General features: G+C 37.9%; 4 protein-coding genes across 5 annotated transcripts; 2 read left to right on the top strand and 2 right to left on the bottom strand.

Annotated features, from left to right (window-relative positions):
* Window positions 1-21181: 21181 nt before the first annotated feature.
* Window positions 21182-30409, bottom strand: LOC116136417 (diphthine--ammonia ligase). Of its 2 annotated transcripts, XM_031422131.1 has the most exons (12): window positions 30248-30409; window positions 30081-30152; window positions 29295-29374; window positions 27935-28160; window positions 27821-27853; window positions 26926-27008; window positions 26741-26813; window positions 24172-24517; window positions 23698-24029; window positions 22874-23208; window positions 21753-22107; window positions 21182-21601 (listed from the first exon to the last, which is right to left on the bottom strand). In XM_031422131.1, exons 1-12 carry the CDS (start codon window positions 30323-30325, stop codon window positions 21386-21388), a joined length of 2229 nt encoding a protein of 742 aa, XP_031277991.1. In that variant the 5' UTR covers window positions 30326-30409; the 3' UTR covers window positions 21182-21385. The 2 variants fall into 2 exon arrangements, with proteins under 2 accessions (XP_031277991.1, XP_031277992.1); XM_031422132.1 differs by lacking the exon at window positions 30248-30409 and having other exon boundaries at window positions 29267-29374; window positions 30081-30103.
* Window positions 30410-33205: 2796 nt separating this feature from the next.
* LOC116136419 (serine/threonine protein phosphatase 2A regulatory subunit B''beta-like) lies at window positions 33206-41025 on the bottom strand. The gene is made up of 13 exons (XM_031422133.1): window positions 40462-41025; window positions 39431-39670; window positions 39126-39231; window positions 38935-39034; window positions 37504-37609; window positions 37143-37233; window positions 36610-36751; window positions 36303-36450; window positions 36055-36164; window positions 35223-35379; window positions 34583-34708; window positions 34331-34481; window positions 33206-33603 (listed from the first exon to the last, which is right to left on the bottom strand). The coding sequence occupies exons 1-12, from the start codon at window positions 40606-40608 to the stop codon at window positions 34341-34343; spliced, it is 1614 nt and encodes a 537-aa protein (XP_031277993.1). The 5' UTR covers window positions 40609-41025; the 3' UTR covers window positions 33206-33603; window positions 34331-34340.
* Window positions 41026-44339: 3314 nt separating this feature from the next.
* Window positions 44340-49870, top strand: LOC116136446 (protein prenyltransferase alpha subunit repeat-containing protein 1). Its single transcript, XM_031422151.1, has 10 exons — window positions 44340-44516; window positions 45094-45417; window positions 45864-45974; window positions 46311-46401; window positions 46740-46808; window positions 46952-47029; window positions 47505-47594; window positions 48133-48183; window positions 48775-49011; window positions 49090-49870. Exons 1-10 carry the CDS (start codon window positions 44434-44436, stop codon window positions 49222-49224), a joined length of 1269 nt encoding a protein of 422 aa, XP_031278011.1. The 5' UTR covers window positions 44340-44433; the 3' UTR covers window positions 49225-49870.
* Window positions 49871-50655: 785 nt separating this feature from the next.
* Window positions 50656-52601, top strand: LOC116136447 (pentatricopeptide repeat-containing protein At3g04760, chloroplastic). Its single transcript, XM_031422152.1, has one exon. It carries the CDS (start codon window positions 50785-50787, stop codon window positions 52519-52521), a length of 1737 nt encoding a protein of 578 aa, XP_031278012.1. The 5' UTR covers window positions 50656-50784; the 3' UTR covers window positions 52522-52601.
* Window positions 52602-53535: the final 934 nt, after the last annotated feature.

Genomic DNA, 53535 nt, shown 5'->3' with positions numbered 1-53535 from the left:
TATATATATATAAATATATATATTTATATATGTAGACGTAAAAATCTACCTGTACGGAAGGGGGGTCTGATCCGTGAAGTCCAGGCACTAGCGATCTGCTGCACCTGCACACGTAGAGAAACACACGTGAAGCGAACGGAAAACACCGGGGTGGTGTTTGCCGTAGGCACTCCGACGCTCAAGTCAGTAAGGCTGAAAGGGGCTAATATAGTGAGGGCTAAGGAATAAGAGATTACCGGAAGTCTAGTCGGGGACTGTGACTACGGCGAATTAGTGAAACTCTCGAGGTGAAGAGTCTCGGGTTAAAGGTGTAATGTTGATGTCCCTTGTGAGAGGGCTGGCTGGTTATATAGTGATCGTCTGGTCTCCCAATCTGGTAGAAGTAGGAGTCCTAGTACGACTCTGATGCAAACCCTAGAAGAATTAGGGTTGCAGTAAGCTGTCTTACCAGTGTCCGTATAGGAAGGTGATTCTGATTAGGAGAGTAACTCCGAATAGGAAAGTGATCAGGAATAGGAAGGTATTCTGAGGGGGTTGTGGGCTTTGGAATTGTCCATGGACCCAGGACATGGGCCAGGTTTGAGAGGCTTGTGCCCGCTCAGTTTGGGCCGGTTTGTTCCTCATGTAAAGAGGAGTACGGTTGGGCCTTTGCAGGACTGGGTTTGGTCCTCCTTCGCTAATGGTCCTTTTCCCTATTTGGGCCAAGGACGATTTTTGGCCCTAACAGTTTGTCCCCCACTCTCTGAGTTGAGTATCTCAAGTTAGAGTAGGTCGTGCTCAAGGCGAGCTCGCTCTTTCCCCTGGATGAGCAATTTTGGAGAGTGGACTTGACTTGAGTGATTTGACTGGGTCTTGGTCGGTGTCCATTCCCGAACAAGAACGTGCCGCCACGCGTTGTGCCTGATCGGTTCGATGAGCCTAAGAGCCGAAAACTAGGTCGGGTCGCTCGGTACGTTAGCACTATTATCGCGGAAACATCGCGAGCGGTTATTCGTCCTTCCAGGTCAGGCGAAACCCAGGAAGTTTGCCGAGAACCATTCGGCGGGCTGTAGGGACGACAAGATAGATGGGAGAGACCACATATGTTGACTCTTCGTTCGCTCGGATGGGCGAATGACGAGGTTGGGGGCTTCCTAAAGGTTTAACTCCGGGCTACGCCGAGACTGTGCGTCCATCGTTCGGGCGCTCGGGTCGGTCGAACGCGAGACGTCTGAGAAGGCCCCTGGCCTGAGAGAGTCGATCGGTGGGATGGAACGAACGGCCATGTGCGCTAATATGCTATCAGTACGTACTGCTGGATGTCCGGTTGAGTCGGTCGGGAGGGTTGATCGACCGAGATGCGGAATTTGTACGGTTCCACGATTTCCTAGGTGGTTAGGATCGCTGCCACGGGTATGGTGAGAAATGATTCGTCGTTCGAGAGCGGGGGAAACGAAGAGACTCTGACAACGATCTGAATCATAGCCTGCCACGGGTCTGCCTTTTTCTTTACAAAATTGGGGAGCAGACTGTTCATCTTCCATTTCGTTTGGTTTTGCGTTTCTCTCAAAAATCCTCCTCCCTTTTTTCTGCGTTTTTGTCCCAGGTTCTTGAGCGAAAGTGATTCTATTTCGGTCTTCCAAGGTAATTTCTTCTTTTTGGCGTCGTTTTGTTGTTCTTTAGGTAGATTTTTCTTTTTGATAGGATTTCTGGAAAGTAAACAAGGAAGTTTTGAGTTTGGTGGGTTTAGACTGGGTTTCTAGGCGTTTTTGGTGTTAGGATTTTGGAGAAATTTTCTGGGTTTGAGTTTTCCAGTGAATTTCCGGGAAGAATTTGGTTGTGGGTGAGTTTCTGGGGTTTGGGGTTTAGGTCTGGGAGAGAAGTCGATTTTGGCGTGGTTTGGGTCGGTCGGTACGTCTGACCGAGTGGCGAAAAGTGTGATTAGGGGAACGGACGCTCAGGGCGAGTGAGTAGTGATCAAGGACAGCAGACTGCTAGAATGAAGTTCTAGGCGGTCGGTCGTCTGGGGCGAACGAGTCGGTGTCTTTGAGTCTGGCTGAGGTTTGTTCGGGTGGATAGGTCGAGCCAGAGGAGACTCGTTGTGGTGAAGACAGGCTAGTTCACTTTCGGTCGGGCGGTAGGTGGGCGGACTGGCGTTCCAATTCGGTAGAACGGTCGACGAGTCTGAAATGTTTGGAGGGCAACGTTCGGTGTTGAAGGGCGATCGGGTTTACACTGATTTTCTTGAGAAGTCGGTCGGTTGGTCGGGCGAGTGGTCCGATGTCGAGTGATGCGTCGCAAGTTCGAGTCACGAGGTTGACTTGGGGGACGAGTATGAGCGAGCCCACTATGGTGGTAATGCCTGAAGGGGATGTTCCGGTCGGTGTGCGACCGAGTTAGTGTGGCTGCTCCAGGCGAGTGGAGCTGGGCCGAGGGGAGTGGGTTCGGTAGGGAGTGGGGAAGACTCCGGAGCTGACGGACCCTACGTCGGTAGTAGCTCTGAGGAGGGGCCGAGCCAGCAGGGTGGGATTCTGACCAGGGACTATCCGCCCGTGCTGAGGGACAGTGACGTGTGGCGCTCCGTACCTGTATCATATCCCGGCTCCGTTAAGGTTCGGACCCCGGGTCGTACGAACAGTGTTGATTGGGAGGCTGAAGGTTGGGTCTCGTATATGAGAAGTGGTTTCACGATGGGTTGAGGGTGCCTGTGCCTCGCCTAGTCTGGGAGGTGTTGAATCATTTCATTATCGCCCCTCCCAGCTTATGCCGAACGCCTGGAGGCTGTTGATGGCTTTGGAGGATCTGTGTGTTCGGGCATGTGTGTTGGGTTGCACGAGCTGCTGTACTCGACTTCCTGAAGGAGAACGATAAGGAGAAGGGCCGATATTACTGAACTTGAGGCCGATCGGTCTCATCTGGTCAACGACTGCGGTCCAGTGACAAGAAATGGAAGATCGATACTTTTTCTTGAAGGGTCAGGCCGTTTGGGGATAGGGGCATGGGCGAGATCCGATGGGTGGAGACGTACCACTGGTGAGGACTTCGTTGTCTTTCGTACTTTGATTACTAAATCTTGATTATGTTTTCTGCTTGCAGAGCTCGATTTCAATCGGGCCGGCAGGAGTGGGACGGCTTGGACGTGGTGACCAGAGGGTGTTACCATCCCATTAGAGCAGAGGGACTGGCGGAGTAGTGCTAGCAGAATCAACTTGAGGACCAGCATTCTTGGGCTGGGGTAGAAGCTATCCAGAGAGGTACTCCTTCCCCACGCTGAAGCAGACTTGGGATGTGCCCTAAGTCGATACTGCAACCATGTCATTTTTGGTGAGTCCGAGCTGAACCACTAACGTTGGAGAGTTTGCACTTGCAGAGTCGCTGATGAAGAAGTGACCGTCCCGAGCGCGAGCGAGTCTATCGCCCGACGCCGCGAGAAAAGGAGGAGAGAGTCGGGGGCTAGGCAGATGTGAGTGTTGAGGAAGTATTGGCGACACCGCCTAGTCAGCAGCAGCCGAGCCAGCAGCCGTCCGCGGGAGTCGGGTCGTCATCGGCGGCGTTGTGGAGAGGAGGCGGGACCATTACTATCACGATTCCGGCTACTGCATCGACTACTCTGATGCGACGTCTATGGTAAGCTGGCCGAATCTTTCTTGTTCCCGGCGGACGAGGCGCGCCTAAACCAAATGGGGGCGGTCGCTGCCGCTGATTGGGGTGTATCCGCGCAGTTCAGGTATGGCAGTACTAATTTCATTTTCCGTTTTTGTCTGGCTTCACTTGCTGAGTTCGTTGTGCAGGTACTCACTAGCAGTCTTCATCTGAGGAAGTCTGTCGCGGCGCAGGAGAAAACGGATACAGGAGTATCCAAGGCCAACACTGGTTTGCGCCAGAGGGAAGCCGCAGCCCGGAAGGCTGAGCAGGAGAGTCAGCAGCGCCTCGGGAGAGTGAAGCCGAAGTCGAGAGGTTACGGCGCGAGTTGGCCGGAAAGACGGCTGAGATCGAGTCCCTCAGGGAGCAGTGCATCTCCATGCGTGATGAGCTATCATCAAGGCCCGAGGTGAGCTCATGCTGGAGTTCAAGGAGGACGGCCTTCATGGGATCGGATGAAGACATTCTGCTATGCAGGAGTGCTGGAAGAAGGGACTGGTCATTTGGGGGGCCAGGGCGAGCAGCGTGCGCCGAATTCAGTCAGCCGAGGCAGTCGGAGTTGGAGAAGTGAGGACCATGTTACGATGCGAGTACTAGTGGTGCGGACGTGGCGACTGATTTGGTGATGGAGATGATGATCATGCTGAGGATGCTTAGCGCTTAGATTTCCATGTTTTGGGGCCTGCGACGCCCTTTGTCTGGCGTCGTGCCATTTTGTATTCTAAACTGAAGCGTTTGATGCCATATATACCATCTTTGACCACTCTGATTTTAGTATCGTTTCTGGGTGAATGGATTGTTCCTTTATTATCTTGTATGTGCATTACGTTTGTGTATGTTAGGCTGGGTTGGCGCTCACTGGTGTGTAGGAATGGTCTGTCCAGTTTGGCCGGCCGAGTGTGTAGTCCCGGAGGGTGACGTTGCATCTTCAGTTAAGTTTTTAGTGAATGAGGCGGTTCCGCGTGCCGAGTCTGAGGGTGTCGAACGTTCATCGGGAAGGCCGATTTGAAGGTGTCGAACGTCAATCGGGCGAGGGCGATTTGAGGGTTTGAACGTCCATCGGGCAAGGCCGATTTGAAGGTGTACACACGTTCATCGGGCGAGGCGATTTGAAGGTGTCCGAACGTCAATCGGGCGAGGCGATTTGAGGGTGTTCAACGTTCATCGGGCGAGGCCGATTTGAAGGTGTACGAATTTCGTCGGGCGAGGCCGATTGAATGTGTTTGAACGTCCATCGGGCGAGGCGATTGAAGGTGTACGAACGTTCATCGGCAAGGCGATTTGAAGGTGTTTGAACGCCATGGGCAAGGCCGATTTGAAGGTGTACGTAACGTCATGGGGAGAGGCGATTGAAGGTTTCGAAGTCACGGGCGAGGCCGATTGAAGGTGTTCGAAACGTTCATCGGGCGAGGCCGATTTGAAGGTGTACGAACGTTCATCGGGCGAGGCCGATTTGGAGGTGTTTGAACGTCCATCGGGCGAGGCGATTGAAGGTGTTCGAAAGTTATCGGGCGAGGCCGATTTGAAAGTGTTTGAACGTCATCGGGCAAGGCGATTTGAAGGTGTACGAACGTTCATCGGGCGAGGCCGATTTGAAGGTGTTCGAACGTTCCGTGGCGAGGCCATTGAAGGTGTACGAACGTTCATCGGGCGAGGCCGATTTGAAGGTGTAGAACGTCATCGGGCCAGGCCGATTTGAAGGTGTTGAACGTCATCGGGCGAGGCCGATTTGAAGGTGTTCGAACGTTCATGGGCGAGGCCGATTTGAAGGTGTACGAACGTTCAAGGCGAGGCCGATTTGAAGGGGTACGAACGTTCATCGGGCGAGGCCGATTTGAAGGTGTTAGCAATTCGTCGACCGGAGTCGATTGGAGATGAAAATTTCTGAATAATACTTCATTAAATGTTTGGCTGTGAAGCCGACGTCTAAGAGGAGATGGATAGGCCCATTCATCCTTAAAAGGAAACGAAACAAAAACAAAATTAAAGGAGTTCACCTAGAGGTAGTAGCGTTTGAGGGGAACGGCATTCCAAATTGTGGATGTCTTTGCCTCGGGGGTTTGGAGTTTGTAGGCGCCTTTTCCCGCTTCTTGATTATCTTGTAGGGGCCTTCCCAGGTGGGTCCGAGTTTTCAGAGTTAATCTCCTTGGTGTTTGGAGACTTTGCGAAGGACCCAGTCGCTATCCTGAAAGTGCGGATCCTCACGCTGCGGTTGTAATGACGGGCGGCTTGTTGCTGGTAGGCTGCGTTGGGATACTTGCTTGTTCTCGTAGTTCGTCCACAGTGTCAAGGTTCTGGCAAAGGTTTTGCTATTTGATTCCTCGTCGCCCACTGGAGCCTGGTGGATGGAACTGATTTCGGCTGGGATGACGCTTCTGAACCATATGTCAGGGAGAACGGTGTTCGCCAGTTGATCGAGCCGTGGGTCTGGATGACCAGAGGACTCCGGTAGCTCGTCCGCCCATGCGCCCTTAGCTTTCGTTAATCGCTTTCACGTGTCTGCATGTGTTTGTTTGACGACTCGGCCGGCCGTTAGACTGGGGGTTTCGGGGTGTCGGAGATTAACTTTATTCCCCACATGTCACAGAACTCCTGAAGCCCGAACTAATGAAATGGGACCCATTGTCGGTGACAATTCTTTTGGTATTCCGAAACGGCAGATCAGTTTTTCCAGATGAAAGCTTTGACTTTCGGTCTTCGACTTGGGCCAATGCCTCGGCTTCGATCCACTTGGTGAAGTAGTCTGTCACTGCCAACATGAAGAACGTTGCCTGGTGCAGTAGGTAACTTTCCCACGATGTCCATTCCCCACTTCATGAATGGCCATGGTGTCAGAAGGAGTGGAGTCGTTCTGGTGGGGGTGTGAGACGTGGGCAAATCTTTGACAGTTGTCGCATCTCTTTGCGTAAGCTATCGAGTCGGTACGGATAGTCGGCCAGTAGTGCCCGCGGTGATCACCCGGTGAGCAAGAAGCGTCCCCTGCGTGGTTACCGCATTCGCCTTCATGGAGTTCGGATAGGACATTTTGGGATCTTCTGGGCTTATGCTTGAGGTAGGGACCCGAGAACGACTTTCTGAGGAGTTGACCGTCATGCAGGGTGAACCTGGCGGCTTTTGCTTTCAATCGGCTGCTTCGTTCTTGTCAGCTGGGAGCTCATGTCTTCCAGGTACTTCACTATCGGATTCATCCAACAGCGGTTTTGCTCAATGCCCAGGGCTTCTCTAGCAGACTTGTCGGGTGGTGGTTCTTCCAGTTAGCTGGCACTGCAGAATAGGAGGGGGATGGATGACTCAGAGGAAAATGGGAGTGCTGAACCAAGGTTGGCGAGGGCGTCGGCATGGTTGTTCCAGCTCTGGGGATCTGTACTATCGAGAACTCTCGAATTCGGCCTGCAACTCTTTGACCATGCTTAGATAGGATGTCATTTTAGAGTCACGTGCTTGGTACGTACCTTGTAGTGATTGACCACGAGTTGGGAGTTGACTTTACTGCTAGTCTTGGCACCGATTTCTCTGGCCAAGGTGAGCAGCTAAGAGGGCTTCGTATTCGGCCTCATTATTCGGGCACTTGAACCACAACGGACTGCTCGTGAATGATGTCTCCCCTCTGGTGTGATCAGTACTATTCCGAGCGCTTCCGTTGACATTACTCGATCCGTCTACTAGGAGGGTCCACTTTGAAGGTGGTGCGCGTTCATGCATAGAAATTCTTTTTCGGCTGGGCGGTTTCGTTGGTTGAAGTCGGCAATGAAATCTGCTAGTGCTTGGGACTTGACGCGGTGCGGGATTGGTATGATACGTCGTACTCGCTGAGTTCTACTGTCATATGCATGAGTCGGCCGGACAGTCTGGTTTGTGCAATATTTTCTGAGCGGGAAGAGGTGACCACAACTATAGGTGGCATTGGAAGTACGGTCTGAGCTTCGGGTGCATGATGAGGGAGAGGGCAAGCTTTTCCAGTTGGCTGTACCGAGTTTCTGCGTCGAGGAGCGACTTGCTAAGTAATAGACCGGTGACTGCTTCGTTTCTTCTTCTGACAAGTACTGCTGAATGGCCGTCTCTGAGACCGCTAGGTAAGCGTAGAGCTTTTTTCCGTTCATGGGTTTGGACAGCAGTGGGGGTGTAGTCAGATACCTCTTCGCTGTTGTAGGGTTCTTCGCATGAGGGGGTCCAGTCGAACTGTTGGATTTTTTGAGGGTGGAAGAAGGGTGACACTTGTCAGCGGACCTGGGATGAAGCGGCTCAGGGCGGCCACTCGTCTTGCAAGACGTGGAATCTCTGACGCAAGGTGGGGATGGTATGCTGTGAGAAACGCTCTGATCTGGTCGGGGTTTGCTTATTCCTCGCTGAGAACTATAACCTAAGAATTTACCTGACGAGACGCCGAATGAGCAATTTCTGGGTTCAGTTCATGTTGTACTTCCGGAGAATGGCGAATGCTCGCTAAGGTGGTCAAGGTGTTGTTCGGCAATCAGGGATTTGACGAGCTGTCGTCGATGTAAACTTCCATGGTCTTCCCTAAGTGGTCAGAGAACATTTTATTGGAGAGACGTGGTAGGTGGCTCGGGTTTTTCAGTCCAAACGGCATTACCTTGTAACAATAGGTTCCTCTCGGTGATGAAAGTGTCTTCTCTGGTCGTCCGCATGCATTAGAATTGATTGTATCCCGAGAAGGCATCCATGAAACTGAGGAGTTCGTGCCCTGCGGTCGCGTCTACCATCATGTCAATAGTGGGAGCGGGAAAGAATCTTTGGGGCAGGCTTTGTTTAAGTCTGTGAAGTCGATGCAGATCTCCACTCCCGTTTTTCTTCTTTACGACTACGACGTTTGCCAGCCATTCGGGGTAGTGGACTTCTCTGATCATGCCGTTGTTTAGGAGTTTTTCGATCTCTTCATGATGACTGGTTCCGTTCAGCTGCGAATTTTCTCCTTTTCTGCTTGACTGGCGGGTGATCTGGATCTACCTTGAGCTGGTGGACCATCGCGTCGGGTTGATCCGGTCATGTCGGCATGGGAACAGGCGAAACAGTCTTCATTCTTTTTTAGAAAGTTATCGCTTCTCTTTGTCTCGGGGTCGAGGCGGGAGCCTATGTTTGTTTTCTCTCTGGGTCATCCGGATGTATCTGCACCTCATCCAGCTCCTCCATTGTCGGTTGATCGGGCTCGGTTCGGAGGGTCGGATGAGACTGTAATTGCTATGAGGAATGTCCCTTGCCTTTGAAGGCGTCTGTAGCAATCCTAGAAGCTTTAGGGTGCCCTTGATCTCCTGCACTCCCCACTTGGTTGGGAACCTGATCGTCTGATGGAAGGTCGATGGCACTGCCCGATGTCATGATCCAGGGACGGCCCAAAATGACGTTGTAGGGGGATGGGCAGTCGATCACCAGGAAGACAGTCTGCTTGTTTACCCGCCGGCATAGATAGGAAGGGTGATCTCCCGATTGTGTACTTTTGTTCCGAGCTGAATCCAACCAGCAGTGTCGGTCGTCTGTTGATTTTGCTTCTTCCAGTCCCACGCTTTACTGCTTCGAGGAACAGGATATTCGCTGACGAACCCCCATCCACGAACACCCTTTTCACTAGGATGTTGGCTATTTGTAGGGAGAGGACTAAAGCATGTGGTGAGGGGCCACCAAGGTGATCGGCTGTCATCCTCAAATGAATACTTGATGGGAGCATGACCGAGACGGATGAACAGACTGGATTTCATGGTGGGTGGTTCTAGCATACCGCTTGGCTGACGAGTAACTTACCCCACTGATTTCGATCCCTCGGAGATGAGCGAGCCGAAACCCTTAGGTGTCGGTTCTCGCGAGAGGGGGCGACTGTTGTTTGGAGCTTTTCTGGCTAATGGTGTTCTTCCCTTTGTCGGTGAGTAGGTCACGGAGGTGTCCTTTCTTTAGGAGTGCAGCAACCTCGAGCCGAAGGGATGAATCGCGGTGTTATGCCCATGGTCGTTGTGGAACTCGCACCACTTGGTGTGTCTCTCCTTGCTCCGGATTGAGCTTACCAGGCCATTTGACAGCGGATCCCATACCTTTCATTATCGCTACGACCTGGGTTGGTTCAATGCTGAGACTATACTCTGGTATTTTGAATTGATTCGATCCCGATTGTCTGTTATTGCTTCTCGAGGGTTGGCGGTCATAGGTCTCCTGGCTCTGCTCATATTCCTTGAGGGGGGTTGTAGCGGTGCTCTGCCGGCCTAGGTTCGGTTTCCTGTCGTTCCGCCTAGGTTCGTATCTGGAATGGGCGGCTCGGTTCATCTCATCTTCCTCCCACCTTATCTGGATCACGGCTCGGGCAGAGCGTCTTCCATGGTAGTACAGCTAGCTTTGTGAGCTCTTGTATAGTTCCGTCTGGAAGGAGGCCTTTCCTGAAAGCGTCCACAGCAGTCTCGGGGTTACAGGAATAATAGAGATTTTCTCCTTGTTGAACCTGCTAACGTACTCTCTAATGGTTCCTCTCGCGTGGTATATTCGGTACAAGTCGGCCGACAGCTTCTCTAGCTTCTTGCTGCTGGCGAACTGTTCCACAAAAGTGTCAGTAAGCTGAGCGAACGAATCGATGGATCCGTTCGGGAGATTGTTACCATTGGAGCGCCGGACCAGACAAACTAGAACCGAAACTTTTGCCCATACAGGCTTCTCTAAGCGGTCGGGGTATTGAAACAGTAACATCCGCTGTTTGTACGAGGCTATGTGGTCGTCGGGTCGGTGGTACGTCGTATGGTTTCATGTTGGGGATACTGAATTTTGGGGCATGTCCGCAGGGCGATCTGTCTGCAAAAGGTGAGTCCGCGTAACAATTCGGTCTACTTTTCTTGGTTGGGATTGGATTCCTGGGATACGCCTCATTAGCTTCGACGTCTGCCAGTCTCTTAACCAATACATGTTCTAGGGTGAAGGAAATGCTATCGGTCATCCGTCTTACGGGTCTGGTACGCTCGTGGGTCTACCCGAGGGGGAATGACGGATCAGTCCGTCGTGCGTTCTTGGTAGCATATGTCTTCGTTCATCCCTTCTGGCTGGATGAATCCCATTGCACTGTTCTGTTGTTCTTCCCTAATGGATGGTCAGGGGAGTTGTATGGTAGTCGTTCGGTCTTTCGGGATGGGTGAGTTCAAGAGCTGAAGTTGGTTTGGTTTGGCCGCTCACCCCACGAGGATGAGCTAGGCAGGAGGGGGTTGTGTTGAGTTGACTGGAGGGGGGGTGGCATGGTGGAGATGGGATGTCCTAGGATTCTCTGTTAGATGTTTTGATCATGATGCTGGGAGGGTCTATTGGGCCGCGCGCCGTTGTGTCTTTATCTCCGTTAGTCAGAACGGAGTAGTCGGGCCCAATGTGTCAAGCGGACGCGGCTTTTACCAGAATCGAGGGTTGGTGCTCTGGTGTGGAGAGGGGTTGCATGGAGGGGATAATGGTGCGGAACCGGTTGGAGGGTGCTTGGCCGGGGAGAAACTCGAGTTCATAGAATTGAATTACTTTCTCTTCAGCGACTGGTTCTCGACCCGGATGGATGCGTTTTCGGCTTCCAGTGCGGCCACCTTGTCTAAGTTTCTTGCATGAGAGCGGTCAAAGCCTCCAGTCTGGCTCGAGCATGGTTAACGTCTCCAGATTGTCAGCCATGGAAATTCCTCCACGTAGCAAGGTTCGTCACGCCGGATGATTGCTAGAGACCTCACGGTGGGCGCCAAACTGTGACGTAAAAATCTACCTGGACGGAAGGGGGGTCGATCCCGTGAAGTCAAGGCCTAGCGATCTGCTGCACCTGCACACGTAGAGAAACACACGTGAAGCGAACGGAAAACACGGGTGGTGTTGCCGTAGGCACTCCGCGTCAGTCAGTAGGCTGAAAGGGCTAATATAGTGAGGGCTAAGGAATAAGAGATTACCGGAAGTCTAGTCGGGGACTGTGACTACGGCGAATTAGTGAAAACTCTCGAGTGAAGAGTCTCGGGTGTAAAGGTGTAATGTTGATGTCCCTTGTGAGAGGGCTGGCCTCTGTTTATATAGTGATCGTCTGGTCTCCCAATCTTGGTAGAAGTAGGAGTCCTAGTACGACTGATGCAAACCTGAGAATTGGGTTGCAGTAAGCTGTCTTACCAGTGTCGTATAGGAAGGTGATTCTGATTAGGAGAGTAACTCGAATAGGAAAGTGATCAGGAATAGGAAGGTATTCTGAGGGGGTTGTGGGCTTGGATTTGTCATGGACCCAGGACATGGGCCGGTTGAGAGGCTTGTGCCCGCTCAGTTTGGGCCGGTTTGTTCCTCATGTAAAGAGGAGTACGGCTTGGGCCTTTGCAGGACTGGGTTTGGTCCTCCTTCGCTAATGGTCCTTTTTCCCTATTTGGGCCAAGGACGATTTTTGGCCCTAACATATATATATATATATTAAAGCAATTAGTGAAAAAAAAAATTGTATTTATTTTAACTGAAAAATGTAAAAGTAATTATGGATAGGGATTTCGTAAAGCCTACTATAAGACACATTGATTTATGTAAGAATGATTAGTACATGGATAATTTCTAATTATTATCCAAAAATAAATAATTAAATTGCTTTATATAATATTAAATTTCATAATTTTGAAAAATGAATAACTCTACTATGACTTATTGAGTCAATAATAACCATTGAATCTCTCCGATGGTTAATAACCATTCATCAATTGACCATTGACAATCTTGTCTGGTCATTAATGACCCCTCAACATTACCTGTTGTAAGGGTAGATGACCCCAATCAATTTTATCGAGGTATCTGAACCAGCTTTTATGTATCTGAACTAATTATCGGATCCCATTAAACATTATATAAGTCCAATGTTCCAAAGTAAGATACAAATATGGTAGGTGACTCCAAGGTGATTTGAACCTAGGAAATCAATAAAATAAGTAAACTTTCTTGACCACCAGACCAATCCCTTAGTAGGTTTGTCCGTTCACACGAGTCCTACTTGAATGCAGATTTATTTTTTCAAGCGTATGATTTAAACAACGATTATCCAATGAAAAGAATCTTATATTGACTTGAGCTAGTAGTTGATATGGTAGAGATGAGTTTGTATATATACATAATAGAGTGATAATGTTGGTGGTGGTGGTAAGGTAGCTTGAGGCTTGAAGTTAAAGGGAATTTGGAGGGTTTGCTAAAGAGCACCGACAGTTTTGGTAAGCAAAATATGCACCAACAAGTCTTAGTTACATCTAAGCCTCACGTGGAATCTGATTGGATTGTGCGAATATATTTTTTTATAACCCATGTGACCCTAAAAGACTATTTCTCTTCCCTAACCATACAAACTCTAATTGGTTCATACCTTCAATTTCCCCACCTTCTACTCCTTTTCAAGATCTACTCTCTTTGACAATGTGGTCCATTTCCTCTTGTTTCTTCATAATTTATCAAAAGGGTTTACTTGGTCATTAAAAATAGAAAAATGATACAGTTATCAAAAAAATACACCGAATTCACACACCGACAAACGTGGCATCATTTTGATCCTCCATTAATTATGAAATTTTTTTTTTAAGAAAAGAAAATGGTGCCACGTATGTTGGTGCGTGAATTCGACGTATTTTTTTTTTGTACCTGTAGCATTGCTCTTAAAAATATAGTTTTTATAATTTTTTTTATATTAAAAGAATGTTTATAAAGATTCAGTGGGGTCGTTATAGGGAGGATATTTTGAAAGTATATTCTTAATTCATGTTGGGTTCATTAATTTATATCCCAAATGAATTTTTATGAAAGGAATAGTTTCTCCTCCTAACTTTACTATATATCAAATTTATTGTGTCATTTACTAAATAAACTCCAACATACATTCTTGTAATTTATGTTCCTACAATATAGTTATAAAATTTCCTAAAATTAATTCACGTGAATGTTAACTTTAAGGGGTTAGCCTAATGGCCAAGGAGATTTGCTCAATTTCTTGAGCTTTTTGGTTCAAACTTTGCGACACTTACCATAATAATATTATGGCTTACTTAGTACTTTAAGCTTGTAAAGTGTTCAATGGATTTCAAGAATTAGCTTAGGGGTGCGTAAACTGGTCCAGACACCCCGATTACCAATAATAATAATAATAATAATGTGGATGTTTATAGCACCATCCTTGTTATATATCTAAGAATTCAACACCTAATAGAACCAAACAAAGTTGAGTTGGAAGTAGATTGAGGAAAGATAGACATATTTATTCAAATTCTGTATGTAATTTTAATTATTTGTGGAGCATAATGATTTGAAATTTTGGTAGTGAGGGTTGAGCTAATAATAACTTGTCCCTTTTCGCTTCTCAACAACTTATAACTCTTACTCTTAGTACTTAAATTTGCCCATTGGGCATGGCCATTTTGGCCCCCTTCACCCATGTGCCCACTCCTCTCACAACTCATATAACCTCTCCCTTTCTCTTAGGGAAAGCCAAGCCCCCACCACACCACATTCACCATTTGCTTTTTCATATTTTTTAAAACTTCTGACTACTTATGTTTTTAATGTATAAAAACGATTTTTCAAGTTAGAAAATTTTGATTTTTCTCTAAAAAAATGGTTTTTGAAGAATATATCCATTGAATGCTTCTCTATAAGCCTTTTAAGAAATAGGTTAATTTCATATGTTTTTAAAAAATGGTAGAATGTCGAGTGTCCCGATAATTTCAAAAACTATTAAATACACTCATAAAATTATTAAAACCTCCTAGATTATCAAAAATCCCCATTGAAATTAGAGTTAATTACTAGACCTCCCATTAGGTTTCAATCTTTCATAGGCAGATAGAAAAAATCATTAGGTTAACACAAACACCCATTCATTAAACTGTCATTAGGGCTCTGTAAGGGTTATTTATTACGCCCCCTTTAACATAAAAAATTGACAAATTGCCCCCTATATTTAGCCACTTGCACCTCTTATTGTCAAGTTTTGGTGTTAAATTAGCTAAGAGGGGGGCACAAAGTTGAAAATTATAATATTTAATATTAAGCAATGGGGTGGGATGGGGAAGGGATCTCATTCACCGTCCCCATGCCCGCCCTCAAAATCACTCCCCACCCCCGCCTCGTCCCCGTTACAGGGATGACCAGAATTCCCCATCCCCACCCCATGGGGAATGTTGAAGGCCCATCCCTACCCCGTTAAGTCTTTAGATAGCGTTGAAGTTTGGCTGGATAGAGAGATCAAGTCAGCGTTGGCAAATGACAATATGAAGTCGACTAAGGCCGAATGGCAATGGCACTGATGGCAGGTTTAAGACTTAAGGGTTAAGGTTTATTCTTGATCAATTGTTTAGGTTGAGGAAAATTGGGAAAATATAGGTTTATATAGGTAGAATAATTGTGTAATTGGCGGGTCGGGACGGGCCACCGGAATTTCGGGGACCATTGTCATGCCTAGTAAAAATATAAAAACTGAAAAAAAAAATTAAAATATATAGTTTTTGTAAATTGAAAAATTCAGTAATAACTTTTTTTAAAAGAAAAAGGATCGTTGATTTCGGCAATCTAAGAATGGTAGTTCCGAAGATTTCTGATCGTCTTGCAAAGTAAAATAATTTAAAATAATATTAAATCTTAAATTTATATATATATATATATATGGAAGGGTAAAATAGACCTTTTATCTTAAAATACTAAATCATATATTAAATATTTCAAAATAATAAAAAAAATTAATTTTCTTATATATATATATTTAAGAAAATTAATTTTTTTTATTATTTTGAAATATTTAATATACGATTTAGTATTTTAAGATAAAAGGTCTATTTTACCCTTCCCTCAATTAAGTTTAATACCAAAAATGGATGGCAAAGGGTGTAAGTGGCTAATTATACAAGATAACTGTCAGTTTTTTATATTAAAGGGGGTGTAATAAATAACCCTAAGTCCCTAACAAAAGTTAAAGAAGTTACTATGTTTGTGTTAACCTAATGATATTTTCTATTCGCCTATGAAAGGTTAAAACCTCAAGGAAAGTCTATGTAATTGAAATTAAAAAAAAAAAACTAATAATGGTTAAAAAAACCTCGTAAATTGGAGAATATCTAATAGTTTTTAAAAATTGATAAGATATTTAAGTTTAAGACTTAACAATCTCGATTAAATTAACCTTAAACAATAAATAAAAATGTTTGAAAACTAATTTAAAAAAAAAAAAAAAAAAATTTCAATAATGGAAACAAAAACAAATAAGTTGTCATTTATCAGTGTCATACCCTCACCACTCACCACAAACAAAGATGGTAGCTGAAATGCAATAATATATAAAAATCTCATCTTCTCCAAGCCAATGTCACCATCAAAATTCTTGGCTGATAGAACACAGCTACGTGGGCAACTGTCACAATTCACAATTCTGAGGCTCATATGAAGGTGACGATGGCAGTTGCCCCCGCTACCAAATGACTCTTTGAGTAAGATACTTGCCTTCCACACCTTTCAAAATTTTATATTTTCTTCTTACTTTTATGGAGTAAACGACTTTTCCCATCCAAATAATAGCTTAACGACGCTTTTTCACCCTCAGATTTTTAAAAAATACACATTTAATGGCACTTTCCCGTCGATCCACCAATTGTCGTCTGATTTCAATATCATTGTGACCCCACACTACTATAATTCTCTTCCAAAATCATCACGCACCAAAATTCCTCAAACATTACTCTCGTTGACCCCATCAATCACCGGCAATCGAGCGATTAGGATTTGTATAGCCACCAATCCCAAGTCAAATTCTAACCAATCATGACCACAAAAATCTAACATTCCACCACCCAAAAACTCAACGGTCTTCTCTCTTTAAAAGCCTCAAAAGAATGAACCAAGTTTGCTCCCTATTTGCCGCGCGAATTGAAAAGTGTATTTTTTTTAGATGAGAAAATGGTAGTTTAAAAGTCTATGGATAAGAAAGTGTTATTAAACCATTATTTGAGTGGAAAAAAGTCGTTAACTCTATTTTTATGTCTATTGAGATAATACATGAGTATTTCCCAAAATAGAATTCAAAAGAAGCCCTATTTTACATGGTTGGCCATTTGAATGATTCATTAGTGTTTTTATTTTTATTTTTATTTTTCCATAATAAAACAAGAGCTACTATTCAACTGCCCTTAAAGAAAAATGATTTGATCCCAAATCGACCAATCAGTGCGGGCTTATTCATCCGGCCATGCACTCATGGGAATCCATTCTCTGAAAGATCTTGGCTTCCGTGCTTTGGTAGGTCCTTTTGATGACCTCTGTTATATAAAAGAAATATCTATGAGAAAATTAGGATTGAAATGTAATAAATATAAAAATCTCATCTTCTCCAAGCCAATGTCACTGTCAAAATTCTTGGCTAATAAAACACAGCTACATGGGCAACTGTCACAATTCACAATCCAGCATCAATTCTGACGGCTCTGATGAAGGTGATAATCGCAATTGCCCTAACTTAAGATACTCGCCTTCCACACTTACTATTTTATCACTTATCCATCCCTTCAAAAATTNTAAAAAAAAACCTCGTAAATTGGAGAATATCTAATAGTTTTAAAAAATTGATAAGATATTTGAGATTAAGACTTAACAATCTCGGTTAAATTAACCTTAAACAATAAATAAAAATGTTTGAAAACTAATTTAAAAAAAAAAAAAAAAAAATTTCAATAATGGAAACAAAAACAAATAAGTTGTCATTTATCAGTGTCATACCCTCACCACTCACCACAAACAAAAATGGTAGCTGAAATGCAATAATATATAAAAATCTCATCTTCTCCAAGCCAATTTCACCATCAAAATTCTTGGCTACATGGGCAACTGTCACAATTCACAATTCTGAGGCTCATATGAAGGTGATGATGGCAGTTGCCCCCGACACCAAATAACTCTTGGAGTAACATACTTGCCTTCCACACTTGTCCATCCCTTTAAAAAATTTATATTTTCTTCTTATTTTTATGACTTTTTCCCACTCAAATAATAGCTTAATGACGTTTTTTCATTCTTAAACTTTTAAAATACCACTTTTTCACAAAAAAAAAATACGTTTAATGACACTTTCCCGTTGACCTACCAATCACTGTCTGATTCCAATATCATTGCAACTCTATACCACTATCATTTTCTTTCACAATCATCACTCACCAAAATTCTTCAAACCTTTTTCTTGTCGACCCGTCAATCATCAACAATCGAGTGATTAAGGTTTATATAGCCGCCCATCCCAAGTCAAATTCTGATCAATCACAACCACCAAAATCCAACCTTCCATCACCAAAAGATTCATTGGTCTCCTCTCTTCAAAAGCCCCAAAAGAATGGGCCAAGTTTGCTCTCCGTTTGTCGCCAAATTGAAAAATGTATTTTTTTAAGCGAGAAAATGGTGGTTTAAAAGTCTGTAGATGAGAAAGTGTCAGTAAACCATTATTTGGATGGGAAAAAGTTGTTAACTCTAATTTTTTATGTCTATTGAGATAATACATGAGCATTTCCCAAAATAGAATTCAAAAGAAGCCCAATTTTACATGGTTAAGGTTGACCATTTGAATGATTCATTTTTATTTTTATTTTTCTATAATAAACCAAGAGCTACTATTCAACTACCCTTATTCATCCGGCTATGCACTCATGGGAATCCATTCTCTGAAAGAGCTTGGCTTTCGTGCTTTGATCGGTCTTTAAAATCCTTTTGATGACCTCTATTATATAAGAAATATCTATACGAAAATTAGGATTGAAATGTAATAAATATAAAAATCTCATCTTCTCCAAGCCAATGTCACTATCAAAATTCTTGGCTAATAAAACACAGCTACATGGGCAACTGTCACAATTCACAATCCAGCATCAATTCTGACGGCTCTGATGAAGGTGATAATCGCAATTGCCCTAACTTAAGATACTCGCCTTCCACACTTACTATTTTATCACTTATCCATCCCTTCAAAAATTTTATTTTCTACTTATTTTTATGTCTATTGAATATTGATATGAATAAGGGGTGTATACAAATCGAGCCAAGCCGAACACCAACAAGTTTGAGCTCCATTCGTACAAAATTTGTAAAGCTCAAGCTCGACAAACTCTGGAAGCCAAGCTTGAGCTCGAGCTTAGCTTGTTTATGAGTCAAGCATTGTTCGAGCTTGAGCTTAGGCTTGAATTTGAGCTCATGAAGGGATGCTGAGCTCGAATAGCTAGACTCGTTTATGAGTTGAACATTGTTCGAGCTCAAGCTTAGGCTCGAATTCACGTGTGCTTACTAGGGACTTTTGTCGAGAACTACTTGTAAAAAAAAAAAAAATATATCCTTTTGATAACCTATGCTATATAAGAAATATCTATATGGTCAAATTAAAACCCACAATAGAAAATTAGAAATGAAACAGGGGAAGGAAGAGATGCTAAAAACATGCTATTAATTCAATTCATTATTCCTACCTTTCTTGAAAAAAACACTTATATTTTAAATTAAACTAATATAAAAACATTTTATATTTGTACTTTTTAGAAGCACTTTTAAAAATACCCAATGACATTGCCAAACACAATGGCTGCGTTTGGTTGAAAATTTGGGGGTTTTGGGAAAAGTTTTTTGAAAAAAGTTAAAAAAAAGTTGAATTGGGCGGGTATTACGAGGTAAAATTTATAAATTAATAAAATCTCCTTTATGTTTGTTTTTTTACAAAATACCCCCTATAATAAAACATTAAAAGTTAACAAAAATACCCCTAACCCACCCTCAAACACCCCCAGCCGGAGACACCCCGGAGGTGGCCGGAGGCCGTATGGGCGCATGACCGGTTGGATCTTGCCGGTCATGCGTCGCATGGCCTTTTCGGCCAGATCCACGGTGGATCTGCCGGAAAAGGCCAGATTACGGTCAGATCTGGCCGTCAACGGCAGATCTGGCCGTATTACTCTCAACGACGGCCAACAAACGGTCGTCGTTGATGGTCAAAGACGACCGTTTGTTGGCCGTCGTGACCGAGTGTTACGGCCAAAGATCTGGCCGTAACGGCAGATCTTGGCCTTAGATCTGGCCTTTCGGCAGATCCACGTGGATCTGGGGAAAAGGTAGATCGGCGCACTGCGGCCAGATTCAGCCGGTATGGCGCCATTCTACCAGATTTCGGCCATTTTCCGGTGGTGGTGGCGGGAATCTGGTAAATTTGGATTATTGGGTGTTTTTGTAATTTAAAAAAAAATATTAGGGGATTAATTAAATTATCAAATTTAAAGGGTTTAAAAAAAGTTGAATAATTTTGGGAGTAGTATTCCAAAAATCTGAAATTTGGATAATTTACTGTTTAACTTTTTTGGGAATACTAAAAGTAGTATTCAACAAGTTTACCAAACGCAGCCACGTATTATAAGAAGTTGACTGACAATCCATTAATAGAGTTCCCGAAAGCAGACGAAAAATTCAAACTGAACCTGTGGAAGACCATTCAAAAGCAGTATTATAAATTTCTCCCAAGAAATCAGCCAAAAAGTTGAAACACAAAGCAAAAATGATTTCTGGGTATGAATATTCACTATACCTAGGTCCCATGAAAGCAAACAATAAAACCATTCATGAACTGTTGTAATTTATAAAGAAATTGGAGGGGGGAGTCCAGGTTTCATTAAAATTGATTTGACAATTGTTGTCAAATAAGCCTGGGAGGGGGTGACCTACGTTTAATCTTACCAAATAAATCAATAGCTTTTGGAATTAGAGATCATTTGTCTCAAAATCAATCATTAAATGTCTGGTCGTGAATTGAGAGAACTATTCTTGTTATTTTTTGAAGGGAAACTTTTCGATTAGTTAACCATCATTATTGATGCAATAATCAATTAAGACTCTTTAAATGTATTATTTAATAAGTCTTAAATTGATTTATGAGTATAATAGAGGTGATTATTGAAAAGATTGACCTGATTGTCAACTTCAAGATCTCAAAGAATTAGGGAAGTATGTACAAACGACCGAACATCTCATAAAAAAAAAAAAAAAAAAAAACAATTAGTACCTCGGGGAAACTTTTTTTTTTTTTAATTACAAGAAGTTGGTTCACATCCATCATTGTATTAGAAGCTAATTTTTTTTTTTTTTTTTTTTTATGATCAAAGCTGTCTGAACTAGCTTACACGCACCTCAACTAATCCTCTAAGACAATCAAATTAACGATCAAAAAATCCTCCAATGACCATCTCTATTAATAACCGAGAAGAATCAAACTCAAAACTTATTAACTAATACACCCATGAATCCTTATTCGACCACCTAGGATGATTTATTTGGAAGCTAATTCTAAACACATTATTTTAGAAGTTCCGCGTATCCATATATTTCAAAGGGAAAATATCAATACCAGATTTAAATAAAATAAGGGCTTTTTTTATATGCAAAAGTGCTTATGCTTTCCCATTTTATTCTATATTTATGAAAAATAAAATAAATAAATTATGAGAGCAAAACCATAAGACTTTAAACCTTACCTCAATATCCCTTGATTTGGAAATTATTTTCACCTGTTTCGTTGGAGTTTGATTCATATGGTCTATTGTGAATCTATTGCTGTACCTGTATTACAAAGAATCTGATTTATCAATTACCAAAACCTTTTCCTCTCAAAACACAAACGCAGCTTAACCATATTTCAGACTTCTTCCTTTTCTTCAAATGGTTTTACAGCCTAACTTGATCTTAGCGAAAAGATCGAGAAATGTATCAAATAGTTTTTTATATAAATGTCTTAAAACTAATTAAACTTTCTCAAGCTTCAGGATCTCTGAGCAAATAATTCAAAGGTAATTATATCATTCATGGATGCAGCAGACTTTCCGGCACCTAAGACCGGAACAAGGTTAAAAATAGGCTCCCCATCAATTTTAACCCTCTGCTCGACTTCAGCGAGTTGATTGAATGCACTGGTGAAGATGGCCGACAGTGTCTCCATGGGCATGTCAAGGGTTGTTGGGATATAGAGCCTGAGGTTCTGCGTAAACAAGCAAAGCACTTGGTGAGGATGGTTTGGGGGAAAAGAATTAGTAGAACCACAAGGAAATAGAATAATCAAAAGCTATATATCATATCTAAGAACAGTTAATTTCGTATGAAAATGCGCTGTTTTCGTTCAAGAAACTGACCATTACGTCTCCCCAAGAGAATTTGTTTTCCATGATAACTTTACTGAGAAGATAAAGGCAAAATTGTGATAGTCTTTCTATTTGTCCCTCTGTCAGAGAAGTTAGATGATCCACTTTATGATTGGCATCTCGGGCCTCGGAAAAGATCCTTGCAGCAACTTCACCAGTGATGCTTAAAAACACAGCACATATCTTTTCGCCAATAACACATTTCTGAAGGCAAGAATCATGCCAATCTGCATGCTGGAAACCCCAATAATTAGGTATGTTCATACAATATGGGTCTTGCACAGTCTCACTCTCTGTCTCCGAACCCTCCATCACATGAAGAATGGGTTTTATTTCTACAAGTGCTCTGCAATACCAAAAAGGAAGTAGAGTGCATCTCAGTTAAGTGCAATTGATATCATAACTCACATGGAACATAATACAACAGTGTAAATCCTCAATAAATTCCTAAGGTAAGAACTTGTAGCAATTCACTTTGGTTAAATTAATCATAAATTCCAATGAAAAGTTCTTTTATCACAAAATATTACTACACATTAATACAACATGTCTATTCAAAAAATAAATCATCCAATCAACGTGCAAGTGATGAAACCCTAAAAGTATATATTTATCAATGTTACATAGAAAATCTTGCTAGAACGTAATATGCCATGGGCTAGAGAAAAATCAATTTTGAGCATTTAAAATATGAGCTAAAAGATTTGGTTTATAAGGCTGAAGTTTGGCAGAAAAATCTCTCTTCTAATAATTTCCTACCCAGTCTATAGTGTCTGGAGTCACCAACACCACGTTGTCAATTTTAAAAAGTGAGAACACTCAGAGAGCAGCTTTCCATAGTGCTAACTAGGACCCCAGCACATTAAGGTGCTTTCAATTGCTCTGACAATTTAGTAATTGTGCATACGATGAATATTAGAGCAGCTAACATAACACCCAGAGCCTTAGGCATTTGAACACTTGATTATATTTCCATATTTTAGTAAGTGAAAGCAATGGTTTTCATTGGTTCCCTTCAGGCAAGCAACTGTTTAAGGAGACCCAGATAAAGTGGATACTGTTTCTCCAAACCTAAATTTACGACAGAAATGTCAATTGCACAGACTTGTTACCTTTTTGGTAGATCAGAGACAAGCACATATAGGAAAATAGGATCGAGTACTTTAGACATGCTTCCTTCTAAATTAGAGACTCTCAATTGCTTTAGAAAATTGTCCAGCTTGTCCTGTATTTTGTGTCTCTCAGATGATGCAACCCGTGATGAACAGTAAATAACAAAGAAAATAGTTGACATAGATATTGAACAATCAAAGCTTTTTGCCACAGCTTCACTGTTTTGTAGTGCTTGTTCCAGCTCTATAGCAGGGCCTCCATCACAGAGAGTCATGGTGGGAGGATCAAGGCCCAACTGCCCAGCCATGTGAAGTACTTCCTTATGCAAGGTTGCCTGAAAATGTCAAGACCAAGTTGAATACATCTAGAGTATGGTAGCAAGAGTGTACTTGCAATTAAAGATCTTCTAAGAACTACTTTCATACCATATTCAACTACAAGCATACATCTCACAGAAAGCTAAACATGGAAGCTATATTGTAGCATTGAACATAGGACATTTAAACAATCCTTCGTTCAGACAGCAGAGGATAAACCCTGTCGCTTAACATCCAAAGAAAAAATCCTAGTGATGCAAAGCTCACTTCAGTAAAAAGTACATTTTTATAGGGAAAATAGTGTTGGTGGTAGCATCAACAGAATGGTGATGACAGTGGTGGAGGTGTCAGTAGTAGCAATGATTGTGATTGGGATGAAGTGGAAATATCATTCTTGCAACTTTAATAGTTAAAATGGTAAAATTTTAGAGTGACAATAAAGGTGACACTACAGATGGACCCCAAATAACAGAATGTTAAAAGTGTGATCTAGCAATTTATTATACCTGACTGTATGGTCCAATGCAACTAGGTGCCCAGCAGGATATACTTTGTACATGCAAAACCTTTTTGCTTTGATCTTTTCCCACTAGAACTTCAATATATGCCTTTCCCAAACCCGATTCCATCAAAGGTAATTCAATTGTACTGCGGGATGGAACACCAAATGGGCACTTCTCCAGCGTAATAAATTTCACATATGTCTCATTTGCTATTGCAAAGTCATTCATATTAGCAATGTACAGATGTATATAGAGGACATGCTCCCAACCAAAACCATATCCAACAAGTTGTAATTCAATTTGCTTTAGAACAACTGTTAAATCTTCTTGCAAACCTGGTAATTGACAAACAACCCAAAACAACCAAGCGTCATAGTGCAGTCACAAGCAAAAGCAACAGAGCACATATTTCTAAAAAAAGAAGAATACATGCATGGAATGTCTAGTGCATGTATGTCTCATCCTTGTGATATTTACCTGCTGAAGTTTTGCTTGGACCTTGCAACCAGCAACATATGGAAAATGTATTATCCTTCTTTGTCTTAGAGATGTTAAGTCTGAGATTTGTAACTTCAACTAAATTAGTGACTTCAGCAACAGACTGGCTAGTAGCCTCACACCTTTCAGGACAGTCTCCTTGCACTTCAAAATCAACTCCTGTTTTCTCTTTACAAAAATTCTCAGTTTTCTCGCCGTCACTTAATGAGGCAGACACTGACTTACTCTCCAAATGAAATTTCAAGGGATGAAGGACCCCAACTGGAGCAATGGAATCTGGGGAGTGCAGCACAACTTGAAATTCATCAAGCACAATTCGAGCATTCTGAAAATTCAAAATGTTCTAAGACTAACAGAAATTGGAAAAAGAACAATAATCATGAACATTGTCATAACAGAAACAGCCTTTGTTTTTTTATAACAGTTTGACAAGAATAAAATACACAAATTTGTAATCGTAAACTCATTTTGCCCAGTACATCAAAGGAAAAGATAAAAAATGGACTATCAAACAAATGACATCATGATGAATATACCAACACAACATTAAAACTCGACCCTCTAACAGAATGTTGATACCAGTTTTTAGCTTTTATGGTTTAGTTAAAAATGTATGCGGTACTCTTATGATTCAATCAAAAGGAGAGTTAAAACGTATGAAAAATTACTTAGGGGAAGTGCAGATACTTTCGTAAGTGATTTTAACCATTCATAATGACATTCTCAAGTTCTGGACAATCTCAAGCATCTGATACCCATCTCAGGTAACCATTCCAAGAAATTATAAAATGACTGAAAAAGTCAAGAGTAGCAGGCAAGTTGACCGGCTTAAACCCTCCCACGCTCAAATCAATAGGGAGATCTTAATTTATAGCTCAAAACTGCTTTGGATTGTGTTTGTGTTTGCAGAATATTTTTGTAGAAAAAATTCTTTAATTCATAAAAGAATGAGAGGCACAAATATTGACAAAAAGCACATAATGGGAGGAGGATCCCAGTCTCTTCTTGGCATAGAAGGAATAATAATAACTCACTGGACCACTAGTTAGTCAATCTCTCATCCATTAAAGTTTTCAAAGTGTTCATTAATTTATCCAGGCAGGATCAATCAATTGATAACTTCTCCTTTACTAATGCTCCCCCAGTTTTGGTAAAATACTCTTGCTTGCCCTTTAGCAAAGACATTTTTATTTTTCTCATTTTGGGGTTGTGTTGGAGTGTTGCACTTGAATTAGCCACATCACACATGAATTAGCCCCTATAATGATGGCATGACACATTAATCTAGCTTCCACACATGTACTCATAGGATTTGCTGGAATATTAACAGCAACTTCAGACATAAAGAACCCTAGTTTCAACTGATGATTAAAAAATTCATCACTAGAAGCTAAAGTTCTTCTCTAATTTCTTGGGGTGCACTACCTTATACTTCTTCTACTTGTGCTCCCAAGTTCACTTCCTAAGATCCTAGAACACAATTACAAGGACCATAACATGGATAAGGAGGTTAAATGTCAAGTGAAAGAACTCCCAATTAGTCCGTAATATAGAAGGATTCAAAATACCTCTAATAAAGACAATGGATCACTAACCACCAAGGGCAACCACTAGAAAAGGGATGAGGTGATAGAATAATAGCACCTTGCCTGAATTAACAAAAGGAAACCTGAGGGATAAGAGAAAGATAAGTTGACCTAGTCTTCCCATTAATCTCCCTTTCTTTCCAGGTAATAGCAAGGAAAAAGAGGAACATCCTCTCATTTTGTGTCTCCTAAAATTTTTATGCCGCTCCAATTTTCTCTTTTTTTGAAGAGTTTTTCTCTAAGAAACTAAAGAAACACATACCACGAGAAATTGGGCCTTAGATTAAGCATTTTCCCTACAGATTTGAGTGTCAAAGGATTTAAACCAGCAACCCTTGATCTTTTCCAATCATTTCGCAATATCCCAAGATGGGCATCATATGCCCAAGATCTCAACATCAACTCTAGATCCCAAGACTCACAGTTATGAACACTTAAAACTACTGGCATCCTAGCTTAAATTTTTAACTCTTCTTAAAATGAATCACAAAACTATCCTAGAACAACTATTCCATACAAATAAATTAATGTAGACATCATAGGCATTGGTGTATGGTTACTTAGATCTTCTGCTTTACATATCTTAGGGTTTAGTTAAGGGTATTTTAAACTTTTACTGTTTTAATATTAGGAATTTTTAAATTAGGATTTTCGGTCTATGAAATTAGGGTAAGTTTTTTTCAGTTTCAAAATTGAATACAAATCGATTATTAAGGTATTTTCCCCTCCATTTCTTTCAAATTTTCTCCCCTTTCTTTAAATTGATTGTGGATCACAGAAGATAAAAAGAAAGGGGGAGAATGATATAAGCACGTACTGGAACACCTAAAAACCTGGTATCAGCACCTACCATAAGGTTTTTTATTCAAAAAATTAAAGCATAAAAAAAAAGTAAAAGGTGATGATGGACAATAATCGAATCAAACTGGTTAATTAGAAAAGAAATCAAAGAATGAACTTACAACAAAGATTGGGCAATCAAGTGTCAATGTTTCATATTCACCTCCCTCACCACAGACATTAATCCCATACAACCTGAAGAGATATGACAAAAGAAATAGTATAAGCTTTAAGTTATTCTTGGAATATGCAAAACTGCATAATACATGCAATAAAAATTGTGTAAAATATGGAAAAAATTTCATACTCTTTCAACTTATGCAAATAGGAATCCAAGAATGCTATTTCTTTACCCAAATGTTTTCCAGCGTCCAACCCCATGGCTGCAACCTGCAATTACAGATAGTTCACTTTCTCTACGCTGAGGCTATAGCATGAAAAACAAATTATTCTACTAATTTCTAATTTCAAACAAATACTAAGACATATGACTTGTAGATTAAAGACACCAGAACTTCCGATATCAACACATGGCATGCATACGTATACTCATCAAAGCACAAGTTTCTTCCCAGAGAATCACAATTGCTAAAATCTTCACATCAACTAAGTTGTAATAGGGCAGATACAGAGTGCAGAAGACTAGGAAATGAATGAGAAATTTAGAATCTTGTTTCATGTTATGGAAAAAGCAATAAACTATTGTTTTCTAAATTAGTTGGCAACTTGGTGGGTTTCTAGCTATAGCTACCACTTAGAATAATTCAGACCATATTATTTATTTAAAATCGCTACATAACTCTAGCAATAAACAGAAATAGAAAAGAAAGAAACCAAGTCAGCACTGTATCTAGATAGGGTTGCATACAATCAATCAGATGATATAATAGGATCTGAAATCTTGTTTTAGTGAGAAATGGAGTAAGTGGAGGGATATGAGTTTATGCAATTATATTTGAAACACATAGTAGCAGTATCTCAAAGGCTTCAAGGCATCAACTTAGCTAGTACATAACTTAATTGAGTACATTTCAGTGGTAACTTAATACTCCAAAGAGGAAAGCACAGTGATATCTCTACTTAAGAAAGTCAATGTAAAACCCTGTAAGTCATATAAAAAATACTCAGAATGACAGAAAAAAGTTGAAGTCTTCACAAATTAAAGAAACAAAACAAATAACTAACCGGAAAACAAGGGATACCTTAACTGTGATAGCCTTAATACCATTGGTTATCTGGATAAGGAAAACATCTAGTGAGACAAGAAATATGAATGTTGATCAATGAGCATTTCATTTTAATTATTAGAAACTTACCATTTCGTGAAGGAGAATTGACTGATCTTGCTTCCACAAATATGCTAGAGAAACTAATCCTAATCTAGAACAAACGCTTTCCACACGTAACCTTTGATAATCTGAAGCAATAGCACCTGAAGATACTGCTGTGACAGATGGTATTTGTCTTTTTACTTCATTCAACAAAATAAACATATCTTCAACTTCATCTCCTGGTGTCATTTTGTAGGTAAGCTTTTGATGCCTATACACAAACCATAGAGGCCAACTAGATCATGAAAAGAACAATAAATCCATTCATCTAGTAGATAAAAAACTTAAGCTTCATTCCTCATAAAATATTAAATTTTCCAGGTAACATTCTAATCTGACATGGAAGAAGAGTTCCCCAATTTTGTGCATAAATTCACAAACCAGCGTTATCATCAATAAATTCACAGAAACATATGTGTGTGTACACTACATTGCATAACTGTAAAGATTATACATGCTACCAGAAGAAGTTACCAGTCCTCCTCCATTGTAAGGGCTATTCAAATTCATATCCAAATGTAAGTAATTTGAGTAGTGTAGACTAAAAATTCCACTCATTTCAAATTGATATTTCTATAACTGATAGACCTCCCATTAAGCAGGTGTATCAATATAAAGGGCATAAGGGTAAAAAGGCATGCATGTGTGTTAGTGGAGGTTGGTTGATAATTCTGATGATTGTCATTTCCATTCCATTAATACAATACCAAATTGTTTCAGAACTACATTGTTCTTTGTTTTTCTGCAATTATTGCCTATTGTGTTGCTGGGTTTGTGTGAGATTGATAGGGAGTTCCATCAATAACTAATCTATAACAAGTTAAGAAACCACTTGACCTAAAAGCTTGAGCTATTAGGCGATAGTCTAACATTAATATTTACGTCTAATAAGCTTTTCAAATTGTAACGTGAATGCATGAGACTGAACAAAACGAACCAAGATTTGATTTGACATGAAGAACTAGAACACAAGACCTATATCTTTGACATCTTATTAAGAAATCATTTGACTCAAAAATCTAAACTATTCAGTAAGAACAAACATTAATACTAAAGTCTTAAGAAACACAAATTCTATATGATTTGGTTCTCAAATACATCAATCCAAACTTAATATGCACCCACATATAATCAAAGGATTTTTATGTTAATATGGATTAATAGCTAATCCATATCAACTACCATAAAAAAACATAGAGATCTAAAATTGACCAAAATACAATGTATGACATGATGCATGAAGATATCAATGTTTATACTAGTCTAGTTATGTAAAGATAAAACTAAAACTTGTCCAAATAAGACAAATGATTTTACCAAAGAATTCCCGAATAAAATGGCTTGCCTTGTGGAGCCTTTTATCCTTCTTCTGAACAACGGCAACCCCATGCACTCAGCATAGCTCACAATTATTTGGTGTCCAACCTGACAAGAAAAAACAGAAAAGCACTCACTAGCCCCAATCATAAAGTGGAAAAAACAAAACCCTTTACCTTCATTTATGAATTATGATTTAGAATGCTATGGCAGAAAGCCCTTTTGAATAACAGTGTTCAATGTAAAAGCTCTTGACGAAACTTTGAACGTATCAAGTCAGTTTCCAGAAAAAAATGACACTGCCTTTCCTGATCTAAAAAGCATTGTTGGAGATACAGCAATCAAGTACTTCTCCAGAAAGCACTCCAAGCATCCTTTTGATACAAGAAGCACATTCCTTCATTTCAAATAAACACGACAAAAATAAATAAATAAAAAGAACCCTATTGACAATCTGTAAGCACTTTTCAGGATGGAAAAATCACGCTAGAAATTTCAATAACACTTCTCCAGTACATAATCAAAATCTCGAAACTTCCAATGAATTAGATTAAAGATATTACAAACCAAACGCAGTGTTAACTGTTTGCCTATAGTGTGCTTCTTAACATTAAATACACATGAATGCATTTTAGAGAAGCACTTAAAAAAAAATTCTTAAATGCTCCTTGAAAATTTACTCCATAAGTGCTTCTCTGAAAAGTACTCTAGTCAAAATCACTTCTACCCGGAAATGATTCCCGAAAGAAAAATTTCAATACACAGAGTTAGATAAGAGTAAAAACAGAAAGAGAGTGAGTGAGTGAGTTCTTACAGTTTGATACATGTAGCTATCCAGTTCATCCACCGAATCATCAGACGGCAACAAATTCGCCAAAGCAACAATCTATATATTACCAATCATCAATGAATGCTTGAATATTTTGTTGCAAAGTCAAAAAACAAAGACAAAGTGAGAGAAAACAGTAATTGATGATGAACCTCGTGGCCGTATTCGATGCATTTCATCATGGCGTAACAGCTGTCCTTGCCGCCGCTGACTAACGCCACCACCTTCATATTTCTCTCCGTCTCTTCACTGCGCCTTGGCCTTCGGTTTAGGGTTACTGCTACTCACTGAAGCGTGGAGCCTAGACTGGTTTAGTTACCACGTGCGGATGACTAGTTGACTACACTCGTAAAACTATTTTCAAAGCCTATTATCTACTTTTACCAAATTACTATTGAATTTTTACTCTATTCTCTTTTACCTGTATTTATCTCATCAAATACTTTTTAACACTTTAGTTTTTTATTTATTTTTATTTTTAATCGGGATATCTAGCCCAGTTTAGGGGTAAAATTCGAGCCGAGCTCGACCTAGTAATAACTCAAGCTCGGCTAGACAAAAATTGAGCCGAGCTCACGCTCAATTGGCTCGACTACAATATTGAGCCGAGTTCGATCATGTACCTACTACGCTTGACAAGCTCGTGAGCTGAGCTCGATATATTATAATTTTATTTTACTTTTCCCCTCTTCTTTGTCCCATCTCTTCTTCTTCTTGCCTCTTCTTTCTTCATTTTTCTCCGGTTTTCCTTCTCCTTCCATTTACTTCATTTTCTTTATTTTTAGGGGGGGTTTAGGAGTGTTGTTCTTGATAAAGAAGAGAGAGAGGATTTTTTTTCTCATTTCTTTCATTGAGAGCTACAGTTTTTGCTATTTTTTGACCGATTCCTTCATCCAAAATTCATTCCGTCCACATTAGGTATGAAATCGAGTTGACTATCTAGGTATTCAATTTGACTTGATTTCATCCTTAATCCCCAAATATGATAGATGATCATTTAATGGGATTCAAACACAATACCTCTAAATAACTTAAAATCTTGTCATCACATCACCACTGTTTTAAAAGCCGGACCAGACCGACCGGTCCAATGGTTGGACCGTGAACCGGTCACGTGTCCGGTTCGAGTCAACATAAAAACCGGTATTATGCAATAACCTGTTTTAACCCGTCAATGGACCGTGTGAACAGTTCTGGACCGCCGGTCCAACCGGACGTCAAGCAAAACCGACCAAACACTGAAAAGGGCAAAAATCCCTAATTTTCTCACTTTCTCCCCATCACGCAGTTTCTTCTTCCTCAGTTCCTCTATGCGCAAAATACTCTGAAAATTTTTGAATGAAATCGCGAAAATCTGAAATCCCACACAAATCAAAACTGAATCTTGCTGAAATCGCAACCATTCCTTGCTGAAGTCGCAACCATTCGTTGCTGAAATCGATCGCAACTCCAGTCTCTGAAATCGCGATGACGCATTCCTCCTTTGCCAGAAATCGATGATGCATTCCTCCCTCGTCGGAAATCGACGCATGAAGGCTGATTGGCATGCATCTCTGGACAATCCAATTTGATTCAAGCTGAGTTGCAAACAATAAATTTAGTGAACATCTTCTGATTCATACTCTTTTGAACTTTTATGGTTAATACCTGATCATATTCACTTTGAATCATTATCTTTTTCCTATTTTTTCTGATTTGGTTCAATTTATGTAATTAAATCAGAAGGCAATACTGTTTACACTAGGTTATATTTACTTTGGAGCTAAAGCAAACATCAAAGTTTGGTTTGGGACCCTTCTGTCGAATCTGACGATGAGTACAGTACTTCCCGAGTTAGTCTCCAAAGTGGTCCTTACTACAATTTTGAAAGCATTGAATTTGGATGGGCGGTTAGTATAACTAAGAATTCTTTTTCAGTTCAGTCATTCATCCATTACAACACTAGCTAAACAAATACCTTTTTTCTTTTTTGGTTCATAATTTTTCAGGTAAATCCAAGAGTGTATGGGGATAAGAAGACTCGATTGTATGTATATTGGACCGTAAGTACTTGTCAACAAATAAGTTATTATAATTTTTATGGAGGTTAACTTCTTGTGGAGATGTCTATGCTACTAAATACACAACGTAAGATCCAAAATTTTATTTCTTTTCTTTATTAAATAGGTTGATGGATCAAAGGCAACAGGGTGCTTTGATCTTACTTGCNTTTTGGGCCAACCCGACGGGTTGGCTATTGCAAAAAAAAAAAGCAATCCGGCCCATCCGAGGGTTGCTGGCGGGTTGGGTTCAACCTGGCCCGTCATATTGGCGGTCCGGATTGAACCCTCTTTATTGCGGGCCGGGTTAGGGTTAACCCGCCTAACCCGACCTATTTGTTCCACCTCTAGTCTCTTATCTTTGTGGATATGCTGAGTGAAAAACTGAAAATAATTAAATAAATAAACAAAAGTATGAGTTTATTTGAAGGAGAATAACTTATTTGAGATGTTTTCAAGCAAAGCCATTTGATTAATGTTTTTTTTTTCTTTTCTTTTCTTTCCATCGACGGAGAATCATAAATGAAATATGGTAGTTGCAAACACTTCTCGGGGCAAGATTTATAAAGAGATAGGCTTAAGGTTGTTGGTTTTTGTGATACAATTACAAAGTACAAACATCATTGAAATCTCTCATTTTATCTCCAATATTTCAACACTTCATTAAACTTGATTCCTCAGTTTTGACTTTTGATTTTAAAAATATTCAATGTAAAGCTATATGTTTGAACTACTATCTAGTCTTACTTATCACCCTAAACGAAATAATATGTTAACAGCCTAACACAACGGAATTTGGTAAGACTTTAAAAAAAAAAAAAAAAAAAAAAATCTAATTAATTCTTCAAGCTACATAGAAATTAACTCAAATTCTTGGATGTTCAAATCAATAATTGGAAATTTGGAATCTAAAATACACAAACGAAGCGCATGACCCAGAATAAAACAGCTCAGTATTTTTTTTTTAAAAAAAAAAAAAATCAAATGTTACCTAGCACTAAAAAGATCAGCCATAACATGCGAGTACATAAAATAAAATAAAAAAAAATTAAAAAAAAAAAAAAAAAGCCAAATCAATTGACATAAATAATACCTTACAAATTGAAAACTTAAGAAGAAATAATTAATGTAATACACGTTTTGGACATTACTTTTAGCATGAACTTGATTATCATCCCCTCAGCAAAACACTCTGTGTGCAGAAAATTTCAGTATCACGAGGCGGCGTGGCTTCACTGCAATAATTTTTTAACAAATTATGCACACATATGCCCTCAAAATTCTTCCAACTCGTACATCAAAGTTTGATAGATCGCACCAAGCTAAGCTCGAAATCCCCTCTGATGGTAAGAGGTATCAGCGCAGCCCCATCAAAGGACTGACTCCTTCGAGTTGAAGGTTCCTGTGTATGATGCCCGGTTTAAAAATAAAAAAGATCTGAAGCTTTTCGGTGAGCACCTGTAGAAAAACTAGATTAAAACAACAATTGGAAGACAATTAGAGAGAAAGAACAGGTGAACACAAATTTAATCTTCCAGGCTGAATGTAAAGAAAGTAAAAGCTCTCCAAAAAAGGACTGACTTAAAGGTATTAAAAAAAAAAAAAAGAAAAAAAAGGAATTCTGACACTAATATAATTGCTAGTGTCATTTGCATATATTTAAAGTGAGCAATGTCGTCTACATGCCAAAAGCATTTTTGCCCCGAAGGCGTTTCAGGACACAAAAAAAAAAAAAAAGTCTTCTTGAGCACTATTACTGGAGATAATAGCATCTGGACACCTAGTTCTGAGATTGTATAGACTGGAAAAAAAGGATCAGGATTATGTAAGATCTTTCCGGTGCTCACTTTAATGATGTTAGGTCTCTCTTATTATCAAAGTTGTTCCATGCAAGTAAAATCATAGTTTTGGTATTCTTTGTATCATCCGGACATCTCAAATGCTTGTCACATTAATTTGTTTTATCAAAACAGTGACCACTGAATCCCAACTCTAGATAATCACGCCATGAAGGACAATACAATCATTAACCAATATTGTTGATGAACTCTCTAAGCTATTACTAACTCTCTAGATAAATGCCATCATAAAATTAAGCTGGTATAATTTTCAGTATTGTAGAGATGAAAATTGCACGGGCCAAATAATCAGTTTTGCATTACCATCTAGAACATCTTAATGTAAACTGTATCTTACCTAATTAAACTCAGAAAGCAGCCTCAAGGGACTCATCCCAAACTTCTGCACTTCCATTGGAGGCATCTTCAACATCTTCTTCCATTGAAAGCCTAATATATTCTCTATGAGCAAAGCGATCCCATTCCGTCAATGTAGGATTCTCACGCTCCTGTAACATCAGGGCCCTCATCATTACTGACCACGAAGTACAGAACTAAACAATATCCTCAATTCTATCAGTACCATAACTAAAAAAGTTAGGACATGTACCTGACGAATAAGAAATGGATCACGAGTTTCGAAGGCCATAAATTTATTTAAGTTAAAAAGAATATTGAAAACGCTTCCTGATAGTTTACAACCTTTCAAGTCACGTAAGGTAATATAGCTCTCATTCTGCAAGCAGAAGATAAAGAACAAACGTCAAACACAAATAAAGTCTTTAAACTGATGATGCATGAAGAGCATATTCAAGGAAACCTAGTTCCTAATGGCAAATTATAATACTCCATCTTCCTGAATAGAAGAAAATGTTTCCTATACAAGTGGAATGCGAAAGGAATCCATTTCAGACTTCAAAAAAAGATTAATGTTTGACCAGCTACATTCCACCACATCTTAGGATAAGTAAGGATCTACAAATTAGAATCTAGTAACATTTTATAAATTGATGACCATTAAAGGTCAACTCCCTTGATCATGCTTGCATGCACTTCTTAATATACAAAAGAACACACACACACACACACTGGATGAACCTCTGGTCCAATCATGTCAATTATAAGAGGGAATAGAAAGACAACCATTAAAATTGCAAAAGAGAAAAGGATGAACCTCTGGTCCAATCATGTCAATTATAAGAGGGAATAGAAAGACAACCATTAAAATTGCAAAAGAGAAAAGGATGAACCTCTGGTCCAATCATGTCAATTATCTGACACAATATATCCTCAAAAAGCACAGGCTCTTGGGCCATGCATTCCATTCGATGCAACTGCTCTTCATAAAAGAATTGCATTTCATTCCGCGTGAGAACTCCATTTCCATCCAAATCTATACACTTGAACCTAAAAAACACATTTAATGTCATGATTTGTGCACCAAAGACAGAGTAACCTCACTATATAAAGAAAGATTTAGCAATTGGATATATATCTATGTTTGTATGTATGATATTTATGCGGAAAAGAAAATAATAAGAAATTATTAATGTACAAGTGGTTCAAGCAAGTTCAATGTACATTGAATAATCATGTGACTACAAGTGATATAAGTTTATTTTCCTTACACTAAATTTGTCATATTCCATTTCTCAAAAACTATTATGGCCATATCATCCAGGCTCATGTTTCAGTGTACTAGAATTCATTTGAAAACAGTAGGATAAACATCCATCTCTTAGACTTCTTTCTTTTCCTCCCCCACTCCTCCTGAAAGGAAATCAGAACATATACCCAGTCCTAAAACTAGAAAATCACTAGATTTATGCTTTTTGCCAATGTTATAACACTTTTTTATGTGTGATTAAATCTGTACAAAATACAGCTAAAATATTAATAAGATTATGCAAAATACACAGCCTAATGAGTGAAACAAATAAGATGGAAAAATACCTATACTCCAGATATGTACGTGAAATCCATTAATTACCAGTGTTATCATGTAAGAAAATTCCTAAGATATCCTATAGCTGGAAATTCAAAATCATGTTCTTAAGCCCACAAAGAGAGAGAGATATATACCAGTATTCAAGACTAGGCTCAGATGACTTATCCTCCTCTGCCAGTATGAAGTAGACAAAATCTTCGTAACCCATCTTTCCTTCAACCTTACTAGTAAACTTTCTCGCAACCTGAGACAAAAGGCAGCAAACATCAGTGAATGCTTTTATCTTTAAAGAAGAGGAGCAATCCATTAAGCAAAAATATTTTGCTATATAAATAACAGCCATCTTGGTTTGATAAACAAAGAAACCATCAGCCTGACAAACCTGAGAAAATACTCTATCAACAATCCTGTAGGTAAGTGCATGGTTACCATATCTGATGAGGTTCTCTTTGTCGATCAAGAAATCATGATCTGTATCCAACTCCCAAAACTTACAGTATATAACATAAAAGTGTTCATACGAGAAGTATCTGTAAATAGAAAAATATTATTAAATTAAATAAATAAGAACACGATCCTAGATGGCATGTCCTAAGCATACTAAGCATGTTTTTATTTATAATATGCTTTGTTGACTGAAAATGATCTATATTAAAAGATATATCTAGGTCAAGTATTGGTAGAACTACCTTAAAACTTTGTTGATGTCTTCTTCTTCATCAGCATGTTGCATTGCATCTATTAAGTTTCCACGCTTTAGCTCTCTCAGGGAAAGATGACCATTCCCAGATCTATTTATATAGTAGAATATTCTGTATATTACAGTATCAGCTGGTCCATTGCAATAAAATTGAAAGTTAGAAAATAATGCATATAATATAATGGTTACAAAGTTATACGAGTGAAAGTCGAAGCTCCAGATTAGGAGACGTTAAAGGCCCACACAGATTTATCCATGCCACATATTAGTATAGAATTTTTTGTTCTGACATAAATATATCTAAGATGACAAGTTGTAAAAATCTAAAGCAAATTGAACTATATATGCAAAATACAAAGCAGTTTCGGTAGAGATTTTAACATTCATAATCACTCAATGATCAACACATTTGAAAGAGGGGGGAGGTGAACCTTCTAGCAAAGTACCAAAGATCAAATTTGTCAACAAACAAATCCAAATTGAGAAAGCGATCTACACCTTACTACTAGATAGAGAACAAACCATATCTGTCCTGAAACTCAGGTGTACTCTGTAAGAATTCCAATCCCGGATGAGTTGCCAACAATTCTCGGAGTAAAGGTTTAAAATCCTCCTGTTATCAAGTTAGCAAACATTTTAAGGCATAAATGAGTATAAATTTAAATGATTTATCAAGATCCTTGACAGATGTTAATATCAATATCAATAATAACAAAATTAAATTCTAGAAACTATATTGACAGATTACCAACAATAATTTCCATATTTTTATGCCATAAAAAAATAAATAAAATACTAGGCATTGACTGAAGGTAGACTTTGAATAGAAAGAACATGAAAAACATTAATAGGAAAAAAAAAATAATGATAAAGAAAATTGCACCTTAGTGAGGTAATTGAGATCTGGCTGCTTTAAAATTGAAAATATCTGGGTTGCTATATCCATTGTCAACATGTTACCATTGATCCAATAATCAACAAATGCATTCCTGCAAACATGTTAGAAGAAAACATAAGACAACTTTATTTTTCTCTAATGCTGCTTATAGCTTTCCATAAATAGCAAACTCCTTTAAAACAACTAGCACCCCAACAAGATTAAATGAAGAAAGTAGATAGAAATGAAGCTAAAAGTCTCAGTGCCCAATTGCTTTGTGATTCTAAAATGATTTTGAAAAAATAAGTTACAATTTAAAAGTCAAAGTTGTATCTTAATATTTTTAATATTTTTTCGCAAGTTTGATTTAATATTCAAAATCTATTTCCTAAGTTCGAAACTACAGAAAACAGAGAAAATGACTATTTTTTTCATTTCTGATTTTATGCCAACCAAATATGTTCTCTGAAAGTTTCTTGTTCTCATTGTACGCAAAAACAAATAATTGTATTGGTATCTAAACCAAACATGTCCTCACTTTTAACAAAAAACAATAACTCAGATCTTAAAAAAATTCCTGAGCTCTGATCCAATTAGTTTTAGTAAGTGCTCACAAATTTATGGTGTTTGTATCCATCAAAAACAGTTAACCACTTAGATATTTGCCAATAAAAGTCTGTCAACCATTAAAAGTTTTACTTAAAGGAGCTGATGAAAGAGACAACCTATTACTTTTGGGAAGATCCCATGATACCAAATGGCATAGATACCGGTTACATTTGACCTATTAAATAAGGAAAAGAAACTGTTCATTTTCATCCAATGGTTTTAACTTTACCACCATTGTATTGTATGTAAGAATGGCCCATTCTATATAGCGCAAAATATGAAGAGAACCGCAAGAGTGTTCCAAGAATCACATATAACTTACGGATTTGATCAAAATAACTTTCTTGTTTAAGTACCAATTGTAGATTAATGATTTTGTAAGATAAATTTAAAATGAAGATTAATAACTTTTGTTTCTCCAATAAGTTACATGTAAAATAGTTTAGACTAATATGACAGAATCTCCTCCAAGTTTAATTCTTCAAATTTCTACCACTTGATTCCCAACTTGTAATCAGATTCAGAACTTCACAAAAGTTTTCTAATATTTATTCAAGTAGTCTAGAAGCATGAATGGTAGTGGAAACAAAAACAACACAGGGGAAGGGGGAGTATAGGACCAAAGGAGAGAGAAGAGAGATTGCAATTAAAAACTGCACCTAAACCCTTCAAATAACATAGTGAAATACTTTAGATCTTAATTGTTCAAAGCAAAATAATGTAAGTATGGCTTATTTAAACACAAAAGGCCTTGCAGTATTAGCAAGATCAAGCTAAATAATCAGAAAGTTACTGCAAAGCATAAAAATTAAAAAATAGTTGGCATACCTTGTGATATGACCAGTGTTATCAACATCTATCTTTTTGAAAAGAGCCGTGGAGAAGAAGGATGGTAGCTTGCAGATTTCCTTAGTAATTAATTTGAATTCTGACAATAAAAATAAATAAATAAAAAACAGGAAAAATTAGAAGGCCAGCAATGGAAAGAGCGTGTATTGTGATGTTTACGCATATTGCACCTTGTACAAGCAGACCATCCGAGTGGCCATAGAAAAACTGATTAATCCGAAACAAACATTGTTCTTTTAGTTCACTTGGAGGAGGGCGGCCATTCTGAAAGTAAAACTGCAAGATTTCAAATATCCATATTAGAAACTATTTTACTTTACCCTCTATATACAATTTTAGCAAACCAAGCACAAAAAAAGATCACATTTAAGACAAAAAGTATAAAAATGACACCAAATCTTATTTTTCAATTCTTTTTCCACTTATTTTCTTGAATAAAGCACCCAAATTGGAAAAGAAACAGTGTTTTGCCAACCTGGGGTATCAACTCTCTGACTGGCTCACTAACTACTTTCAATGGAGAACCCAAATTTGAAGGGCCAGCCCTCTGTTTCATCACACGAGGGGAACCAGATGTGCTTCTCGGTGAAAGTGGAGGTGCACTGCCAGCAGGAAATAAAGAGGGTAACGGATTGGTTGAGGAAGCATGTGGGCTAGATGAGTTCCCAGTGACATTCAAGGGTCCTGCCTTTGCATCATTAAGCAATGATGTAACCTAGCCAAAAAAAGGACAACAATTAACCAAAGATATGACAGACACATGAGTTGAAGAAAAAGAATAAGAAACGGAGATGCAAATTCAAATATAAAATAAAAGAAGCAGAAAAAAAGTGCATTTCATAAATAAAGTTCTGTTAGTAAAGCTAAAAAACCTTTAAGGGTAAGTAACCAAACTCGGCAAGCTGGCTAAACTTCCTATGGTAAGTAACTAAACTCGGCAAGATGGCTAAACTTCCTATGGTATGTAATTAAACTCGGCAAGCTGGCTAAAATTGACAGTCAATATTTAAGTGAGTAAGAACACCACCTTCAATAAATTTCAGGCTGAAAACTACTTCCAGGTAACTAAATCTTACCTCAATAAATTTTTTCATGTCATTTACATTGTCTAAAATTTGTTCAACCACCATTACAATTATACATACTACATTATTTTTGAGCTACAAGCCATATTGTTGGTGAAAAATCTCGTTAGTTGAAAGTCCATCCTCGACTAAAATTTTGTTATTTTACTACAATCACTCCACCCAAACCCTTCGTCCACCAAATCTCACTACGTGAAATAGGAAGCCAACAAGTATTAACCGTCTCAATCAATTCATCAACAAATGAGATTCAGTGTATCGAAATGCACCTAAAACTCCTTAAATCAAAAACCAAGCAAACACAAAAACTCAGCAACTAATCATAAATCCTCAATATATCCATAATTTTTTAATTAACAACACAAATCAAACATATACACCAATTACATCTACTTATGTAGAACAGTGAGATTTAGAATACCAATTTATTAGCTTCAGGAAGCGAAAGCCATTGCTCGAAGAGCTTCTGTGCAAACTCCGGATTCGATTTGAGTGCCAACGGAGACATCTCCGGTAATTGCAATAACTCCGCATCCAAACACGTCATATCTCCGACAACACTTTCCATACTCTTTAATAAACCAAATCGATACGCATATATATTACTTCGTTTGAGTCGTTAGAAAACAAAACATAAGATAAAACCCTAGATGTTGCAAATCGAAGCTCGAAAATCTACTTTCTCAATGTCAACGAATCGATTGCGAAAAAATTTATAATTACCGAAAATTAATTATCAAAATAATGATATTTTAATGAAAATGTGGTCTTTGGAGTGAATGAAACCCTAGATCTTTGACAAATCCAGAGGCTCGTTATCTCCGTAGAAAGTGGTGGAGATGATGTGAGGTAATTGGAGAGAAAGAAAATGAGGGAAAGTGTGGGAAAATTAAAGCAAGATCGATGTGCGATTCAATAGAGTGATTTAAGTGAGAAAATTTAGTAAGAGATTTAGTTGAATAGTTGGAGAGATTTTTATTTTTTAATTTTTTTTGTATTTTGTAAAAATGAAATAAAATTGCATCTGAAATGGTTGAACAAAGATGCAAGACACGTGTCCATGCGCTTGAAAATTTTTCGGCCTTTGATCACGTGATAAAAGCGTGTCGTAGGTACACTAATTAAGAGAAACTTTAAGATACGTCCCTTCGTATTTTGTCAATGTCAAACAGAATCCTATTATGTATTTGAAAAGTATTGAAAAATCTAATGATTTTTCATTGGGATATTTACTTGTAGTCAACTTTTTTAGAACCATGCCAAAAAATAAAATTTACACAATTTCAAAATAAACATAAGTACCCAAAAGATAAAAAAAAAAAAATTTATATTAAATATTAATTAAAAAACACTAACAAAATTATTGTTAAAATGATTTAGCTATATGTATTAATATCAGTTACAGTAGATTTCCGTCAACACATAGAAAGATTCAACACCGAATCTCCGTTGCATGATTTATGGTGGAAATATGTCAATATAAACATCAATAACTAGATCGAGTAATATTAGACATATAAACAAATCTTACAAATATTTTTATATAAATTGATGTGACTGAAAATGAATAGAAGAATGAATATGATGAAATCAGTTTTTATATAAATCTTTATAAGATTTATTTGTACATCTATCATTATTGTTTTGCTAAACTTAAAAAGGGAACTTATTCTCCCTTAAAAACAAGATGGGTTGTGGATATTGTTCGATGTGAAAATATGAATATAACTACATTTAGGGAGTGTTAAATGAAATAAACCAATTTTAAAATGTCTTCCATATTAACCATGCAACTTCCCTTAATGACAATAGTACCCTTATATCCTCTTGTATCTTGCGGAAGGGAGTAAAAGGAAAAAATTTCCTCACTCGTAATTTTCATCAATTTTGTTTCTAAATTACAAGAGGGAAATAATTTTTTCACTAGTATAAGGAAAAACTTGAATCATCGTTAGATGACCTAATGATAAAAGAAAAAAAAATAGATTTTATGAGCTATTACGTTCGAGTATTTCTAAGTACTAATAAGAGTGACCATTGAGACTCTTATCTGATGATAGACAATTTTGGGCCCTGAAGACTTAATTAAGGTGCATGCAAGCTAGTCCGAATGATGATAAAAAAAAAAAAAAAAAAACTGTTACTTGTAATATTGCCCATTATTTAAAAAAAAAAAAAAAAAAGTGCATAAAAAGGTTTTCCCCTTATTGTAATTTATGAGGATCAATAAGATAAAATTGATGTAATGACGTTTTATCTTCAATCTTCGCGATAACTACAGATATTTGCAAATATTTGCATAATAAACCTAATCATTAACAATAAATCATAATCTAACTTATTTATCTAAACAAATGATAATCTAGCTTATAGATTTTTAAGCTTTTAAAATAAATAGGATGAAGCAAATTTATCAATTTAACTCCTATTATGGCTTCACATCAAGGATGAGAATATATGAGAAATATATTATCCTTGATATTGTTTGTTTTGTTATTTGAGAAATATTAGTATATTTTTTAATTTTTTAGACCTATTAAGTTATTAATTTCAAAATACCTCCTAAAAAAAGTTTAAAATTAACAAAAACACCCCATTCATCCATACTTGCCAGATTCCGAAAACCACCGTCGGTGGTAGCCGAAATCTGTCATAACGGCCTACAAACGACAGAACTGGCCAGTAATTCACGATCTGGCTGAAAAATGTCAGATCTGGCCGTCAGCAAATGGCCGTCATTGACCATATCTTGGCCATTTGCTGACGGCCTGATCTGGCCGTAGATTTGGCCTTTCCGACAGATCCATGGTGGATTTGGCCGGAAAAGGCCATATCGATGCCCTACCCACCAGATCCAATTGGTTTGCACGTAATGCCATTTTTCGGCTAGATTCCGACGGTGGTGGCCAGAATCTGGCACTGTGGGTGGGTGGGTGGGAGTGTTTTTACATTTTACAAAATTTTTATTATATGAATGTTTAGTTAAATTAGCAAACCTAGCAAGTTTTTTGGTAAATTTTTAAATTTTACCTCGTAATACTCCCTTATTCAACTACCAAATATTATTCTCAAAATCTATCAAAAAAAAAAAAAAAAAAAAAAGGGACCCATAGGATTTATAATAAGGATTGCCATCCCCATCCTTATCTTATCCCTATTTTGATATCCAAATGCACAATTAGGGACCCAACGAGGAATGCAAATAGGGAAATAATCTTTGTGGGGACTCGATTTCCAAACAAACATATATAAAAAAAATGTTTTTTATTGTAATTTATATTTGACCATTTAAAAATTTTTATCTAATATTCAAAAGTAAAATGACCAAATATAATATTATTAATAATTACATCATATTAAAATATTATATCCTAATTTATACATAAAATAAAAACATAATCAATAATTGTATTAAAGTTAAGGAAAACTTAAATTCCATTTATAAAACATTTCTTTTTATAACCAAGATGTTTGAACTAGCTTACGTGTATTCAACTAATCTTTGGAAGAGATTAGTCACACATCGTACGACCTTCCAATTAAATTGTGGATGTTTAGATGAGAATCGAATCTGAAACCGTATATCTAGCCACATATCCCCAATTCGTCCTAATTTTCTAAGCTATCCACGGAATTTACAGCAATAATTGGTTATTTTGCCAAAATACACCGAAATGCTTTTATGATAACATCACAAAAATTATTGTTATGCAACCCCAGGGGATTATATTCTTATTAATAATAATAAATTTATGCTAAAAATTTGAGATGTTTTAAATAATTCTTCTAAAATTGTAGAGACTTTTAAACGATTTCTTCTAAAATAATAAGAAAACAAAAAAATTTTTAGAGCTTTTCAAATGTTAAGCAAATTAATTAAAAGAAAATAAATCTAGTGAATATAAACTTGGTAAAGTCAAAGACTTTTCGTATTCCCATTTTGCCCCTTTTTCTTTTTGTTTCATTTCAAAGTAAAGTTGTTATTTATATATATACATATATATTACAATATGTCTAAAAAGTGACCTAAAAAATCAGTAACAAAAGGAATTGACCACCAAAGTAAAATAAAATTTAAAAAAAAAGTAATTAAATATTTGAAATTAGAAAATGAGTGTAGGTAGTATTTTATTAGATAAATAATTTTTATTTTACTAAATCAAACAAATTTACTTGGTTGCCCTTATTCCAGTTACTCGGCAAGCCTAACGGTGGCGTGCTTTTAGGAATTTTCAAAACACTGCATGTTAACTGAAATTTTCTTAAATCGAAAGCTGTAAAGAGAATTTTCAGCAGAAAATAACTGAAAAAAGCTGTGGCTTTCACTCTGCCCTCCGGTGAAGTTGATTTTCCTATACGTTTCTGTGCTGCCAAGCAAGGCCTACGACGAAAGATGAGCGAGAAATCAAATTCCGAAGCTTTTGCTTCGGATCTTCTGAAACAATTTGAGCATATTTTGGAATCCGATCCGCTTATGTAAGTAACACGAACCCTTATCTAGGCATTGCTGAATTAGCTAATTTCAGAATCTCGACATTGAAAGAATATATCTTGTTTTATCGTAACTTGCATTCGTAGGGATAGAGATTTAGATTATACAATTCCATGTAAATTACAGACTGTACTCGATTATAATTTTAAAAATTTAGCTCAATATTCGACTTGTTTCGCCTCGGTTCATTTCCATGTGTTTTAATTAGTATTGAAGTGTTAATGGTTTTAGTTTTTATAATATTGTTTTATTTATTTATTTATTTTTAATTATAAATTTATTTTGGGACTTTGTTAGATGAATATGCTATTTCCCTAAATTTTTAAAATTTCTTAATTTAGTGCTGTTAATTTTTTATTGTGTTCTGCAATAACAATTTGACCAAGGAAGTAAGCTATACATGTCATGTATGCTATGCGCTACAATTGTATTCTGTCATCTTCTTGATATGTTTCCTCTTATGTTGTTAGAAGATAATATTGTAGATTCTCAATGTTTATCTAGATCGTCTTTTGAAAATTTCTCAAAAGTTTCAATTTTGTTGGCCGTGTATGAACTCAGTGACGAAGTAGGGTTCATTCATCCATCGCAGTTTGTCGCATTGAAAGAAGAGGTGGGTGGTTCCCTCAGCTCATCTGAAGGTGGAGTTCTCCAATCACAAGATGCTTTAGAGAATGGAATTACTAATTTCTGGAATAGAGATCATAAGTTGGGCATTTCTACGCAAATTGTTATTTCATTGTACAAGGCAGCTAAAAATGCATTCATGGCTGCACATAGACAACATAAGACGTCCAACGATGAGACTCTTGCAAGTGAAGTTTTGATTCATGGCAGGGCTCTTTTGTTGCTTAGCTGTGATTTTGGCACTGCTTGGAATTCCAGGTTCTTCCCTTTGATGTATTTGCTCTTTCCTTTACATTTTCTACAGTTTTTCTTTTTTCTTCACTTAAGAGGTAGGCACTCCATGTGATACTTTCATCGCTTGTCCAATGCTAGTAAAGCAGCGCCCCATTCTCACAATTAATCCCTTCTTTCCTGCCCAAATGGAGCTATTCTATTATTTAATTGCAATTAGGTTCACCATTAAATTAATATAGTAGTTTTCGGTATTTCTCAACTTCATTATATCAAATCCTTTTTGTCTCCAACATTCATTTGGCTTAATGACTATTCAAGCATTTGGACCTTATATAATCAGTGTAAATGAAGATTCAAGAGCTGTTTGAGTAAGGAGGACAGAGATTGACTTATGGCATGATCAATAAATTTTAGTATAAGTTTTTGCTTGTTTTGAATATGAAGCCAAGTTGTATTTTTGTGTCATACAGGAAGTTAATTGCATCAAAGAAGCAGCTCCTGCCAATATTTATGGATGAACTTCGTTTGTCAGCTCTTGTTCTATCATACTCACCCAAAAGTGAACAGGCTTGGAGCCACAGGTTATATCACTTATATATCTATTAATTTTATTTCATTTTTCTGTAAGCAAAGTATTTGGCATAAGTATCAGGTTTGTGTTCTTGAGACTACCTCTGTGACAAAAAGAATAGCATCAAGACTTGATGAGAAATACACAGTGCATCTTGCTTGTTCTAAATTGTCTGTTGCCCCCCTCCTCTGCTTCCTCTCTTTCCTTTTGACTTTTTTAATAGCTGTCCACCTAATTTATAAGTCTGAATATGTGATTTTTTTTTCTTTTTTTTAAATTAACTTTTTTATTTCATAATAAATTTAAGTGTAACAGCCATGCTAACTCATATATCAATTATTTTCAGGCGGTGGGTAATCAATATGATTTCTGGAAGATGCTCAACTCTGCAAGAGATAATTGAGAGAGAATCTGAGCTAGTGGAAAAAATTGCAGAGGTTTAAATTCAGTCCAGGAACTGAATACTATTATATTATGAAGGTTTATTAACTTTTCAAATTGGAGAGTTCTATTATTGCATATGTTGCATTTTAATTTTAATATCAAGAGTTAGCAGTTGCCTTGATTCGTTTGTCTCTAAGTAATGAGCCATATCAAATAGAGGTAATCTTTGGCTATTTGCAGCTGCCCACATATATTGGTAACTAAAGTAATGACATATGTCATACCTTGTTGTTGAAGTATTCAGTGTTGTAAGATGATTAAGATGATGAGGGAGAATGGGGGAAAAGGCGTCCTTAATCTAATTCTGAATTTTTTTTAAAAATTTTTGTAGAGTTCAAAAATGAACTATCGTGCTTGGAATCATCGTTGTTGGTTGGTTTCCTACATGACAAGAGAACAGGTAAAAGTCTGAGGTTGTTTTATTGCGAAGTCATATAATAGATACTTGTTTGTTAGCTTTTATATTCTCAAAAGGTTACTTCTCTTATAATTAGTAAATCTTTTTTATTTCCTATTATTTTCTAAAATTTCTTGTGCTTTCAGGTGCTACATGAATTGAAGAAATCCAGAAATTGGGCTGGGTTGCATGTTGCTGATAATTCTTGCTTTCATTATCGCAGAGTGAGTTCTTGTCTTACACATATGATCTGATGTTAAAATGTGAGTTCCATGCCCAAAGAGGAAACAGTTTGTTGGTTACCCAGTTAAAGACCAATGAGAATAACATTACTATAACATTTACTATGAACTTTTAGTTGCTGCGCTATTGGTTTTAAATTTATTTTTCCTCTTGACAATATCTAGATCCTAAGTGGATGCCCTTGGGTGCATACCAAATTATTGTGTTCTATGATATTCTTCATATAGAATTTTCATGTGGGAGGAATATAAATTGTTATGGCTTTTGCTCATGTTCATTAAGGAGGATGAAAGTCAGATCAGGACATAAGTTTTTAACAAAGAAGATGAACTTGCTTAAATTTAAGATATGAATGACTTAGAACGTGTCCCCATAAATTGAAGCATAAGCTAGGGCATGAATAATATGATAAAATTCTTCATGTCTCTTACAATCCAAATTTTCATTGATTTGCAGAGGTTAATGCTTATGAACTTAGAGGGTGTCTGCCACTCTCAAGAAAATGATTCTTCTGGTTACAATGTCAAAACTTATCGAGTCTGGAAGGTATAATAACTCAGGATTTATGTTCAATAGCAATTTTTATCAATTTTAATTATCTTACAATCTAGTGTGCTCTGTATGTGCATCTGTTTTGTGTGGGCACATTTTTGTTGTTGAAAGTTGATACCTTTTTAAATAAAGACTCCTTTTCATGAACAACACTATCCCTATATTGAGTAATCTCTTTTGATTTAAGGAAACATTTCGTTTTTGTTAACAGCTTCTGAGGTTAGGATCATAATTTAGTAACTGCAGAGTGCAGGCAGTAATGAAAATATGCAATTGCAACACTTGTGTGTATCCTAGTATTTCTCTTTACATTCCTTGAACAGAAAATGAGCCTGCCAGTTCAATTTTTTTTGCTGAATCCAATGATTTATTAAACAAATTCACCTTGCGGAAGTCCTAGTGCACCCAAAGGAAAAAAATATTTAACAGTTGATTCTTAACTGGTTTTTGGTTAAAACTTGTGTTGCTCCCTGCTTATACTCTATGCTAAAACTTTAGTTTGTTTAACCCCTTGATACTGTTGCTCTGACAGGAAGAGCTTGATTGGAATGAAGCTTTGATAAAGCGCTATGTTGGGAGAGAGGTGTGACACGCTTTGCTTCCTTCTATTTTCCTTTTACCCTTTTCAGAAAGAGGAGACAGGATCACTGGTTTTGACAACCAGAGACTTCATAATCGACTTCTAGATTTCATATTGTGAAGATTTGAAATGCCATAAGCTCTCATCATATTTTTTGTTTATGGTATAGGTACTCAAAATGAGAATACGACCTCCAGCTTCTACCACTATAGTCATCCAAATTGTGGCTTTATAACAGTGATATGTTGTGAACGTGTGGTTGAAAAAAAAAAAGGGTTTACTATATTGTCATTGTTAAGTTTCCTACATGCTGTGGTCTTAGGAATAATTGACTTTAAAAACAGCCTTGCATGATATAAGCGGTTAAAAAGATTTATGCAAATTTTAGAACTATATTAGTATTAACCTCTTCTAAACAGTAATGTGTTAAATATTGAGGCACTGGATTTACATGGTTTCATTTCTTATTGAATCAAATGCAACTTGTTTCTGGGTAGAAGACAGTTTCAGTGTTATAGATCTTAATTGTAGACTTGTATTTCACCACTCCTCTTGATGTATAAACTCTTCATTTGAAGTATTTGTCTTTCACAGGCTCTGTGGCTTCATCGCCGTTTCCTCTGCTTGTATTGGATAAGACATATTACAGCCAATCTCCTTGGCATCTCATGCCAGTCTGAACCAAAATCCAGTGTAGATAATGACATTGATAGCTTTTTGGACCATGAGCTTTGTCTCTTAGACTCCTGTTCTACTGTTCCTGATGATGACTTCGAGGATTTCCAAGCACAAGCAATACATTCTGCTACCTACATGTTGTGGTTAACCAAGGTAATACAAAATCTCCTTTTAGTATTGTTTGAAGAGGTCACCGGTCAGATGCTTAATCATTAGTTCTATGTGCATCAGCAAATCCCCAAGTCTCGGGGGATTGATCTTCAAGATAAGCTAGCAGACCTGACAAGACTGCTGAGCAAGGCTTGCCCAGAACGGTCTTCCCTGTGGGATTATTTGGTGGACAACCATTGTGAGCGAGAGAACTAGACCTTAGCAATTCATAAATATAGCAGTCCTTTTTTTGTTTTCCCTCTATGGAGAGATTGTTTTTATATTTTCATTTGTTGTAACTTATTTGTAACATATTGTTTGCTTACATGGATGAGCTTCCCGGTTGAATATGGTGTACACTGTGGATCATCTGCTAGTTATGAAATAAAGTAAACGACTTTTTCCCACCCAAGGTTTGCCTTAATAACACTTTTCCATTAAAAAAGTTTCAAAATATCACTTTCACACTCAAAGTTAATATTCTGTTACTACTCAAAACTGATTCCGATGGTAAAATTTTTTTCCATCACCACCATTTGAACATACGGTCTCTTCTCTACAAAACCCCTCTTACTTGGGTATCTGATTTCTTACCGATTATTGGCTATTGCAAAATTAGAGTTTTCTGTTCTTAGTTGATTTTTAGCTGATTCTGGTGGCAAATATTCAATCGCTTATCATCATTCGATCCATGACATTCACTATACAAAAACCCTTATATCTTGGTTCTTGGTAACTCGTTGAATACCAGTTGAGAAAGTGAATTGTATTTTGTATATAAACCAAATATAAACGTTGGGTTAAGAAAATGGTATTTTGAAACTTTTTAGGTGAAAAAGTGTCAGTTAAGGCAAACCATTGGGTGGGAAAAAGTCGTTTACTCTTATGAAATATTTTGTTCTCCCCATGAGGTCTTCAATGTGTTCCTTTCAAGTGTTCTCTGATTCAGTTCTTTTCATACTTATGAAGAGAAGTTAAAATTTGAAATTGTGGTAATTCCACCTGGAAACTGAACCCGCTGAGACAAAACTCTACCGAATCCAACGGACTCAAACTGAAGTTCTTGGAGCTTAGATTGTTGTCACACTCATTTTAGTCAAAAGCCAACTCAATTTTTTTTTTTTTTTTTTTTTTTTGGGTATCTAAAAGTGTTTGAGCTAACTTGTGCCGGTCTGAACTCGTTCTCTAAGATTTTGAAATTAACGATTTGGTAAGCCTCCAGTGGTTATCACTTATTAGTAGTCGTGAAGATTCGAATTCAAAACTTTTTGAGTAATACATTCAAGAGTCCTAAACGAACCGTCAAATTACTTAAAGGTAATTTAAAATTAACTATTAGATTAGCTTCCAATGATTACCTTTATTTACTAGTAGTAAAGCCAATTCACAAACTCTAAATGAATGAAATTAGCAGACTACAAAATAATTGAATTTTAATCTAAAATATAAAAATCCCATTTAATTAAAATGAAGTGAAATTCACTAATTATATAAAAATAAGATATTGACTAACAAAATTACAAAACCCAAATATAATTTACCCGGATAACAGAACATTCTGACCCGACCCGTTATCCATATATCTTGTGTGGTTCCTAATCCTTGAGGCATGTCTCAAAATCCAAAGTGGATTCTATGAACAACTCAAAAATACACTTCACTTCAACTTCAACCGCCAAATTTTCTTTGAGTTCTGGTTCTTATTTTCTCCATGCAAATTCTCAGGTACTTTTTCTCACTCTTCCATGAAAATTAAATGCCCAAAACTCTTTCAAAATGTCACTATTTTCAGCTGAACTTGTTCCTCACAACCTCCTCTTTACCACCCTACAACTGAAAGCCGCTTCACATTCACACCAAGGTACTTTAGTGAGTTGCGTAAACCCTAATCATAATGAAAAAAGTCCCAACTTTAGAAACCCACAAAGGGTCAGGGTTTCTGCTGAAACAAGACCAACCCATTTGTTGTCTTTTGATGTGAAAGAGACCCAGTTCATGAAACTTCTTAAGAGGTCCTTGAAGAAGGGAAAATATGATGAGTCACTCTACTTTCTTGAGTGTATGGTTATTAAAGGTTGTAAACCTGATGTTATTATTTGTACAAAGCTCATTAAAGGGTTGTTTCAGTCAAAAAAGAATGAAAAGGCTGTTAGGGTGATGGAAATTTTGGAAAAATATGGTGAACCTGATGTGTTTGCATATAATGCTTTGATTAGTGGTTTTTGTAAGGCTAATCAGATTGAATTTGCTAATAAAGTGCTTGATAGGTTGAGATGTAGAGGTCTTTCACCTGATGTTGTCACTTCTAATATAATGATTGGGAGTCTTTGTAGTAGAGGAAAGGTTGAGTCCGCTTTCAAGGTTTTTAATCAATTACTGAGAGATAATTGCAAGCCAACTGTGGTTACCTACACAATATTGATACAAGCCGTCATGCTTAAAGGTGAGAATGATAAAGCTACGGAGCTTTTGGATGAGATGCTATCAAGAGGGCTGAAGCCAGATATATTTACTTATAATGCAATTATTAGGGGAATGTGCAAGAAAGGCATGGTAGATCAAGCTTATGAGTTTATTAGGAGCTTAAAATCTAGAGGTTGTCAGCCACATGTTATATCATACAATCTATTGTTACGCGCACTTTTGAATGATGGGAAATGGGATGTAGGAGAGAAGCTAATGAGTGAAATGATTTCCACTGGTTGCGAGCCTAATGTTGTTACATATAGCATTTTGATTAGTTTACTCTGTCGTGATGGCAAAATCGAGGAGGCGGTGAATGTACTAAAGGTTGTTAAGGAAAAGGGATTAACTCCGGATGCTTATAGTTATGATCCAATAATTGCTGCATACTGCAAAGAGGGGAGATTGGATCTGGCTATTGAATACTTGAATTATATGATTTCTGATGGTTGCTTGCCAGATATAGTGAACTATAACACAATTTTGGCCACTCTCTGTAAACATGGCAATGTTCATCAGGCTTTGGAAATCTTTGACAAGTTGAGTGAAGTGGGTTGTCCTCCCAATGTGAGTTCTTACAACACAATGTTATGTTCATTGTGGAGTTCTGGGCATAAGATTAGGGCGTTAGGAATGATATCAGAGATGCTAAGCAAAGGGACTGAACCTGATGAGATTACTTACAATTCACTTATATCATGTTTGTGCAGAGAAGGATTGGTATATGAAGCTGTCGGGTTGTTGGTGGACATGGAAAGCACTAGGTTCCAGCCAACGGTTATTACTTATAATATCGTCATTCTTGGATTTTGCAAAGCTCGCAGAATCGATGATGCCATTGAAGTATTAGCAGCAATGGTTGCGAAGGGATGCAAGCCGAATGAAACCACTTATGTATTGTTAATACAAGGGATTGGTTTTGCTGGATGGCGAGCTGAAGCTATGGAGTTGGCCAACTCCCTTTTTACTATGCATGCTGTTTCTGAAGATTCTTTCAAACGTTTGAACAAAACCTTTCCTTTACTTGATGTGTACAATGAAATCACTTAATTGGATTCCAAGAACTAGCTTCTGTTGATCTATATTCACATATCTTTGGAATATACTGTTTTGGATATAGAATTACTCTGTCTTGCTTGACTGTCATCACTTCTGTTTCAAGGCAAAGAAGATTCTGACAAAAAAGATAAACAGAAGGCAAGTATGTTTGTCTCAATTAAAAGGGTTTTTCTATTGTAACAAAATATTCTACAACCCAAAAACCTTAACCTTTTCAGTGTCCAATCCCTAAATGACAATAAGAATATATTAATAGTAAGTTGGAACCTAGCTTGACAAGTTTTAAGGAGTGCATACACATAATTAAACCAAATGTGAATAAATTTGATACAAAAGTAGCTCCAAGAAGATTTCATTACAAAATCAAAGGTCGAGAAAGTAACTTCTGGGCAGGTTTTTGCTGTAGGCTAGTTCCTTGAGTTATTACAAGTCTAATACATCCATCTTTTCCCTTTCATCTCATTCAGTCAAGCTACAATCTCCTGCATCAGCCTCCTGCGCTTCATCTCTCGCTTCTGCAGTTGCATTAAAAATATGGGATAAAAATTAGTTCACAACCCAATCTTATAAACTTTCTCTTACAATTCTGACGTGACAGCTCGCAAATGGGTAGGTGAGTGAGACTCATAATGAGCAAACAAGACTTATTTATGAGCTGCCACATTGGGATTGTGAAAGAAAGTTTGTAAAATATGGTTGTAGCTTGTAAGTGTAGTATTACCTTAAAAATATGTTACTCTGCCTTGTATTTGTTGTTACATGACATCTGCTTGTTATCTCCAGTGATTTGTTATCCAGAGTTCAGAGAATGAAATCTGGGCTAAATTTGTGCTGAACAAGGACAGGATTCATAAAATTTTGCAGACAAATTTAGATAGTCATGATTCTAGCATTTCCATAGTGACTGTCAATATAGTCTTTATCTCAGAGATTACTCATTCAACATGAGCAATATAAGCATCAACTACTCATATCTGTAATATCCATCTAATCATTTGCAAAAGC

This window comes from Pistacia vera, unplaced genomic scaffold (assembly GCF_008641045.1).
Source record: "Pistacia vera cultivar Batoury unplaced genomic scaffold, PisVer_v2 Contig313, whole genome shotgun sequence".
Lineage (NCBI taxonomy): Eukaryota > Viridiplantae > Streptophyta > Magnoliopsida > Sapindales > Anacardiaceae > Pistacia > Pistacia vera.
Note: the sequence above shows the minus strand (reverse complement) of the source record. Positions and strands in the feature narration are given on the sequence as shown.

Excerpts from the sequence above, each read along its gene's own strand:
- LOC116136417 (XM_031422131.1), bottom strand. The coding sequence starts at position 30,325 with ATGAAGGTGGTGGCGTTAGTCAGCGGCGGCAAGGACAGCTGTTACGCC. Across the intron at positions 23,209-23,697 it reads GCATTGGACCATACAGTCAG|GCAACCTTGCATAAGGAAGT; the intron begins GTATAATAAATT and ends TGACATTTTCAG. Across the intron at positions 21,602-21,752 it reads TCTCTTGGGGAGACGTAATG|AACCTCAGGCTCTATATCCC; the intron begins GTCAGTTTCTTG and ends TTGTTTACGCAG.
- LOC116136419 (XM_031422133.1), bottom strand. The coding sequence starts at position 40,608 with ATGGAAAGTGTTGTCGGAGATATGACGTGTTTGGATGCGGAGTTATTG. Across the intron at positions 37,610-38,934 it reads AACACTGGTCATATCACAAG|GAATGCATTTGTTGATTATT; the intron begins GTATGCCAACTA and ends ACATGTTTGCAG. Across the intron at positions 34,482-34,582 it reads ATCCATTTCTTATTCGTCAG|GAGCGTGAGAATCCTACATT; the intron begins GTACATGTCCTA and ends CTGATGTTACAG.
- LOC116136446 (XM_031422151.1), top strand. The coding sequence starts at position 44,434 with ATGAGCGAGAAATCAAATTCCGAAGCTTTTGCTTCGGATCTTCTGAAA. Across the intron at positions 45,975-46,310 it reads GAACAGGCTTGGAGCCACAG|GCGGTGGGTAATCAATATGA; the intron begins GTTATATCACTT and ends AATTATTTTCAG. Across the intron at positions 47,030-47,504 it reads CTTGCTTTCATTATCGCAGA|AGGTTAATGCTTATGAACTT; the intron begins GTGAGTTCTTGT and ends ATTGATTTGCAG.
- LOC116136447 (XM_031422152.1), top strand. The coding sequence starts at position 50,785 with ATGTCACTATTTTCAGCTGAACTTGTTCCTCACAACCTCCTCTTTACC.